We start from the raw sequence: 72,089 nt of genomic DNA on the forward strand, positions 1-72,089 counted from the left end.
CAGTGTAAGTCATAATTAGGCAATTACAGCTTCTAATGGCATGATTGTTCATATTTATACTGATAGCACAATTAGACCTAATTACATTAGGGGTTCAAAGATACTAAAGATTTCTAATTTTTTTCAAAGTCCTCATCACCCACAAGTCATTCTAAGGTCATTTACGTTGTTTTTAACCTATAAGATAAAATATGTCTGTAGTCTTCTCCATATTTCTTAATACACAGAATGAGTCAAAATAAAAAATCTGCACAAACATAAAGCCTTTGCCCTGGGTTCCCACCACGACTTGACAGAGACACACACACAGAGTCCAGGGCCATCCCATTAATGACCTTTGCCATTTGATTTTTCCTGCTAACCTATCCCTTTAATACAGACATGTTATTTTTACTACAAAACATTGGAATCTTTAAGTACAAAAGAAACACTAGGCATAGAGTAACTCAGTTCCGTATTCATTAACATAATATTCAACAGTCTGAATCTTCCTCAGTAGGCTGCTTCTTCCTAGGGTGTCTTACGGCACCTTTTTCTTTCTTGCTAGTTCACCTCCCTCCCTTAGGCCAACCCTAAGCTGAATTCTCCATCTTATCCTCTGGGCTTCAGAAAAAATAAAAATCTTATATGTAAGAAACACATGCCCACTAAGCAAATTAAGGATGAAACTCTTGCTTCAAAGATATTTGAGACATAACTCCAGCATTTCTTTATCTTGCATATTCTGTCCATTTGTACCCTCCTTCTGCCCTGGACACACAAGTTTGATCATCATATTATTCAAAAAATTATTTTATAGACTGGAATTTACCACACTCTGTCTTCAAAGAACCACACGTTCACATGTCAAGGGAATTCTCATGTAACTTGTACCTGTCATGTGTCATATTATTTTTAATCAGACAGTAGATAAGAACATGGGCTCTGTAGCCAAACTGATCTGGGTTCAAGTCTCAGTTCTGTCAGTTACTATCTGTGTGATATCTGGTACCTTACTTAACTAGTCTGCTCCTTGGTTTCCTCATATATAAAGCAAGGATAAATTTATGTGTCTCTCTTATAAGCCTGTTACAGAGATTCACTGGGATCATGTGTGTAAAGCAGCCAGCACAGTGCCTGATATACAATAAGGCTAATGAATGTTAATGATGATTATTATCATAAATGAAGCACTCAAGTGTGCTCATCAGTATCACCATACTTATCATCTCTTATCATCAATATCATTGTTATCATCACCTTCATTATCAAATATTACATTTGAAATCTATTGTAGATATTGAATAGAAGACCCACCCTTCAAAATAAGGAAATGGGGCTTATGATGCTGATGTTTTGTCTTCTTCAAGAGTTATCTCTATCTTTTCCTTTGTTTCTGTATAGTTTTGATACATCAAAAAGTCATGCCTTTATTATAAGTACCCATTCCTCTCTGCTCCATCACAAATTATTTGTAATGAATAATTACATTTAAAACCAACATTATGAAAACCAACATTATGGGATGAAACTAGAAATGGATGCTCTCACTGGCTAGATATTTCTGGGAATTTCTGCTGGATAGGAAGGGCAGGATGAGATTGAAGAAAGGGCCTGTGTACACCTTCCCTATCGTGAAACAGAGCAGCTTATCATGGAAGTCTATGAGGGGGAGAGTCTATTAGGCCCCAGATGAATTTAGAAGAGTTGAGAAGGGCATTGGGAACAGGTTATTGGACACTGGGGAGACAGCCATGTGGTGTCCTTTGAGTTTTTCTGGAGTTAGATTCCACTGGCAATACTGAGAGACTCAGTGATACCTTCTTGAAATTGGCAGCCCCAAAGCAGGCAGAAATTTAAAAATTAGAAACTCTGCCTGAGATTCCCCTCTGGAATTGGAGTCAAGATAAGCAGAGGAGGACATGGAGTAGAAATATATGAGGCAGTATAGAGAGGAGAATGAATTCCCTGAGTAATTCATCTATAAGTGTGCGGTATTGTTAAAACTTTATGTGATGACTGTATAGGGCATTCCGACCTGAATTTCCACTTCTCACCTCATTCAAGACTCTGCGGACTTTGAAGCTAAGGGTACTTCTAAAAATGAGTGAGAGGTACACATACAAACATTAGCCTACCTCAATTCCTACTTGATTAGTATCAGTATTGAGCCTCCTTCTCTTAAAAAGAGCAAATCCAAAGTATATGAGAAAATAGTGGTGTCCAAAATAAGTGAGTCATTGTTTAAAAAAAAAAAAGAGATGGAATATCTCCTTTTAAAATAAGGTACTCCAAAAATCAGAAGAAATGTTTAGAAAATATTAGATTCTCTTCTAAAAGTGTTCAAGAAGTCATGGCATCTCTGCAGCTGGGAAATACAAAGGAAGACTTAAATCAGAAAGATCTGAGTGAGGTCAACAAACATAATGCCAAACTAACAACTGGATGATGGCAGTAAGAAAGACATGCAGGAAATGAGTGATGGAGAAGATAAACTCAACAAATTCTCCCAGAATTAGCAGAAGATAAAGACATGAACAAAAGGAGGTAGAAGATACATAAAGAATAATTCTAGAAGGTGTTATCTCCCATAAGAGTATGCATCACAAAACAAAATAATAGAATCAATAATCAGAGAAATAACAAGAAAATTGTTCCCAATCTGAAATTTATACTAGAATAAAATTTTGAACGTATTTTTTGAGGCTGAGGAAAAACTTCATGAAAAGAAACTAGACAACCAGACTTACACAAGCTTAATCAGGTAGAAATATCAAATTTCAGAGATGAAAGAATCCCACAAGTACTCTGAAAAATATTTATTCTTCACAAAGGAATAAAAATCAGCATGAAAAATATTAGATTTTTCATAAAAGATTAATAATCATCCTGGCCATGCATTTGTTTTCCTTAATACAAAACACTAGAAGACACAGGAGTAACATTTCTAGAATTCTGCTGAAAAGAATATGGTATCCAAAAATTCTATACATTCTTAGACATGCTAGAACTCAAAATTGAATTCTCACATTATATGTCATTCTTAAATGAGCTTCTTGAAGATATTTTCCTCAACAGTAAAAGAATAAGACAGGCACCATGGCTCATGTCTATAATCCCAGCACTTTGGGAGGCCAAGGCAAGAGGATCACTTGAGCCTAGGATTTTGAGATCAACTTGGGCAACATGGTGAAAGCATGTCTGTACAAAAAAATAGAAAATCTTAGCTGTGCATGGTGGTGTACACTATAGTAACGGCTACTAAGGAGGCTAGGGTAGGAGGGCAGCTTGAGCCCAGGAGTTTAAAGCTGCAGTGAGCTATGATTGTGCCATTGTACACCAGTCTGGGTGACAGAGACCCCATCTCTACAAAAAATAAACAAAATTAGCCACACTCAGTGGTGCATACCTGTAGTCCTAGCTACTCAGGAGGCTAAGGCAGGAGGATCACCTGATCCCAGAAGTTCGAGGCTACAGTGAGCTATGATCACATCATTGCATTCCAGCCTGAATGACAGAGCAAGATTTGTCTCTAAATAAATAGTAAACATTTACAACTGAGATCACTGAAATGGCATTTTGAATCAATAGAGAGAGTTACAATCCAAAACAGTGTCTGGGTAGCATTCTCCAACCCATTCTTTCCAACCAACCATTAAATACTCACAAAGGCACACCCAAGAGAAAAAAGAAATGAAGCTCTCAAAAACTCTGAAATCTAACACTGACAGATAATTCAAAGCCAAAATGCAGGATAAATAAAAATTAATCATAAGACAGTAGAAGTTAAATTGAGGAAAATTCTACTTAAAATTCTATTCCTGACTTCACACAGCATCATTACATGAAATAGAAACAGATGCAAAAAAATTTAAATGTGTCCCCATACTCAAGGATCCAACACCTGTGCTAGCCAGAAAACAGGTTAATTATTTCTCTCCACATCTTAGATATTGCTGAGTTAGGCAAAAGGTGTAGTTTTTCATACAAACCATTGCATGATTTTTTTCCCACTATCTTTCCACATAGAAGGTTCTATGAAGTCTGGAGAACTAATGGGCAGAAAATAGAGAATAGAGCTTTCAGAGAGGTGTACTTTCCATTAAGAAGACAGCAATATATACAGAGGGAGAAAACAGCATCCTAATAACCACACATACCTCTCAAGAAGTAGAGGTTTTCCAGCACTTAGAAGAAGATAAAACCACAGTGGAACAAAAGAGCACTAGGAGTAGATTTGCTTACAAATGAGAATTAAACTGGGAACTGCACAAACCAACTAGCCTTTCAATTATGGATTTAAAGTACAAATTCCAAGATCACATCAATAGACCAAGGGCCACACACACACATTCTAACGAAAAATAAGTATAGAGGATCTTTGTTTGTCAAAAATATATTTTGTCAATCTTTGATTGGAAAAATATAAAATTGTAACAAATAAGAAATATAATGGGGTAAGTTAAATAGAGTCACTTCCAAAAAGTATATCTTTAAAAGTTTTCAGAAGGGAATTTTAGGAAACTATATGCTATTCTTTAAAGAAAACAGAATTATGAGTTTTTTTTAATGAATAAGGCGATAATGGAACAAGATTATTATAAGCAATAAGAAAGATTAGTTCAGATATGAAAAATATAAAAACAAGGAACCCAAGAAAACTAAACATGAGAGAAATAATTTCTTAATGTAAATTAATCAATATGGAGGATAATGAAAAAATAGATGGAGAAGAAATTCAAATCAAAACTGTGAAAGTCAAGCTCAAGAAGACATGTCAGCATAGAAAAGATATAAACAGATTAAAATAATTGGAGAAAATATGGATAATATACAAGATGAAGAAAAAGGAGACATCATATGGATAATAGTTGTTTCTGAAGAAGCCAGTAAAAAAGAAGAAATATAGTAAGTGAATCATTAGAAGAAAATCTAAATTTACAGAAATCCAGTATATATAAATCAAAAAAGATTGCTATCCCAAGAAAAATCAATAAGAAGAAATGTTATACCTAATGACATTGTCATAACATTTTTGAATTTTTGAATAGTAATAACAATAATAGTGATAGAATTCTTTTTTTTTTTTTTTTGAGACAGAGTCTCGCACTGTCACCCAGGCTGCAGTGCCATGGTGCGATCTCAGCTCACCGTGAGCTCCGCCTCTCAGGTTCATGCCATTCTCCTGCCTCAGCCTCCCAAGTAGCTGGGACAACAGGCGCCCACCACCACGCCTGGTTAATTTTTTCTATTTTTAGTAGAGATGGGGTTTTACCATGTTAGCCAGGATGGTCTCAATCTCCCAACCTTGTGATCTACCCGCCTCGGTCTTCCAAAGTGCTGGTATTACAGGTGTGAGCCACTGCGTCCAGCCAGAATTCTTTATTTAGCTACCTCTACCCATCACTTTGGGAAGCAGAAATGGGAGGATTACTTGAGGCCTGGAGTTCAAGACCAGCCTGGGAAACATAGTGAGACCCTACCTCTACAAAAGCAAAATTAATTAGCTGGATGTACTCACGAGGCTGAGGCAGGAGGGACACTTGAGTCTGGGAGTTCAAGGTTACAGTGAGCTATAATCATGCCACTGTACTCCAGCCTGGGCAACACAGCAAGACTCTGTCTCTAAAGCAGTAAAAACAAAACACAAAACCCCATAACTAAATGGAATAAAATTCAAGCTGTTATTCAAGTTCAAAGTAAAAAAAAAAGTCAGCTGTGCAACAGCTCAGAAAACATACTTCTCTTTTAAGAAATTACTCAAAGACATACTCCAACTGACTGAAAGAATAGAATTAACAGAGTCCCTTAAGATCAGTTAAAAACACATATTAAACCTAAGAAAAATATTAATGTCTGGGAATAAAATTGAATGCAAAGCAAAATATGTCCCCAAAGAGAAGATATATAACGTAAAAATAATATCATTAGTAAAATTATCAGTATCTAAATTACAAAAGAGTATCAGTGTAAAAGGCAGAATTCAGAGAAGAGAGTGAATATTGTGGAACTGGAGAAATAAAAATAAAAGTATCCTAAACTTCTTATGTCAAGGGGAAACACCCCCCAAAAAATGCTTGGAGCATCATGTTAAACATAGTTGAAAAAACGTTTGAGTAACCACCCATGGAATGGAAATGAAATATGTTTCCCAAACAAGTTTAGCAATATAACAGCAAGGAAGCCAGACAGGAAATAAAGAAACTTTAAGGAAGCATTTGTTTAATATATACATTTATTTTATAAATAATAAATAAATAATATTCTTTAATATAAATGCCTCAAAACAGAAGCATTTATTTAATATAAATTTAAAAAACAGAACACTAACTATAGCAAATATAAAAAATTTATGTCTATCCCAAACCTCAGAATGTGACCTTATTTGGCAATAGGGTCTTTGCAGATATGATTAGCTAAGATAAATTCATATTAAATTATCAGCTATAAGCGGGGTGCAGTGGTGCATGCCTGTAGCCCCAGCTACTCAGGAGGCTGAGGCAGGAGGATAACTTGAGTGCAGGAATGCTTGAGTCCAGCCTGATCAAGACTTTTATCTTCAGTGTGTGTGTGTGTGTGTAAATTACAACTATATATATTTCTAATATAAATATATGTGTTACATATATATATTTAAGCTACAACTTTGATGTTAGAAAAATGGGCACTATATATATTTCCCAATAAAGAAGCAAATGCTCTGTTATTTGATTACAAAATTGAGGAAATGGGGAGTCAAGTCTGTTTTTTATTATTTTAAGTTCTGGGATACATGTGCAGAACGTGCAGGTTTGTTACATAGGTATACATGTGCCGTGATAGTGCACCTATCAACCTGTCATCTAGGTTTTAAGCCCTGCCTGCAATATTTGTCGTAATGCCCTCCTTCCCCTTTCCCTCCACCCAACAGGCCCCCGTGTGTGAAGTTCCCCTCCCTGTGTCAATGTGTTCTCATTGTTCATCTCCCACTTATGAGTGAGAACATGCAGTGTCTGGTTTTCTGTTCCTGTGTTAGTTTGCTGAGAACGATGGTTTCCAGCTTCATCTATACTTCTGCAAAGGATAAGAACTCACTCTTTTTTATGGCTGCATAGTATTACATGGTATGTATGTGCCACATTTTCTTTAACCAGTCTATTATTGATGGGCATTTGGGTTGGTTGCAAGTCTTTGTTATTGTGAATAGTGCTGCAATAAACATACATGTGCATGTGTCTTCATAGAATTTATAATCCTTTGGGTATATACCCAGTAATGGGATTACTGGGTCAAATGGTATTTCTGGTTCTAGATCCCTGAGGAATCTCCACAATGGCGGAACTAATTTACACTCCCACCAATAGTGTAAAAGTGTTCCTATTTCTTGGGGAGTCAAGTCTTAAATATACAATTGAAGCAACTAAAACATGCTGAATCAAAATGATACTTGAAAAAAAGAAGAATGGACCTAGGTTTTTCAGTGAAAGAAAGAAAAATAAAACTGGTCAAATATTAACATCAGGTCAATAAATGCCATATGAAATACAACCAATTATAATAATAGCATACAAAATAATTCTAATAATGATACAACTACCATAAGTCTTGGCATTCCTTGGCTTGTCGATGTGTCATTTCAGTCTCTTCTGCCATCTTCACATGGTGTTCCTAACTATATGGACCTCTGTGTCTCTCTCTGTTTTCACTGGCCTATTAAAAAGACATCAGTCATTGGATTTAGGACCCATCCTAATCCATTATAACCTCATCTTAACTACAGTCATGCTTCACTTAACGACAGGGATACGTTCTGAGAAATGTGACTCAGGCGATTTCTTCGTTGAGTGAACATCATAGAGTGAACTCACACAAACCTAGAGAGTGCAGCCTTCTGCAGATGTACGCTATATGGTAGAGCCTATTGCTTCTAGGCTACAAACTGGTACAGCATGTTACTGTGCTGAATACTGTAGGCAATTACAACAAAACGGGAAGTATTTGTGAATCTAAACATAACCAAACATAGAAAAGGTACAGTAACAATACAGAGTAAAAGATAAAAAATAGTACACTTGTATAGTCCACTTACCACGAAAGGAGCTTACAAGACTGGAAGTCGCTCCGGGTGAGTCAGTGAGAGAGTGGTGAGTGTATGTAAAGCCTAGGACTTGACTGTACACTACTGTAGACTTTATAAACACTACGCCCTTAGGCTAGAACTACATTTATAGAAAATATTTTTCTATCTTAAATAACAAATTAAACTTAGTTTATTGTAACTTTTCAACTTTAAATTTTCTAAACTTTTTGACTCTTGAAATAACACATAAACACACCATACAGCTGTACAAAAATATTTTCTTCTTTCTTTATCGTCTTATTCTATAAGCTCTTTTCTGTTTTTAAGATGTTTTTTCCTTTACTTTTTAAATGTTTTTGTTAAAAACTAAGACATAAACACACACATCAGCCTAACCCCTACAGGGTTAGGATCACCAATAGCACTGCCTTCCGCCTCCACTTCTTGTCCCACTGGATGGTCTCCAGGGGATAAAACACACATGGTGCCGTCATCTCCTGTGATAACAATGCCCTATTCTGGGTACTCCTGAAAGATCTGCCTGAGGCTCTTCCTGAGAAGGTGTCACTTTTTTCAGGAATATGTTCATCATGGTTTCTTAGTTTGTTTCTTTTTTCATCATAGATTATCTGCCTGGGAGTAGATAATGCACCCTGGAGATTTCTCTCTATTAATGAAAACCTTTTGATGTTGAAGTCCATATTTTCAAACTTTTTAAGAAGCTTATTGAGGTCTGCAAAACTTCTGCTAAACCCTTCATGGTGAATTTTCTTGGGAGCTCTTCTTTTTCTTCTCCTGCAATTTTCTTTTCTCTTGCCTCTTCTTCAGCTATGCTTTCCTGTTCCATTGTAATCTTAGGGGACCACCGTCATATATGCAGTTGTCATTGACCAAAATGTCATTATGAGGTTCATGATGATGTATAAGAAGACTTTGCTCCGAAGAGACACAAGAACCCACTCTGTGCACCACAATACCCAAATGTTCACATCATTAACCCATTCTGCAGAATAGGAATCTTTAAGATGAAAACACACAATACTGCACCTAACCTTTACTTGGTTGATAATCAAGGTGGGGAGAGAAGCCAAGACTCCGATCACCTGTCGTGTAACAATTTTAAAACAGTGTCCCATTGCATATTAAACATCTCTATTGTACTGAAGTTCAGGAAACTAATTACAATCACTCTGGCTTTTGTGATTCATAAACCTAATGCTCTTTCAGCATCATTTTGACTGAGCAGATTTTCTAACCACAGTTTAATAGCAAATGGCATTTAAATAACAATCTCAAAAGTCTTTCCAACATCTCCAATTAAGGTGAAATAAATTGGCTCTTAAAATTAGAGGTTCTGCTTTTACAGGCTATGAGATATCTCACTGGTTTCTGATATCTTAACTACGAAGGAAAATTACAATTATTAATACTCCATATTCATCTTGCTCCTAGCTCATTAAAATATTTCTACTACAACTTAAGCAACCTGCCTGGTCACATACTTTAACTTAGATTATCCTCTCTTGGTTTGGCTTGGCTTTTATTCATTTTTTTAATTAGTAATTTTAGCTCTTATTAGGTTTCTGGGTAAAGCTATGAGATTTGGTTTTTTTAATCTCTGCAGTGATCAAGATTTTCACGTTACCATCACTAGTTGATATTTATTCAATTCTAGGCTCTGTTACAACAAACAAGAGACAAGTCTCCCCCATACCTTTATATTCTAAAAACAAAATAATCAGATCATTTTATAGTATCTCTGTGACTTTTTGGTGCTTGTAATTTATTAAGTGAACATAGTCCCTTATCCAAAATCAACTCTTTAGCAAAGACATCTCATTGATAAACCAGCAGGCTTGAGCTTTGATCCAGGGGACCCTGTTTGATTAGGCCTATACTTACTCCAAGTTTACCTCAGTCAATCTTTGTTTTTTCTTTAAAACAATATAAATGGAGTTCTTTCCTAAAGCTTTGAAAACAAAATAATTAGTTAGCACAAACCAAAGCAGCAACCCAGCCGGTTTATTTGAACATACTGATTTTATACACACACACAAGAGGCACATGTCTGCTGCTAATCTCTCTTCTGTAGGAAGGTTAATAATCTTTGCAGCCACATTCCATCAAAGCTATTTGCTACCTTCAAGCTCTCCAGGAGTACAACCTCTGTGCATGGAGTGACCAGGAATTAGAAGTCATTTGAAAATACAAGAAACTCGCACGCTGAGTTCTCTCTCTGTGTGCATTTTCTGCCAGATTCAACCCAGATTGATTTCCCTGCTGCTCCTCTGGCCTCTTCCCTATATGATCAGACATTAACTTTCTGATTCTCTCTTCTGTTTTTGGTTTTGTTTTTTTTTTTTTCTCTTTCCAGGTTTGTGTTGTTTTGTTTTGTTTTTGTTTTGAGATGGAGTCTTACTCTGTCACCAGGCTGGAGTGCAGTGGCGTGATCTCGGCTCACTGCAACCTCTGCCTCCCAGGTTCGAGTGATTCTCCTGCCTCAGCCTCCCAAGTAGCTGGGATTACAAGCACACACCACCACACCCAGCTAATTTTTGTATTTTTAGTAGAGAAGGGGTTTCATCATGTTGACCAGGATGGTCTCAATCTCTTGACCTTGTGATCTGCCTGCTCAGCCTCCCAAAGTGCTGGGATTACAGGTGCTTTTCCCAAGTTTTTACTTAGCTCTTATTCCGTCCTCACTTGTATTGTTTCCTACAGGCTGCTTATAATTCTTGACTGGTTCAACCTCCCAAGTTTCCACCATTTGGACATAGACTTTTACTTATGACCCAGCCATATCCATGTATCTCTTCCTGCTCCAGCACTTCTGAAGGCACGGACACTCTAACAGAAGGCCAGAGCCAGGATCCAGCTCTGCTCCTTATTCTCTATTTATTTCTTTTGTATCAGCATTTCCTGATTCTTTTTCATCTTTTTAAGTTCCTTAAAGATAGGTTCCCAACATTATACAGTTCCTGGCAGTATAATGGGATAGATATACAGATAACTGATAGATGATGGATGGACAAATGATAGACAGATGATAGATATAATAGAGATAGAGTGATAGATGGATTATTGGTAGATGATGGATGGATAAATGATAGGAAGAAGATAGATAGATAGATAGATAGATAGATAGATAGATAGATCGATCGATCGATCAAAATTTGAGAAAGGTCTGTTAATTTAGAAAGTTTATTTTGCGGGGGGACTGAGCAAGATGGCCGAATAGGAACAGCTCCAGTCTCCAACTCCCAGCGCGAGCGACACAGAAGACCGGCGATTTCTGCATTTTCAACTGAGGTACTGGGTTCATCTCACTGGGGAGTGCCGGACGATCGGTGCTGCTCAGCTGCTGCAGCCCGACGAGCGAGAGCTGAAGCAGGGCGAGGCATTGCCTCACCTGGGAAGCACAAGGGGGAAGGGAATCCCTTTTCCTAGCCAGGGGAACTGAGACACACAACACCTGGAAAATCGGGTAACTCCCACCCCAATACTGCGCTTTAAGCAAACAGGCACACCAGGAGATCATATCCCACACCTGGCCGGGAGGGTCCCACACCCACGGAGCCTCCCTCATTGCTAGCACAGCAGTCTGTGATCTACCGGCAAGGCAGCAGCGAGGCTGGGGGAGGGGCGCCCGCCATTGCTGAGGCTTAAGTAGGTAAACAAAGCTGCTGGGAAGCTCGAACTGGGTGGAGCTCACAGCAGCTCAAGGAAACCTGCCTGTCTCTGTAGACTCCACCTCTGGGGACAGGGCAATAGCAAACACAGCCGAAACCTCTGCAGATGCAAACGACTCTGTCTGACAGCTTTGAAGAGAGCAGTGGATCTCCCAACACGGAGGCTGAGATCTGAGAAGGGACAGACTCCCTGCTCAAGTGGGTCCCTGACCCCTGAGTAGCCTAACTGGGAGACATCCCCCACTAGGGGCAGTCTGACACCCCACACCTCACAGGGTGGAGTACACCCCTGAGAGGAAGCTTCCAAAGCAAGAATCAGACAGGTACACTCGCTGTTCAGAAATATTCTATCTTCTGCAGCCTCTGCTGCTGATACCCAGGCAAACAGGGTCTGGAGTGGACCTCAAGCAATCTCCAACAGACCTACAGCTGAGGGTCCTGACTGTTAGAAGGAAAACTATCGAACAGGAAGGACACCTACACCAAAACCCCATCAGTACATCACCATCATCAAAGACCAGAGGCAGATAAAACCACAAAGATGGGGAAAAAGCAGGGCAGAAAAGCTGGAAATTCAAAAAATAAGAGCGCATCTCCCCCGGCAAAGGAGCGCAGCTCATCGCCAGCAACGGATCAAAGCTGGACGGAGAATGACTTTGATGAGATGAGAGAAGAAGGCTTCAGTCCATCAAATTTCTCAGAGCTAAAGGAGGAATTACGTACCCAGCGCAAAGAAACTAAAAATCTTAAAAAAAAGTGGAAGAATTGATGGCTAGAGTAATTAATGCAGAGATGGTCATAAACGAAATGAAAGAGATGAAAACCATGACACGAGAAATACGTGACAAATGCACAAGCTTCAGTAACCTACTCGATCAACTGGAAGAAAGAGTATCTGCGATTGAGGATCAAATGAATGAAATGAAGCGAGAAGAGAAACCAAAAGAAAAAAGAAGAAAAAGAAATGAACAAAGCCTGCAAGAAGTATGGGATTATGTAAAAAGACCAAATCTACGTCTGATTGGGGTACCTGAAAGTGAGGGCGAAAATGGAACCAAGTTGGAAAACACTCTTCAGGATATCATCCAGGAGAACTTCCCCAACCTAGTAGGGCAGGCCAACATTCAAATCCAGGAAATACAGAGAACGCCACAAAGATACTCCTCGAGAAGAGCAACTCCAAGACACATAATTGCCAGATTTACCAAAGTTGAAATGAAGGAAAAAATCTTAAGGGCAGCCAGAGAGAAAGGTCGGGTTACCCACAAAGGGAAGCCCATCAGACTAACAGCAGATCTCTCAGCAGAAACTCTACAAGCCAGAAGAGAGTGGGGGCCAATATTCAACATTCTTAAAGAAAAGAATTTTCAACCCAGAATTTCATGTCCAGCCAAACTAAGTTTCATAAGTGAAGGAGAAATAAAATCCTTTACAGATAAGCAAATGCTTAGAGATTTTGTCACCACCAGGCCTGCTCTACAAGAGACCCTGAAGGAAGCACTAAACATGGAAAGGAACAACCGGTACCAGCCATTGCAAAAACATGCCAAAATGTAAAGACCATCGAGGCTAGGAAGAAACTGCATCAACTAACGAGCAAAATAACCAGTTAATATCATAATGGCAGGATCAAGTTCACACATAACAATCTTAACCTTAAAAGTAAATGGACTAAATGCTCCAATTAAGAGACACAGACTGGCAAACTGGATCAAGAGTCAAGACCCATCAGTCTGCTGTATTCAGGAGACCCATCTCACACGCAGAGACATACATAGGCTCAAAATAAAGGGATGGAGGAAGATTTACCAAGCAAATGGAGAACAAAAAAAAGCGGGGGTTGCAATACTAGTCTCTGATAAAACAGACTTTAAACCATCAAAGATCAAAAGAGACAAAGAAGGCCATTACATAATGGTAAAGGGATCAATTCAACAGGAAGAGCTAACTATCCTAAATATATATGCACCCAATACAGGAGCACCCAGATTCATAAAGCAAGTCCTTAGAGACTTACAAAGAGACTTAGACTCCCATACAATAACAATGGGAGACTTCAACACTCCACTGTCAACATTAGACAGATCAACGAGACAGAAAGTTAACAAGGATATCCAGGAATTGAACTCATCTCTGCAGCAAGCAGACCTCATAGACATCTATAGAACTCTCCACCCCAAATCAACAGAATATACATTCTTCTCAGCACCACATCGCACTTATTCCAAAATTGACCACATAATTGGAAGTAAAGCACTCCTCAGCAAATGTACAAGAACAGAAGTTATAACAAACTGTCTCTCAGACCACAGTGCAATCAAACTAGAACTGAGGACTAAGAAACTCAATCAAAACCGCTCAACTACATGGAAACGGAACAACCTGCTCCTGAATGACTACTGGGTACATAACGAAATGAAGGCAGAAATAAAGATGTTCTTTGAAACCAATGAGAACAAAGATACAACATACCAGAATCTCTGGGACACATTTAAAGCAGTGTGTAGAGGGAAATTTATAGCACTAAATGCCAACAAGAGAAAGCAGGGAAGATCTAAAATTGACACTCTAACATCACAATTAAAAGAACTAGAGAAGCAAGAGCAAACACATTCAGAAGCTAGCAGAAGGCAAGAAATAACTAAGATCAGAGCAGAAATGAAGGAGATAGAGACACAAAAAACTCTCCAAAAAATCAATGAATCCAGGAGTTGGTTTTTGAAAAGATCAACAAAATTGACAGACCGCTAGCAAGACTAATAAAGAAGAAAAGAGAGAAGAATCAAATCGACGCAATAAAAAATGATAAAGGGGATATCACCACCGACCCCACAGAAATACAAACTACCATCAGAGAATACTATAAACACCTCTACGCAAATAAACTAGAAAATCTAGAAGAAATGGATAATTTCCTGGACACTTACACTCTTTCAAGACTAAACCAGGAAGAAGTTGAATCCCTGAATAGACCAATAGCAGCCTCTGAAATTGAGGCAATAATTAATAGCCTACCAACCAAAAAAAGTCCAGGACCAGATGGATTCACAGCTGAATTCTACCAGAGGTACAAGGAGGAGCTGGTGCCATTCCTTCTGAAACTACTCCAATCAATAGAAAAAGAGGGAATCCTCCCTGACTCATTTGATGAGGTCAACATCATCCTGATACCAAAGCCTGGCAGAGAAACAACAAAAAAAGAGAATTTTAGACCAATATCCCTGATGAACATCGATGCAAAAATCCTCAATAAAATACTGGCAAACCAAATCCAGCAACATATCAAAAAGCTTATCCACCACGATCAAGTGGGCTTCATCCCTGGGATGCAAGGCTGGTTCAACATTCACAAATCAATAAACATAATCCAGCATATAAACAGAACCAAAGACAAGAACCACATGATTAGCTCAATAGATGCAGAAAAGGCTTTTGACAAAATTCAACAGCCCTTCATGCTAAAAATGCTCAATAAATTCGGTATTGATGGAACGTACCTCAAAATAATAAGAGCTATTTATGACAAACCCACAGCCAATATCATACTGAATGGGCAAAAACTGGAAAAATTCCCTTTGAAAACTGGCACAAGACAGGGATGCCCTCTCTCACCACTCATATTCAACATAGTGTTGGAAGTTCTGGCTAGGGCAATTAGGCAAGAGAAAGAAATCAAGGGTATTCAGTTAGGAAAAGAAGAAGTCAAATTGTCCCTGTTTGCAGATGACATGATTGTATATTTAGAAAACCCCATTGTCTCAGCCCAAAATCTCCTTAAGCTGATAAGCAACTTCAGCAATGTCTCAGGATACAAAATTAATGTGCAAAAATCACAAGCATTCTTATACACCAGTAACAGACAAACAGAGAGCCAAATCATGAATGAACTTCCATTCACAATTGCTTCAAAGAAAATAAAATACCTAGGAATCCAACTTACAAGGGATGTAAAGGACCTCTTCAAGGAGAACTACAAACCACTGCTCAGTGAAATAAAAGAGGACACAAACAAATGGAAGAACATACCATGCTCATGGATAGGAAGAATCAATCTAGTGAAAATGGCCATACTGCCCAAGGTAATTTATAGATTCAATGCCATCCCCATCAAGCTACCAATGAGTTTCTTCACAGAATTGGAAAAAACTGCTTTAAAGTTCATATGGAACCAAAAAAGAGCCCGCATCTCCAAGACAATCCTAAGTCAAAAGGACAAAGCTGGAGGCATCACGCTACCTGACTTCAAACTATACTACAAGGCTACAGTAACCAAAACAGCATGGTACTGGTACCAAAACAGAGATATAGACCAATGGAACAGAACAGAGTCCTCAGAAATAATACCACACATCTACAGCCATCTGATCTTTGACAAACCTGAGAGAAACAAGAAATGGGGAAAGGATTCCCTATTTAATAAATGGTGCTGGGAAAATTGGCTAGCCATAAGTAGAAAGCTGAAACAGGATCCTTTCCTTACTCCTTATACGAAAATTAATTCAAGATGGATTAGAGACTTAAATGTTAGACCTAATACCATAAAAATCCTAGAGGAAAACCTAGGTAGTACCATTCAGGACATAGGCATGGGCAAAGACTTCATGTCTAAAACACCAAAAGCAACGGCAGCAAAAGCCAAAATTGACAAATGGGATCTCATTAAACTAAAAAGCTTCTGCACAGCAAAAGAAACTACCATCAGAGTGAACAGGCAACCTACACAATGGGAGAAAATTTTTGCAATCTACTCATCTGACAAAGGGCTAATATCCAGAACCTACAAAGAACTCAAACAAATTTACAAGAAAAAAACAAACAACCCCATCAAAAAGTGGGCAAAGGATATGAACAGACATTTCTCAAAAGAAGACATTCATACAGCCAACAGACACATGAAAAAATGCTCATCATCACTGGCCATCAGAGAAATGCAAATCAAAACCACAATGAGATACCATCTCACACCAGTTAGAATGCCGATCATTAAAAAGTCAGGAAACAACAGGTGCTGGAGAGAATGTGGAGAAATAGGAACACTTTTACACTGTTGGTGGGATTGTAAACTAGTTCAACCATTATGGAAAACAGTATGGCGATTCCTCAAGGATCTAGAACTAGATGTACCATATGACCCAGCCATCCCATTACTGGGTATATACCCAAAGGATTATAAATTATGCTGCTACAAAGACACATGCACACGTATGTTTATTGCAGCACTCTTCACAATAGCAAAGACTTGGAATCAACCCAAATGTCCATCAGTGACAGATTGGATTAAGAAAATGTGGCACATATACACCATGGAATACTATGCAGCCATCAAAAAGGATGAGTTTGCGTCCTTTGTAGGAACATGGATGCAGCTGGAAACCATCATTCTTAGCAAACTATCACAAGAACAGAAAAGCAAACACCGCATGCTCTCACTCATAGGTGGGAACTGAACAATGAGATCACTTGGACTCAGGAAAGGGAACATCACACACCGGGGCCTATCATGTTGAGGGGGGAGGGGGGAGGGATTGCATTGGGAGTTATACCTGATGTAAATGACGAGTTGATGGGTGCAGCACAGCAACATGGCACAAGTATACATATGTAACAAACCTGCACGTTATGCACATGTACCCTACAACTTAAAGTATAATAATAATAAATAAATTTTAAAAAAAATAAAAATAAATAAATAAATTACCATTTACCCTCATAAAAAAAAAAAAAAAAGAAAGTTTATTTTGCCAAGGTTGAGGACGTACCTGTGACACAGTCACAGGAAGTTCTGACGACATGTGCCCAAGGTGGTCGGGGAACAACTGAGTTTTGTGGAGGTTTTTTGTTTTTTGGTTTTTTTTGAGACAGAGTCTTGCTCTGCCGCCCAGGCTGGAGTGCAGTGGCCGGATCTCAGCTTGCTGCAAGCTCCGCCTCCCGGGTTTGCGCCATTCTCCTGCCTCAGCCTCCCAAGTAGCTGGGACTACAGGCACCCACCACCTTGCCCGGCTAGTTTTTGTATTTTTTAGTAGAGACAGGGTTTCACCGTGTTAGCCAGGATGGTCTCGATCTCCTGACCTCGTGATCCACCCATCTCGGCCTCCCAAAGTGCTGGGATTACAGGCTTGAGCCACCGCGCCCGGCCAACAGCTGAGTTTTATACATTTTAGGGCGACATGAGACACCAATCAATATATGTGAGAAGTACATTGGTTTGGTCTGGAAAGGCGGGACAACTAAAAGCAAAGGCAGGAAGACTCGAAGCAGGGAGGGGGCTTCCAGGCCACAGACAGGCGAGTGATGAAGGCTGCATTCTTTTGAGTTCCTGATTAGACTTTCCAAAGGAGACAATCAGATATGCATCTATCTCAGTGAGCAGAGGGATGGCTTTGAATAGAAATGGGAGGCAGGTTTTCCCTGAGCTGTTCCTTTCACAATAAATAGATAGATGATAGATAGATAGATAGATAGATAGATAGATAGATAGATAGATAGATAGATAATTGATAAGATGAGTTTTTCAGTTTTGCCTGCTCAAAATCAGTAACTTTGCTTTTCTGTTTCCTTTTTCTCAGTCTCCTCCTTTTCTTTCACTTTATAGGCATCATTCTCAGAATTTCCCAAAATCTCTCTGACTATTAAGCAAGAGAATTATCACTAAGAAAGTACCACCTTTTCTTCAAACTAAGATTTGTCTGTGATTCTGGAAACTATAGTTTAACCTCTCCACTCTACTCCCGGCAGGTCATAAAAGAAAAATTAAAGTCAACTCTGGAGGCCTGCAAGAAATGTTTCTTTAGCACATTTACAAGATTAAGTACATTACAAGGGTTTAGATTTTGCATAATCTCTCTCTTTTAGAAGTAAGCAACTCACAGGCACCTCAGTCTGCACACATGTGCTTCATTCCATTTTGGAATAGGTATTCTGCTTAGACGTCTTATTAATATATGCATAGTATCACAATAGCAAGTATCATGAAAAAAACACCATCACGGCCTGAAGCCAGCCCACTGCGACCTGGATATATTACTAGCACTGTGGTAAATCGCAACAGGCAGGCAGCTAAATCCGGCACATAACGTCTGTGTTACATTTGGGTTCATTCACACAGTTCACTTTTGTTATATCTGAGCTGCTAATCCAAGACCAACCAGGAGAAGGCAGTACAGGCTAAACAACTAAACCTTAAAATTTTATTTAAAGCGAAAAAGAAAAAGCCCAATGGAGTCAGTCAGTCTCTCTCTCTGTCTCTCTGTCTCTCTCTCTCTCTCTCTCTTTCTCTCTCTTCCTCTTTAAAAGACAGGATCTTGCTCTGTTCCCTGGGCTGGAGTGCAGTGGCGCATCATAGCTCACTGCAGCCTTGAACTCCTGAGCTCAAGTGATCCTTCTGCCTCAGCCTCCTGAGTAGTTGGGACTACAGATGCACACCACAATGCCCAACTGATATTTATTTTTATTTATTTATTTATTTATTTATTTATTTATTTATTTATTGAGATGCGGTCTTACTTTGTTGCCCAAGCTGGCCTCAAACTCCTGGCCTCAAGAGATCCCAGCTGGAGATTCTTTATGGCAAAAACCTCTGCCTTCTCCAACACTGTCATCATCTCTTGCACATTTTCACTCTCTCTCACCTCCATATCTCTCTTTTCTTTCTCCTTCTACCAACTTCACCATTCATCTATGTGTATTAAAATCCATACAATACATAAACTAAAGAATCTAAATTTTAAAGTTTCCCAATTCTGCCTTAAATTTCCTGACTTCTTATTTCAACATTATTACCTAAGGCAAACTTGCATTTTTAAATAGCATTTTCATGAGCTAATGATGCTTTTTATATTACAAGACATACTTGCCGTGAACCTTGAAGACCACTTGCTTTATAGCCCAAATACAAAAAGATTTTATACATTTAAATAGGGCAGTTTCTTGCTGAATACGGAACGTTCTTCTCTAAGGACACTATGAAGTGAAAGCTGCTTGCTAAAAGCCAGAAGGAAAATTCTAATTAGAACCTCAGCCTCTGGCAGGCTGGGAATCCATTACCCCACCTGCTACCCCTTCCAGCTGGCAGAAAAGCATCTCCTCTGTTCTTCAGGACCCCGGAGAGAAAGAACCAAGTTACTATCTGGACATTTAGACAAGTAAAATTTTCCCATTGAACATACTAGTGTGAGCTTCATTAATCATTAAGTCATACTTTCAAACTTTCTTATTTGCATAGTGGGGTTTCCTGGGGAAATCATTACCAGCCTACTCAAAGCAAAAGTGTGACATGATCAGTTTGGGCCTTCATGGCTTCCATCTACAATTTACTCTTTAACGCTACCTTTTTCCATTTCCCCAAGTGCACAGGGTCTCCACGCTGACCCCGAATAGCCTCAGAAAATCTCCTTTGTACCTTGCCTTTCTCTGTACTTATCTTTCATTCTTCTCTCCAGCTGAAACTTTGTTTTAGTTAAATCTCTCGATATGAACAGTATCAGAGTTTCTGAATCTTTGGACTCACAATATCATTTGTCTATTTAAAACCACAGTAGGGTTATAAGTAGTTTTTTAATATGTTTCGCTGTTAGCTAGCACTTAAACCTTAATTTTCTGTATGATCTCCAAACCTGGTTAATGGGCTGAAGCACACAGGAGACTTGAGACTTCCTTTTGCCTCCTAAGCTATAAGGCCTAACCTAGGGCAATCTTTCCCTTCTTTTAGGCTCACCCAACTGTCTTAGTTACCTAGGTCTTATCATACCCAGTTTTAGAAAAGTGAGAGCCCAGAAATAAACCCACACATATACAGTCAACCAATCTTTGACAATAGTAGCAAGAATACACAGTGGAACAAGTATAATTGCTCCAATAAATGGCATTGGGAAAACTGGATATCCGCATGCAAAATAAAATTGAATCCTTACGTTAAATCATATTCAAAAATTAGCACAAAATAAATTAAAGACATAAACATAAGACCTGAAACCATGAAACTCCCAGAAGAAAATATAGGGAAAAACCTTGCTGATGTTGGACTGGGTTATGTTTTTTATGTATATAACCCCAAAAGCACAGGCAACAAAAACAAAAATAAACAAGTGGACTACATCAAACTAAAAGGCTTTTGAACAGCAAAGGAAGCAATTAACAGAGGGAAGAGCCAACTTACTAATGGGAGAAAACATCTCTAAACCATATGCCTGATAAGGAGTTAATATCCAAAATATAAAAGAAACTCATAGAATGTGTAGAATTAGCCGGGCGCGGTGGCTCACGCCTGTAATCCCAGCACTTTGGGAGGCCAAGGCGGGCGGATCACAAGGTCAGGAGATCGAGACCACGGTGAAACCCCGTCTCTACTAAAAATACAAAAAATTAGCCGGGCGCAGTGGCGGGCGCCTGTAGTCCCAGCTACTCTGGAGGCTGAGGCAGGAGAATGGCGTGAACCCGGGAGACGGAGCTTGAAGTGAGCCGAGATCATGCCACTGCACTCCAGCCTGGGCGACAGAGAGAGACTCCGTCTCAAAAAAAAAAAAAAAAAAAAAAAAAAAAGAATGTGTAGAATTAATAGGAAAAATTAAATAACCTGATTAAAAAATGGGCAGAGGATCTGAGCCCTTTCTCAAAAAGAAGACATACCAATGGCCCACAGGTATAGGAAAAAATGCTCAATGTCCCAATTCATCCGGAAAACTTAAAATCATAATGAGATATCACCTTCCATCTATTAGGATGCCTATTATAAAAAAGACAAGAGAGAAGTCTTGGCTCCATATTTTAAAACCCATAGGCATAACTATCGATTTACAACTATTTATGTAAGTAGAATCACATTGTATATATCATTCTATAAACAATATTTCCTGCCAATATTTTTCTTTTATAATTGACAAATGTATGTTGTATATATTTATGGTGTGCAATGTGTTGATATATGTATACATTCTAGAATAATTAAATCACAATAATTACCATATCCATCACCTTACATACTTACATTTTTTTGTGATAAGAACATTTAGAGCAGAAAAACAATGAATATTCCAATTTACTCTCCCAACAGCAGTTTCAAGTTACCATTGCCCTATATCCTTTCCATATAGTATATCAATCTTTGCAGAACTTGTGAATGCAAAATAGTACCTCACAGTAGGTTTGAACCATGCTTCTTAACAGAAAAGAATTTTGACAATCTCAGTACCACAAGAATGTGACATAGGCTGGGCACAGTGGCTCATGCCTGTAATCCCAGCACTTTGGGAGGCCAAGGGAGACATATAACAAGGTCAAGAGATCAAGACCATCCTGACCAACATAGTGAAACCCTGTCTCTAATAAAAATAATAAAAATACAATAATTAGCCAGGCATGGTGGCACCTGTATTCCCAGCTACTCAGTAGGTTGAGGCAGGAGAATTGCTTGAACCCAATAGGCGGAGGTTGCAGTGAGCTGAGATTGCACCATTGCACTCCAGCCTGGCAGCGACAGAGTAAGGCTCTGTCTCAAAAAAAGAAAAAAAAAAAAAAAGAATGCAACATACATAAACTGTGGTTGTATTTTCCAGTCAAATCAAATCTTACAAAGATAATGTATGTTGAGGAACAAAGAGTAGAATATTTGAAATTATGTATGCTCACCAAATTCAGGATGTATGCTTGCATACACATGTGTAATTTTGTTGAAACACTGGCCACCTAGAAGGAATAAATGAATTGATGTTTCCTAAACTCACAGTATGAATTCATCCAAGCAGAAGATCTAGGTAAAAAGAGGCATTTGAAAATCTCCTAGAATTACTTTCCATGATCTGTAGACTCTTATTGGTGACACTTGATTACATCAACTCCCTTGGCACCTACCTTTCTGGCAGCAATCCTAAATTCTGAGCTGAGATTTAGTTTCCTACTTCCTGAAATAAAACTATGGCCAATGTAAGGGGCAAATGCTTTTCTTTTTTTATTTTTATTTTTTTAGAAATGGAGTCTTGCTATGTTGCCCAGGCTGCTCTCAAACTCCTGGTGCCAAGTGATCCTCCCACCTCGGCCTCCCAAAGTGCTGAGATTACAGGCATGAGCCACTATGCCCAGCCAGGTGCTTGCTTTTCTTTCTTACCACATCTCCGTAACTTAAACATAGTTCACACATATTAAGCATATAGAAATGTGTGATACACCATGGCAAGCACTTTATATGAATTATTTCCTTTGATCACCCAATGTCCCTTAATAAACAGTACTATTATTCTCATTTTAGAGATTTAAAAAACTGAGAGTCCAAAAGATTAGGTACAATCACAGAGCTTGTAAGTGGCAAAGCGGTCCAATTTTAAATTTTTTCCTGATTTAAAATTCCTAGATTTTCATCACTACACTAAGTGATTTCATTCAAAATTCAAAATTTACACACCTATCACTGTTTTGAAAATGTTCTTTAGAAATACAAGCTTTTTCTCTGTATTTCTATCCTAGCTCTGACCTCAATAACAAAGCAATCCCTTATGCAGTGGAAGATATCTCGTCCATCTTCCAAAGTCTCTCTTTCCCAAGTTAGACACTCTCTTATCCTTCAACTCTTTTCCTGACATGTCTTTACATTCCCTCGTGCTTTACATCTTAGTTACTTTCCTCTGGTAAGCTTCAAATATGGTCCTCTTTCCTAAAGTATGATGCTCAGAAGAGAATGCAACAGCACGTGTCCATGCAGTATTCAGGATAATGCACTCACCCATGCAATATACTCCATCTGCACCCTGTGCCCTTCTCAGCATTGCTGTAAATCCCACTGGCCTTCTTGCTGGCCATGTCACCCCGTTGACTCATTCTTGAGCTCAAGCCAACAATAATTCCCAAGGCTTTTTAAAACATGTATTCTTATTAAGCCATGTCTTTCTCAGCCTGCATTTTAACAGTTTTTATTTTATCCAAATGTAGGATATGACATTAATACCCATTAAGTGTTATTTGTTGCAGCTTACAGAAGATATCTTGGTTCTTGATTCTGTCTTTCAATTTACTGACATTCTCTCCAACTTTACATGATCTGTGTGCTCTGTCTCTATCAAATTCATTGATTAAAATCCACCCAGTGTCCTTGATAACAAGTTTTGTACTCTATTCACAGAAACATGTCTTCAAACTCACACTGTTCTCTTTAAAAAGTTATAAAATAAAATCTTTTGACTCTTTAAATACATCTAAATGTATTAGTATGAATCTCACATCTCGTTATATTGACAATAAGGATATTATGAAAAACTTTGTCAAATGTCTTTCTGAATTTCAGATAGACATTACCTATTTTTCTGTAGCCTTGTCAAAAAAAATAGAAATATTTAGTGATGATATGATCCCAATAATCCTGTTAGACTTTTTTACTGTGCCCTTTATAATAACTTTCCATCTGCCTTATAAATAATAAGTTCTAGAATTTTGCTTGGTATCTAAAATAAACTTATTGGTTTGAAGACACCTTTAACTGTCTTGGAATTCATGTCTTTCTCTTCAACAGAAAATGATCTTCACTTCTCAGAAACATGAAATTGGTTATGATGGATCAATGTTCCTGCTAGTAACCAGGAAATAAAGCATATAAATTACAAAAATAATATACTTAAAGATACCAGAGAGCTGTGAAATCAATGAGGACTAGATGAACTAAAATTTCAGAGTCAAAAGAGCTTTTCTGGCTGGGCACAGTGGCTCACCCCTGTAATCCCAGCATTTTGGGAGGCCAAGGTGGGCAGATCACAAGGTCAGGAGTTCCAGACCAGCCTGGCCAATATAGTGAAACCCTGTCTCTACTAAAAATACAAAAATTAGCTGGGCATGGTGGCGTGTGCCTGTAGTCCCAGGTACTTGGGAGGCTGAGACAGGAGAATCTCTTGAACCCGGGAGGCGGAGGTTGCAGTGAGCTAAGATGGCACCACTGCACTCCAGTCTGGGTGACACAGCAAGAGTCCGTCTCAAAAAAAAAAAAAAGCTTTTCTTAAGAGAGTTGACAATCACCAGCCATTCATTTTCTTTTCTTGGGAACACTGAACAGTTCTAAAATTGGCATGAAGATTGGTTCTAGCTGAGGGATTCTACTGAGTTTAAAAGAAAGCAAGTTGCGAATTTAGAGGCTTCACAGCTGCTGAGTCATACTGGAATCTAGAGGATTCTAGATAAAAGATCAGTTTTTGTCTCATGGGTCAGCTCTTGAATTCCGAGGCAGCACAGGAGGCTGGAGCATCCAGATTGTGAAAGGTAGATTAAAATGGTTTTCAGAATATAAAATATCACCAGAGGGTATTTCATGACCTACCTTGCCCTTCAGACATTTGCCAGAAACCAGTTCTCTGGGCTAATTATCCTCTGTTGTGAACTTATCTCCTGATTGACTGATAAACAGTTAAAGAAGAATTATCTCCATTGCCTTGAACATCTGTGGGTAATTCTCCTTCTGCGCAAATTGCCATCTACTCTCTCTCTTTTTCAACTCCTCTATAAGCAGAGTTTACCACTGTATTAGCTTGCTAAGGCTACCATAACAAAATACCACAGGCTTGGTGGCTTAAGCAGCAGACATTTATTTCTTTACAGTTTGGAAGCTAAAAGTCCAAGATTCTGGTAAATTTAGTTTCTGGTGAGGGCTCTCTTCCCAGCTTGCAGACAGCTGCCTTCTTGCTATGTCTTCACATGGCCTCGTGTTTGTATGTGTGTTCAGAGAGGGAGAGAGCTGGCTCTCTGGTGTCTCTTCTTATGAGGACACTAATCCAGTCGAATTGGGGCCCCACTCCCATGACCTCATTTAAATTTAATTACTTGCTTAGAGGCCCCATCTCCAAATATAGCCACACTATATTTATTATATATTATATATAATATATAAATATATTTATTATAGTGTGGCTATATATATATAAAATGTATATTTATATAATATATAATATATATAATATTTATATAATATTTATTATATTAATAATTATTAAATATTTATTTAATTAAATATTTATTATATTAAATTATTAAATATTATTTATATAATATTTATATATATTATAACCCACCCCTAGGGTTAGGGTTTCAACACATGAATTTTGGGGTGACACAAACATTCTAACAACCAGCTCATACCTACATTTCCATTTGAAGTCAGCTTCAATGGCATGTTCTCAGGGACTTCTTCCTTTCCATGCTCCGTAGCATCCTGTGCATACTGTGCATGGCCCTGTCATAAAACTTGCCACATTGAATTGCTATTGCCTATAAACATGTTAGTATTGATGACTATATATATATAAACAAACATACATATGTGCCAATATGTATACTATACTATATATAATATTAAATATATACATTATACTATCTAGACATATAATAGGCACACGATGCTGAGTGAATGAATGTGTAGGAGAGGGAGACAGGAAGATTTGCTCCTGACTCTAATTCTCAGCCCAGTGGAAATGACATTTTCCTAAACTTCAATATTAAATATCTGAATTCATTAGTCATATGCCTTATGTGGCTAATTCTAACAGAAATGTGGCTCTTAGAAACATATAGTTATTAATTCATTCACTGTATGTTAATATTAGAAAAGTGCCTGTTCATTTCATGCAGCCATGTGAAAACATAAAAATGCCTACCAATATAAATACTTAAGCAAAAAGTCCATGGTCGCTACCATGAATTCACAAGCAATAAAGTGAATGAGGTCAAAATTATTTTCTATTCACGCAGCATAAATTGTTAATCAGTCAGGACAAGCGGAGAGATACAGACTATTTCCCAGGCAGAGCTCATTCTCTGCTGTCACACATGCAGTGACTTATCACTGTGCAATGTGATTGAATGGATTGCATTGCCATGCACCTGCCAAGGACCATCATATGAGTTCTAAATTGGTGACCTGCAGCCAGGCCACCCTGGATACCACATCTGCCCTGCCACAGGGGAGAGAAGAGGGTACAGCTAGAAAACCTCTGAACCTGATAGCTGCTGGCTCAGAACACAACGGTGGATACAGAAGAAATTTCTTAGCCAAGCCTATGTCCTTTTCTCTCCATGAAGCCCACCTTAGCTATCTCAACATGGACCTTATGCACCCTTGCTTTCTGTAAGGCTCCTATAACATACAGGCTTCCGTATGTTGCTATTTCCTTACTAAGTGCCTATATGGCTGCTCTCAAACCCTCCTCCCTAATCTCAGCTTCCTCAAAGAGGAAGACATAAACCAATGAAAAAGCACAAATGGGCCACCATAAAGATGCTCAATAGATGTGACAGCAAAGGCAAAAAGAGACGTGAAACAATGGGGAGAAAACCCAATGCAGGACACTTTCTTTCTTTGTCCATCTCACGCCATGTATTTAAGACTCTGTATCTGGATTTTGGCTGTAGAAAATAGCCTCTATGAACTCAACCCCAATATAAATTAGGTTATATCCCTTATTCTTTTTCCACAGAAATCTCATAGCCTGTTATTATATAACAAGTTGTGCATTTATTTCTGTAATAGCTTTTAAGCTGCTGTTTTTTTTAAGGGTCTGGCTCTACCACCCAGGCTGGAGTGCATTGGTGCCATCTCAGGTCACTGCAACCTCTGCCTCCCCAGGCTCAAGTAATCCTCCCACTTCAGCCTCCTGAGTAGCTGGAACTATAGGCATGTGCCACCACATTCAGCAAATTGTTTTAATTTTATAGAGACAGGGTCTCACGATGTTGCCCAAGCTGGTCTCGAACTCCTGGGCTCAAGTGATCCACCCACCTCAGCCTCCCAAAGTGCAGAGATTACAGGTGTGAGCCACCATGGCTGACTTAACTCTAAGCTTCTTGAAGGAAGATTAAGTCTACACCAAATTCTTAGCACCAGGCCTGGCACATAGTAGACCCTCAATATTTGTTGAACGAATGAATGGACGTATGAAAGGGAATTCTAAATGAGGAAACTATAAAATGAAAGGGTTCAGTGCAGCCAAACATCTTAGTGGGGCTTTTGATGAGTTTTCAGAAGACTACTTAGGGTAGAAATGTGTTTGATGGGCTCTTTGCAGGAGACATCATTCATTCTTAGCAACAAGAGTGGCCAGGGTGAGAACCAGAGGACACAAGTCAAATACCTAACCACCTTCTAGACTTAAGACATAAGGAATTAGCAGCCAGGATATTTACATTTCTTATTTGTTTATACATCCCAGTTCACAGAATAGGAAAGAGGCGAGGATTCAGCACAGAAGGTCAAGTCAGGAATGAAGAAAGTGCATTTGGGTGAAATATTTCCTACAAGTCTTAGGAACCCACACTTTGCGTATGCAGTACAGGAGACTTGGGTATCCCAATAAATCTAAAGTGTCATGAGGACAGGAGATTTGTTTATATGATGTGTCTTTCCTAAAGCCCTTTTTCTTTTTCAAATCATTTCTTTTTTATAACTTTTTTTTTTTTTAAAAAAAGATAGAGTCTCTCTCTGTTGCCCAGGCTGGAATGCAGTGGCGTGATCTCAGCTCACTGCAAACTCTGCCTCCCCAGTCCAAGTGATTCTCAAGTCTCAGCCTCCCAAATAGTAGGGACTATAGGCACACACCACCATACCTGACTAATTTTTGTATTTTCAGAAGAGACAAGGTTTCACCATGTTGGCCAGGCAGGCTGGTCTCGAACTCCTGATGTCAAGTGATCCGCCCTCCTTGGCCTCCCAAACTGCTGGGATGACAGGCTTGAGCTACCATGCCTGGCCTCAAATCACTTCTTACTCAATGCTTTTTCCATTAAATGAATTTTAAAAATAAAATTATATATATGATTTCAATAGAGCAAGTATCTCAACTCCCTATATTCCAAGATATCTCTACAGGCTGCACAGCCACTTGTGACTAAATGACCCAAGATGCTGGAGAAACTTGGCCTGCATTCAGACAGGAGCTTCCCTAGATTATTAGATGTCTGACAACTTAGCAGTTGCCTGCCACTGCCGTTCCCATGGAAACAGACATTAGACCTCAGAAACCCAGAGTGTGAGAGCTTAAACTAATCACTGTGGCAAAAAATAAAAAATAACAGCCTATTTTCTTCTCACAGTGTGGAAATGGTGATTAGGTTAATGGACCTTGATCCCTTTTCCTGGGGGTATGTTTTTATAGGAAGAGGAATGCAGTCCATCCTATTAAAACTTTTACTGCACCTGTTCCTTCCAAGTGGCATCAATACCATTTCCCTACCAAGATTTCAGAATTCAACAGGACCCCAATCCATGACTAAGTAGGAATTAGAATATTACCACACAACCTAGATATATATCCATTTTTTTTGGTATCTCTTTACTCTAAACCGTGCTTGAAAAAGAAACCTGTTATAACGTCCCGAAGTCTTTATGTTTTATACTAAAAGGGTAGTGTTCAGCAAATCAGAACTATTTTATGAAATGTCCACTTTTATAAAGCATATTAAGAATTTTTTTTAGACAGAGTCTTGCTCTGTTGCACAGGCTGAAGTGCAGTGGCATGATCTCGGCTTACCACAACCTCCGCCTCCCAGGTTCAAGTGATTCTCATGCCTCAGCCCCCCGAGTAGCTGGGATTACAGGCACATGCCACCACACCTGGCTAATTTTTGTATTTTTAATAGAGACGGGGTTTAACCATGTTGGCCAGTCTTGTCTCGAACTCCTTGCCTCAAGTAATCTGCCTGCCTCAGCCTCCCAAAGTGCTGGGATTACAGGCTTGAGCCACCGCATGCAGCCCAAGCATTTTATAAAGCAATGCGAGTTCTCAATATCTGCTTGTAATCCAACCAAACCACTAAGACATAGCTAACATTTTCATCAGGCTAAAAATTAAGAACCTCTCTGGAGTTAATGTCTATTAAGATTTTTAAATGTATTTATTAGTTTTTCACTCTGTGGTTCTAAATAGAGTACGCTGGAGTTTATAGATAAATTATGATTTATAGCAAGCTTAACTAGCCAGCATCTGCCCCGCAGAAAATGAAAACCTAGGCATTCATTTCCCTTAATGCTACTTGTATAAGAAGTAAAATTAGTCATGCTGACCACCTGGCTGACCCTAATTTCATAGATTGAACAAAAAAGAAATTGTGTGGGTCTCCATCAAAGAAAGAGAATTCTCTGGAATAAAGATACTGCAGATCTAAGAGTGAGGTTGCACATTTCTCCTTAATGAATTATGGAAAATAGACACCAACTTCTGGTGTCTTGAGTGCAACAAGAGAAGACTGAACATCTGGTTTCTGGAATTTAAATAAGAACAAACATCATGTATTTACTGTTTTACTCATCCCATCTCCAGTTCACTCACATGTCTCTTAAGCCACTACCAACCAACCCTTCACCCCCCAAACAGCAACAGACTATGTCCTCCATTTCTCTTTACCCACCACATTCAGGCAGCTATTCAGTTGACAATTAAATATTTTGTTTAAAAATTGCTTTGAGTTATTTCATTTTGCTAAATATTATTTGCATTCCTATGCAATGTAATCATATTTAATAATCTGATTTACATTATAGTACATGTTCTTTGCAATGTAGAAGACAATTTTAATTCCTAATACTATGCAACACTGTTTCAAAAACCATACAAATATACCCCCCTGTGATTTTAGCAAATGTTAACTCAACAGTGTTTAAAATGTCTTTAAGTTTGCAGAAATTCCAGTCAATTTTTCTACGGATGCTTAAGAATATTTTAGTAGTATTTGGAGAACGGTTTGGGACTTTTATATAAGCTGAGAACACATCATTATTCTCCCATTTAAAATACATAATGGGACATGGGCTCATTGTGTTCAAAAGTTTACTATCTAAACCATTTTCAAGCATAACAAATGTTCCAAAATATTCACACTGATAATACATGGGTTATTGGATTATAAATAATTTTTGTTCTTTATAATTTTTCTATTTTATAACTCTTCCATATTAAATATGTATTTCTTTTAGAATTAGAAAAACAATAGGGCAAATGCTCTTAAATAATTTTCACTTCTCTTATTATTGTAGAGCACATGGCATTGTTATTCTAAAACTATTGTGTGTATGCGGGAAAGGAGTTGGAGATATGAGTTTAACACATTTATTTTAAAACCCTATGCCCGCATGTGAATTTGGAGCATCAGTAAAAACTGTAGTTCACAAAAAGGCCTAGAGACAAGGACAAGCAGGGAGCTATGCGAACCCCTAGTGCCCAGGTTGGGGTCTCCAAATACTCGAATAAATCATTTAGAAAAAGACAAATGATGCAGAAAAAGAAATAGTTAAAATATGTGAACAGGATATTTATGAAAGAGGAAAACCCATATCATCAATAAACATGAAAAGACATTCAGCCTTAATAGTCAAGGAAGTACAAAAGAGATACATTTCATATCCATCAGAGAGGCAAAAATCTAAGTCTGATGATGTGAAATGGTGGTAAAGTTCTGGAACCACAGAATTCTCACATACTTTTGTTTGGATGCAAACTTTTTGTTTGTATGTACTTCATTCCCCTTTATGGCCTAGCAATATTCCATTTTGTGGATATACCACATTTTGTTTATCTATTTATCTATTGACACACACTTCGGTTGTTTCCACATCTTAGTTGAGGAACTGGCTACAATGAATAATACTGCCATAAACTTCCAGGTTCAAGTTTTGTGTGAATATGTTTTTATTTCTCTTGGGTGTATATCTAGGAATGGAATTGCTGGGTCATATGGTAATTCTAAATGTAATCATTTAAGGAAGTGCTACATTGTTCTACAAAGCAGCTACACCATTTTACATTCCCACCAGCAGCGTATAGAATTCTTGCTTGTCCATGCCTTAGTCCACTTGTGCTGCCATAATAAAATACCAGAGACTGAATGGTTAATAAATAATAGAAATTTATTTCTTCATAGTTCTAGAGGCTGGGAAGCCTGAGATAAATGCACTAATAGGTTCTGTTGTCTGGTGAGGGCTGCTCACTGCTTCCAAGATAGTGTCTTGTTCCTGCATCCTCCAGAGGGGAGGAACGCTGTGTCCTCACATAGTGGAAGGTGGAAGGGCAAATAATGAATGTGTGGAGCCTCTTTTATAAAGGCCTTAATCTCATGCACAAGGGGCAAATTCCTCATGGCTTAATCACCTCTTAAAGGCTTTATCTCTTAACATCATCACATTGGCCATTAAGTTTAAACACCTTAATTTTGGAGCAAACACATTCAAACCATAGCAGTGTGTATCCTCAACAACACTTGTTATTATCTGACATTTTCTTTGTAGCCATCCTAATGTATGCAAAGTAGTAGCTTATTGCATTATTTATTTGCATTTCCCTAATAACTAATAATATTGAGTATCTTTTCATATACTAATGGGACATTTGCATATTTTATTTTGGAAAAATGTTTAATCAGATAATATTCTTTTTATATATTTTCAACTTTTATTTTAGATTCAGGGGATACATGTGCAAGTTTGTTACATAGGCATATTGCATGATGCAGAGGTTTGGAATATGATTGATCCCATCACCTAGGTAGTGAGCATAGTAGCCAATAGGTAGTTTTTCAACCTTTTCCCCTCCCCACAAGTAGTCCCCCTTGTTTATTGTTTTCATGCTCATGTGCAGCTAATGTTTAGCTCCCACTTATAAGAACATGTAGTATTTGGTTTTCTGATCCTGCATGAATTTGTTTAGGATAATGGCTTCCTGATGCATCCATGTTGTTACAAAGCACGTGATTTTGTTCTTTTTTATGGCTACATAGTATTCCATCATGTACATGTACCACATTTACTTTATCCAATCCACTTTTGATGGGCACCTAGGTTGATACCAGGTCTTTGATATTGTGAATAGTGCTGAGATGAACATACAAGTGATTGTGTCTTTGATAGAAAGACTTCTTTTCCTTTGGGTATATACCCAGTAATGGGATTGCTAGGTTGAATGCTAGTTCTGTTTCAGGTTCTTTGAGAAATCCTCAAACTGTTTTCTACAATAGCCAAACTAATTTACCTTCCCACCAACAGTGAATAAGTGTTCCCTTTTCTCCATAGGCTCACCAGCATCAGTTTTTTCACTTGATAATAACAGCCATTCTGACTGGTGTGACATGGTATATCATTGCAGTTTTAATATTTGCTCCCATTTTGCAGGTTGTCTGTTTACTCTGTTGATAGTTTATTTTGCTGTGCAGAAGATCTTTCTTTTACTTAGGTCCCACTTGTCAATTTTTAATTCTGTTGCAATTGCTTTTAAGGACTTAGTCATACATTTTCTCAAGACCTATATCCAGAATGTTTCCTAGGTTTTCTTCTAGGATTCTTACATTTTGAGGACTTACATTTAAATCTTCAATCCGTCTTGAGTTAATTTTTATATGTGGTGAAATGTAGAGGTACAGTTTCATTCTTCTGCATATGGCTAGCCAGATATCCCAGCACCATCTATTGAATAGCGAGTCTGTTCCCCTTATTTTTGTTGACCTTGTCAAAGATCAGGTGGCTGTTGATGTGTGGCTTTATTTAAAGATTCTCTATTCTGTTCCATTGGTCTATATGTCTATTTCTACACTATGCTGTTTTGGCTGCTGTAGCCTTATAGTATAGTTTGAAGTCAGGTAATGTGATGGCTCCAGCTTTGTTCTTTTTGCTTAGGATTGATTTGGCTATTCAGGCTTTTTCTTGGTTCCATGTGCATTTTAGAATAGTTTTCTAATTCTGAGAAAAATGTCACTGGTAGTTTGATAGGAACAGTGTTGAGCCTCTAGATTGCTTCAGGCAGTATGACCATTTTACCTCTTAAAGGCTCTATGTCTTAATATCATCACATTGGCCATGGAAGAATATTGATTCTTCCAATATATGAGCTAGGAATGTTTTTCCATTTGTTTGTGTCACCTCTTATTTCTTTCAGCAGTGTTTTGTGGTACTTCTTATAGAGCGTTTTCACCTCCTTGGTTAGATGTATTCCTAGGTGTTTTGTGTGTCTATTGTAAATGGAATTGCCTGTTTGATTTAGCTCTCAACTTGACTATTACTGGTGTATAGAAATGCTACTGATTTTTGTACATTGATTTTGTATCCCAAAACTCTACTGAAGTCATTTATCAGTTCCACGAGCCTTTGGCAGAGACTTTAGTATTTTCTAGGTACAGAGTTGTATTGTCAACAAAGAGAGATAGTTTGACTTTTCTCTTCTTTTCCTGTTTGGGTGCCTTTTATTTCTTTCTCTTGCCTGATTGCTCTGGCTAGGATTTCCAGTACTATGTTGAATATGAGTAGTGAGAGTGGGCATCCTTGTGGTGTTCTAATTCTCAATATTTGTCCATTTTTGGTTGTGTTGTCTTTTTACTAATGGGTTGTACATGTTCTGTATATATTCTAGATACAAATCCCTTATCAGATGTATGATTTGCAAACATATTCTCTCATTCTTTGACTTATCTTTTTACTTTCTTGATGGTGTCCTTTGAAGCAGGGGGTCTCCAACCCCCAGGTCATGGACTAGTACCTAGCCCCAGGCCATGGCTAGATACTAGTCTATGGCCTGTTAGGAATTGGGCTGCACAGCAGGAGGTAAGTGGTGGGCAAGTAAGCATTACCATCTGAGCTCCACCTCCTGTCAGATGAGTGCCAGCCTTAGATTCTCATAGGAGTGTGACCCCTATTGTGCATTGCACATGTGTGGGATCTAGGTTGTGCACTCCTTATGAGAATCTAATGCCTGATGATCTGAGATGGAATAGTTGCATCCCAAAACCAGCCCCCACATCGCCCACCAGTGTATGGAAAAATTGTCTTCCATGAAACCACTTCCTGATGCCAAAAAGGGTTGGGGACTGCTGCTTTGAAGCAAAAATGTTTTTAATGAGGTCAATTTATCTAGCTTTCTTTTGTTATTTGTGCTTTTGGTGCCATATGTGAGAATCCTTTTCTAAATCCAAGGTTATGAAGATTTACTCCTACGTTTTCTTTTAAGTATTTTATAGTTTTAGCCCTTTTATTTAAGTCTTTGATCCAGTTGAATTGTATATGGCATGAGGTAAGGATCCAATTTCATTTTGTTTTATACGGCTGTCCAGTTATCCCAGAACCATTTCTTGAAAAGACTGTTCCTTCCCCATTGAATGGTCTTGATACTCTTGTTGAAAATCAGATGATCATAGATGTATGGGTTTATTTTTGAACTCTCAATTCTATTCTATTGATATATGTACCTAGCCTTACGTCAGTACCACATTGCATAAGCACCAATTGATTACTATTGCTTTGTAGTAAGTTTAGAAATTTGAAAGTATAAGTCCCCCGATTTTGTTCTTTTTCAAATCTGTTTTGGCTATTTTGAGTCCCTTGCAATCCCATATGAATTTGAGAATAATCTTGTCAATTTCTATGAAAGTCAGTTGGGATTCTTATAGGGATTTTACTGAATCTAGGTCAGTTTGGAGAGTATTGCCATCTTAACCATGTTAAGCCCTCTGATTCATGAACATGGAACATTTTTTTCATTTCTTTAGATTCTCTTTAATTTCTCCAATAATGTTTTATAGTTTTCAGCTAATAGGTTTTACACTACTGTTGTTAAACTTATTCCAAATATTTTATTATTTTTGGTGCTATGGCAAATAGAATTGTTTCCTTAATTTCATTTTCAGCTTATTTATTTCAGGTGTACAAAACTACAACTGGTATTTTTATTTTGATCTTGTATCCTGCAAGCTTACTGATCTCTCTTTAGTAGTTTTTAGTGGACCCCTTAAGATTTTTCTATACATAACGTCGTGTCATCTGCAAGTAGAGATAGCTTTATTTCTTCCCTTTCAATCTCGGAACATTTTATTTCTTTTTCTTGCCTCATTGCCCTGACTAGAACCACCAGTACAATGTCAAATAGAAGCAATCAGAAAGTCTTGTTTCTGATCTTAAGAGAAAATAATCCAGTCTTTCACCATTAAGTACAATGTTAACTGTGGGCTTTTTATAGATATTCTTTATCAAATTGAGGAAGTTCTCTTCTATTCCTAGGTTAATGAGTTGGTGGTGGTGTATACATTCTTGGAAAGTGTTGAAGTATGACAAATGCTTTTATTGCATCTATTGAGATCATGTAAATTTTCCTTTTAATTCTATTGATACAATATATTATACTAATTAATTTTCAGATGCCAAACTAACTTTGCATTCCTGGAATAAATCCTACTTAGCCATGGTGTATAATTCCTTTTATATGTTGCTAGAATTTGTTTGCTAATATTTTGTTGAGGATTCTTATGTTCCTATTTATAAGATATTGATCTTTAGTTTTATTTCCTTATGATATCTTTGTCCTGGTTTGATATCTAGAGTAATGTTCCCTCCTCTTCTATGTAGAAATAGGCTATAAACATTCATAGGAATCTTAAATAACAAAGTTGAGATAATGGCTACCTCGGAGGAAGAAGACAGAGGTACACATAGAGCTCTAGCTCTTTCTATAAAGTGTTAACTAATTTAAGAAAAATCCTGAAGCAAATATGGCAAAATCTTAAAATATTAATAAATCTGGGTTATGCATATTATTCTTAATAATGTTCATAATATTTTCTAAAAATATAGTCTTAACAATGTATGTGTACAAGAATGTTCAACATTTTAATAATAAACGTTAGAGTGGTAAATAATACAAAGGGAAAAATATTTGCAATGTTAGGCTGAGAATTGGCTCCCAAAAGTTATTTAGGTCTTAATCTCAGGAACCTGTGCATGTCACCTTACAGAGAAACAGGATCTTTGAAGATGTGATTAAATTAAGGATCTTGATATGGGGAGATTATCCTGGATTATCCAGTGGGCCCTAAATGCAGTCATATGTATTTTTATAAGAGAGTGGCGGAGGAAGGTTTGACACACAGAAAAAAGGATATGAAGTGAGAGGAAAGGGAGATTTGAAGATAGCGCCCTTAAAGATCGGAATAATAAATAGATATAAGCCAAGGAATTCTGGTATCCACAGACAGAAGCTGGAAAAGGCAAAGAAAGGATTCTCTTCTAGAATTTCCAGAGGAACCACAACCCTGCCAGCACCTTGGTTTCATCCCAGTCATATTGATTTATTTTTTAAATTTTATTTTGAGATGACAAATAATTGTATATATATTTATGAGTTACAATGTGATGTTTTGATATATGTTTACATTGTGGAATGATCAAATCAAGATAATTACCATTCTTATCCTTTTTGTGGTAAAAAACATGCAGAATCTACTCTTTTGGCAATTTTTAAATATACATTACTATTTATTATAGTCACCATTCTGTGCAATGAATCACTAAGTGTATTCCTCGTGTCTAGCTGAAATTCTGTACCTTTAAATCAATATCTTCCCTTTCCCTATTCACTCCCCTCCCCTAGCCTCTGGTAACTACCATTTTACTCTCTAATTCTATGGGTTCAACTTTTTAGATTTCACATATGAATGTGATCAGGCTGTATTTATCTTTCTGTGTCTGACTTGTTTCACCTGCCTAATGTTATCCAGGTTCATCATGGTGTCACCAGTGATACCAATTTCTGATTTCTTGCCTCCAGAACTGTAAGAGATAAATTTCTGGTGTTTTAAGCCACCAAATTGGTGGTAATGTTACAACAGCCACCAGAAACTAACACAATTGTTGAAACTTTTACCAGAGAAAATGTTTTTCCTGAAACAGAGTTGTTCTAACAAGACAATTTCTTTCCTCTTGATCTGTTCATAGATGCAAATCTACTTCTTGCCATGTAATTCATTATTAAGGCTTCAGCAAAGTCACAGAAGCTGTCATTGAATAAAATGGGTTCCATTCCCGTTTGTGTGGCTGCATAATAATTACCTCATAATGCAGTGGTTTAAAGTAACGGCTATATTTAGTTTTCTCATAATCTGCAATTTCAGCAGGCTTGGTAGGTTAGCTCATCTCTGTTCCACTCAGGATTGGCTGAGGTTCAAAGGCAGGGACCTGGAAGCATTTGAAGGTTTACTCACTTAGAGTTGGAGGTTGATTCTATCAGCTGAGATTTTGGCTGGGGTTGTCAACTAGAAAACCCGCACGTAACTCTCCATACGGCCTGGGCTTGTAGATAGAGAAACACAAACTGCTTTTCCTTCTATACTCACACCATTCTCAATTCATGCTTCACTTCTGACATAAAATGTATAGAAAAAAATCAACTGTTTGTCTCTATACTCACATTCAGCACTACTGTAGTCAGATATGGGTTGTTTTTTTTCCCATACTGAACAATTCTCCTATACCAGCTGGATGACCTATGATTCAATTCAACTCTGACACTAACTGGAATTAGTATCTGCACAGGTTAAGGTTGTAGCCCCACCAGACTGCCCCCCACTTCAGATGCAATCGCAAGTGGTAGGTCCTCAGTTTCCCCACAACGTCTATCTAGCTTGACTACAAATTAGAGGTTCTCATAATCCCCTCCTGAGTTAAACAATTTGCTAAAGCAGCTCACAGAGCCCAGGAAAATGGTTTACTTACTATTACCAATTTATTACAAAGGCTTATACGAAGTTCATTTTAAAGGATACAAATGAACAGCCAAATGGAGAGATACACAGGGCAAGGTCTAGAAGGGCCCTGAGCATGGAGGTTTCTGTCCGCATGGAATAGGGGTGTGCCTCCCTCACCCAGCACACAGATGTATGTATTACCCAGAAGCTCTCTGATCCCTCAGGGTGGAGTAGGGATAGATGTAAAGAAACAGCTAATTTATCCTATAAAACCATTACCAATATTTTCATATTCTCGCACTAATTTGTGCATTCTATTGCTCTTTGTATCTTATAATAAGTTTCGCAGAACTATTTAGCACAGAAATCAGCTGATGGTTAGCTAAATCCTATTTCTCTTCAAGTCAGTCATTTTTCATAAGTATTACATCCTGGAGAGACTTTAACTCAATCTCCCAATACGTTGAATCACCAATATCAGTAGTATCGTAAGATTTATTTATACTAGGTAATTGAATCTTACTTACAACACCAGTATGACACCATATCACAGTATGATCATGGGACAACTCAGTTTCATAAAAGAATAAATCAGTAAGAATTACAGAGGAATTTGTCTTGTCTTCCCAGTGGAATCCACTCTTGGCCATTTGTCAGATATTATAAAGGAAGGGCATTATTACAATTGGCCATGTTAGTTATTTCTGGGTTTCTAGTTAATTGAGGACAAAAGGAATCACCCCACCTCATCTCACAGGCTTGTACTGAGGCTGGTTTCTATGGTGTGTTATTATATAGCAAGGCCCACCTCTTTCCTGCAGGGAGGACACAGGTGGTATTTAGATGGTTCCTATTTCTACCAACTGTACTGCAGGATATATTTCATTTTGACCTATGCTGTGGGGGAGAGCAGTCATAGTCTATCAGTGTAACACTACAAGTGCCCTCAGAGAACTTCCATTAGTTTGGAAGGCCCTCAGACTCCCATGGGTGGGTCTTTGGACCTCAGCAGCCAGAATAGCAGGTCACTGCCCCACGGCCACTTCAGCTTCCATCTGTATTAAAAGAGTCAAGAGGCCCTGTTGAGTCAGGTACAAACCCTGGGCTGAGTGTTAGCAGTGCCCAGCATTGTCTGTTGAGCCAGCCTGATCCACTTTGCTAAAGCCTCATTATCCTTCCGCCCTGACTCCCATCCTTTGCCATCCTCCTGGAAGAGAATTTCCTCTGTTCTGTCTCTTCTAGTTAATAAATCTTTTTCCTCCGAATACTGCTCCACATTAACAGTAAACTCAGCTTGTCCCAGGACACCTAGACCTGCACCTATCTCTCCTGAGGCCCTTTTCTGTCTTATGAGCCGGTGTTGTTTAATCTACCATGCATATCATTGCTGTTGTGTACTAATGGCCTGAATGCAGTTAGAATAAATGTTTTGCAAAAAATATTGGGTCTCCACACTGGAGTTAGATGATTGGTGTTTACAGGTAGATGTAATTTAATTTGAGAGTGCCATAAGGCCTCTCACAGCCTTCCTTGTTTCGGGTGGGGTCATTCCCCAGGGGAACTTGGATCTACCATGTGACGCCAACTCCTTTAATCCCACCAGAGGCCCATTGTTTTTCCCTATTCTGTTAATAGCTTTCTGTCCATAAAAACAAGAGTGATATATATTTATGCATAGCCTAAATGCATGCTATGTTGGGCATGCTACCTTCATATTTTTTCTATTATAACCAGGGACTTTTCTAAGCATTTGACCATCAGGTTTATAGTTACCACAGTGATCAGTCTGTTGGGAGCCATACACCATATAGATTGAAGTCTCAGTAGAAAGCAGTCCTCAGAACTCCCTCCCCAAAGGATATCCTTTGTAGTTGACGTAGCCTGAAAAATAGAAGTCAAAAGATACCACTGGTACATTGCTAGAGTCCCATTTAGTCATTAACAGTCTAATTCATCATCGTACCATATGATCAGAATGGCTCCCAGAACAATGTCTCTCAGGTTTGCAGGCTGTCGTTCAACCTTGTCGGGTTCCAAAAGCAGGGGTGGTCTCAGCAAACATACAGCTTCACCCTTCCAAACATCTGTTCATAATTGTGCTAAGAAATAATATCCTGATCTGAGTCTCTCCTGAGGTATTAAGACAATGTTGGATTTCCCTCATTGCATACCTCATATATGCACTGTATTCCTTTACCCCCAGCTATTATTACTCCTTCTCTCCATTTGTCATTTATTTTGACCCAGAGTTTTCTATCTTTGGGAGGGCCATTGCTGACAGTGATGCTAGTCTAACAAGTGCCTCCCTTTTGGTCCATTTCCATTCACATAGGGTCAGGTTACCTGGGTGCAGAACTGTCCTATCAGGGATGTCAGGGCTAACCCAATCCCTAGGCAACACAGCAATACTCACAGATGTGAATTCACACTATCAGGACCTTAGGAATTCTGGCCTAAATGTTTAAAAGTTAGTTACACTATCTTGCCTAGAAATCATCCTTGCTTGCTTACAGCGCCCACAGTCACATCCCTGGTCCAGGACCCCTAGCATCAGGCAGTGCTCCAGTGCTTCTTACTGGGACAAAAAAAAAAAATTGAGATTATCTGGGACAAATCATATAACCACACTGGCAGCAGGAGGGAGATTCCCACTCCCGCTTTGCCAGATCCCCCAGAAAAGTGATAAATCTATCCAGGGGGAGCCTTCCTTTATCCTCCCACATGTTGAGTGTGAGCACACACTCATGAAAGCAAGTCCCTCATGCTTTTGTCTTCTGTTTTAGGCAGCGAATATTTCAATTGCCTCTTTCAATTATCTATTAAACCATTACCCTGAGGATGATACGCAACATAATATGTCCATTTGATGTAGTATTTCTTTGCTTACTGTTGGACACTATGGGTTGTAAAGTGCATCCTTGGGCTGAAGAAATGTAGTTTGATGAGCCAAATTGCAACAGTATTGTCTGTTCCAATCTTTTAATAGTATTTTCAGCATTTGCATTTACTACCAGTCCAGAGTAAGTGTCTATTCCTGCTGGGACCAATTTGTAGCTCCCAGGGGCTGTTGGCATTGATCTAATGTAATCCACTAACCAGCTATGTGTGGGGCCTTCCCTGTGTAGAATCTTCTCTGTAGCCGTCTGCAGTCTCTGTCTCTCTTGTTGACAGACAAAACAGCTCTTGGTGACATTCTGTGCCTCAGAGAGTAAAGAGGAATATGTCTACATTCAGTCCATTTCTGCATGGCTATAACCCCCACACCATGTTCACTTATTTCATGGACCCAGATGACCACCTCAAGGGAGAGCATCAGTAAGTCTATATGGTGGTTTAAGTTACCTCCTGAACCTGTAAGGGGTTATTCAATGCTCCCCTTAATTTCCCATAGTAATTTCCATAAGGCCACACCACATAAGACCATCCCTTCAATAGCCCAGTTTTCCATTGTCCATCTATCTGACCACACAGCCAGACCATTGGCTATTGCCCATAAGTCTATAAAAACCCAAACATAAGGGCTTTTACCATTGTTAAACTTTTCCATCATTGCTAAAAAAAACAGCATGTAATTCAACCCATTAAGTCAATTTGTTCTTAACTTCTTCAACTAGTCTTTCTATCTTCTGGTCTTAATGCAACAGATCTCAAGACACCATAATGTCCATCCATCTTGGAACTGCCATCCATAAACCAAGCAGTTCTTTGTCAGTCCATTAAGAGCTGTTCATAGGGCACTGTCCACATGGCAATAGATTCTGGCAGTTCTTCCAGTGGTTCTCAAGCCAGTTGTAGGGGACCTCAGGCTAGCTACTTATGGATACAGTAGGTGCCTCCTTGCATTCCACCAGTAGCATGCTTCTGTATAAACCATTTCCACTTTATCATGGAGCTCTTTTGAGCACTGCCTTCCTTATTAGAGTGTTTCTCTGACATCACCCAAGACATTATTAGCATCTCAGGTTTCATGATTATTTTATGTCCTTCAGTCACTGAGGTCATCTCAATTAAAACCCAGTAGCAAGCTAGTAATTGCCTCTCAAATGATGTGTATATGGGGCGGCAGCATCTGGAATCCCAGGCGCTCGGGCTTTTACCATAAGCTGCAGTTTGCATGAGCACTGGTAGCAGACACTTTCAAAATCATCTGAATGGAGATCATAATAGCTCAGAGGCATTGAGAGAGCTATTGATTTTTGTAATTCAGACATGGTCTGCATGTCCAGGTCCCCACTTATCGTGGTTTTCTTTCAGGTAGTCTTATGTATAGAAGCTGGCAATATTTTCAGATGTGGAATGTGCATTCTCTAAACTCCAAATACAACAACCAAATGCAAGGTTTCATGTTTGGTCTTAGGGGTGATTAACAACAACAGTTTATTTTTAGTCACTTGTGGAACTGGGTGGCTCCTACCTATGTTATTCCTAAGAATGTTACCATGTGGGTAAGTTCTTGGATCTTTGCCGGAGTTACTAACTAGCCTTGGTTGGTCATGTGAGTTCATCATTGCATTCAACTCAATCTTAACCTGGCTCTTTAGTTTCCAATATTATCATCTCATCATCAATATGGTGCATTATTACACTTGAGACCTGCATCAAGCCCAAATCCCTACTGACCAAATGATGACAGTAAACCAGTGAGTTCAGATGACCCCATGGCAGCACAGTATATGTAGACTGGGATCCTTCCCACATTTAAGAGCAAACAGTGTTTGGCACTTTCTGAGATTAAACTAGAGAAGAATGTTTGCAAGATCTATCACTGAGTAGCAGTCTTTCTGTATGATTGAAATCATGTCTAGAATTACTGACGCTATAGGTGGTACAAATATATGTATTTAAGCCTCAGTAGTCTACTGTTTGTTCTCCATGAGCCATCCTCCTTTTATAAGGGCCACACAGGGCTGTTGTTCAAAAAATTCTTTTGTATCAGCACTCCTGCATCTAGCATGTCATTAATTAAAGTGTGAATCTCCTTTTGCAACCCCCCACCTCCCTCTGCCACTCTCAGGTACTCTGTATTGTTTTAAATTAACCACCTGTGTGGATTCAGGCAGTTCTAATAGTTCTCATTTAGCACATTCAAAGAAAACTGACCTCAGGGAAGACTTACATAACTTCTAATAACAATATTAGGTAGAGGAAGCAATCCGCAGTCAGACATAATATCCATCCCAATAATACATTCAGGTAAAGGTGACACAACCAACTCACATAGTTTTTTCAAGAATTCCAATTGTCCTCCAAACTTCCATGTTAATCCCACCAACCACTGAAGCTCCATATACTCCCCCAATCTAACTTTAGCTCCTGTTAAGTTTTCACCAACAGATTTTGGAATCACAATGCATTGACCTCCTACATCAAGGAGTCCCAGAAAAGTCTCTTCTCCTTCCACTGACCATTTCATCCACACATATGCACACGTCCTTGGGACCCCAGTCAGCTGGCGGTCTGGCCAGGAGACCCTGGCCCCTCATCAATCTTGACTAACCTGCTTAACCATCACCCTAAGCAGTTCTGAGTAATCTCTGACTTTTTAAGTTTCTCCAAACTGGGGTAAATGGAGCAAACGTGTTTGGGGCCTTTCAGTGTCAGGAGACAAACAGAAAGACAAACCTCCAATAGTGCTGCATCAATACTTCTGTTTCAACACCATCAATATCTACAACATCCATCCGGTTTCTCAATAACCATTTAAAGACTTCTGCCATGCTAGGACAAGTCCATGCCTCTCTTCTTTGTCTCATTTCTTTTTAATTACTATAATGTCCTTGATCAGTAAGACCCATAAGGGGAAGCTGAGACAGCAAATCTGGTAAGGTTTCTCAAGCTATTGTTCCATTTTGCAGAAGTACACGTGGGGTGCCCATGGAAAAGGAACTCCTTTAATCACAGCATTTTCCATAACCTCGTAATGGGCATGTAATTGGCAAAAGGGTCTGGCTGCTTGTAGCTTGTAAAAAGAAGCCAATATAGCAAGAGTAAAGTGTGACAAAAAGAGAGTGAGATTTTATTATCCATGCTAGCAAGGGGACGAGGGGTGTAATATTTTCCAAAAATTTCCACTCTCCAATTTGTGGAGAGAACACAGGGGTGGGTTTTAAATAGAAGGTTTAGAATGCAGAAGAGGCAGGTGGCCTAGGAGGTGTCAGGTGGCATGACCAATCCGATGGCTTGTCTTAAGTTATTGTTCCAACAGGTTGAAGGGCTGGCACCATTGTGGCTGGAGGTGTCTGGTCCATACCAGGATACGGCCCCTGAAGCTTCTAAGGAAATATATGACCAGATAAGTGAGTATGGTGTGTGCTTAGCAAGCATATAGGTAAATAAATGTGCTTAAGACATGGGAGCATAGAAGGGGAAAAGAAAAGGAGTGGATGCTCACAGAACATTCCAAGGCTGTATTTCAAGATGACACGTAACACATATACAATTTGTCTCAAAGTCATATCTTGAGATTGGAGAGAAAGGAGGACAGAAAACCCAATTTTAAAATGCAGTTTGAAGCCAGGCTGCTCAGTTACAGGCATATTCAGCAGACGAATGGCCACTCCTCATAAAATTTGCATACGAAGCCTATCAGCTGCATCATCTGAGATGTTCCACTTGGCATTTATGGGGGAGTTAGCAATCCCACTTTTAGGATAAACACTTTATAGCCATACCGTGTAGGAATAACCCCCCTGTATAGAGGGATTGTTCAATAGTGAGTTGTGGATCCTGAATCAACTCAAGCATGTGCTTCCACTCTGTAGCATTCAAAACCAAAGACACAGCCCCCAAATTAGCTACTCTCACAATCCGTGTTAGTAAAGGTTCTTCAGAGAGCTGACGATATCAATCCACGAGATGAGATAATTTATTCATGCAATACCCCCAGGTTTCAGTAGTCTCTTGGCTTGTCCCTTTCCCCAAGCTGACTGCCTTCTTGGTGACCAGATACTATCTATTGTCCCTGGTTAACTTTTCCCTTTGCAAGCATCTCTGAGGCTAACAGCCAAAGCTCATCCAAACCAAAACTAAGGTTGGTGCAGGATTCAAAGTCCAATTCCACATTTTCTTTCATTGTTTGCTACTATAAATAACAACAACCAAGGGATTGTATGTTTAGTATATTTCTTATTGTTTTGCATTTCCTCACGTATCCAATAAGCCAACTCCTCAGAAGTTGGGTCTAGCACCATTTCTAAATGCCATTGGTAAGCCTGATCAATCAACTCAGGCTCTAGCTCCTCTCCCCTCTTCAGAGGATGAGATGTGGAGCTAAAAGTTCCAAGCTTCTAAGCATGCCTTGGTTTTTCTGGTGGCCAGTACCCACCGAGGAGCCCACCAAGTGTCAGCTCACTAGAACAAAAGAGGCTCCTATCACCTAGGAAATTCCAAGGGATTTAGGAGTTTTGTGTCAGATGCTCCTATCACTATGGAAATTACTAAAATCTTAGAAACCCTGGGTACAGAACTGGGGTCTAAGACCAAATATTAGAACAAAAGATTCTCCTAGCACCTCTTTTTACAAGAGTTTTGAAACTTATGTGTTAAAAACTGTGGGTGGAGGCCAGGTGCGGTGGCTCACGCCTGTAATCCCAACACTTTGGGAGGCCGAGGTGGGTGGATCATCTGAGGTCAGGTGATCGAGACCAGCCTGGCCAACATGGCAAAACCACATCTCTACTAAAAACACAAAAATTAGCTGGACATGGTGGTGGCTCCTGTAAACCCAGCTACTCAGGAGGCTGAGGCAGGAGTATCACTTGAACCCAAGAAGCAGACATTGCAGTGAGCCGAGATCACGCCACTGCACTCCAGCCTGAGTGACAGAGTGACACTCCATTTCAAAAAAATGAAAAAAAACTGTGGGTGGAGACTTATATATATATATATTGTGTTTGTTTGTTTGTTTGTTTTTGAGACAGAATCTTGCTGTGTCACCCAGGCTGGAGTGTAGTGGCACAATCTTGGCTCACTATAACCTCTGCCTCTCTTGAGTAGCTGGGACTACAGGTGCGTGCACCATGCCTGGCTAATTGTTGTATTTTTAGTAGAGACGGGGCTTTGTCATGTTAGCCAGGCTGGCCTCAAACTCCTGACTCCAAGTAATCTGTTCACCTCGGCCTCCCAAAGTGTTGAAATTACAGATGTGAGCCACCGCACACGACAACATATATATTCAAAGTCCAACTTCACATTTCCTTTCAGTTTTTGCTATTATAAATAACAACAACCAAAGGATTGTATGTTTAGTATGTTTCTTATTGTTTTGCATTTCCTCATGTATCCAATAAGCCAACTCCTCAGAAGTTGGGTCTAGCACCATTTCTAAATGCCACTGGTAAGCCTGATTGATTAACTCAGGCTCAGAAATGTATCTATATTCCTTATTTCACAGCTTCCTTATCACATGGTGGCTTGTTTCCAGGGAACCACATCCCAAGAAAGAGCCAGAGAAGTATCTTACGGTCTTTTATGTCCCGGCATCACTTTCAGAACCACATCTTGGCCTCAAGGCAGTAAGAAAGCCCTACCCAGATAAAACTTACCTTTTCATGGGGAGTGACAAGGTTCTGGAAGAGCAGATGGGGCTGGAAATACTTCTGTGGTCATTTTTATAATTTATAATCTGCCCCTGTTTCTTCTAAAATATTTTATAAGCATTTAATTGAAAACCACCAGCCTCGTTCACCCCAGAGCCAAGCTAGGCAGGGAATCTCTGTGGAGGCTACACACTGGGAGAAAACAGTTTTTGAGACACACGCATTTGTATCCTGAGAACTTCCCTCTGCAGGTCTCAGCATCCACCTCTTACAGCAGTTAGCTAGTCTAAAACTCAGCATGCATACTAACGCTTAAGAGCAAGGCTGAATAACTGCAACTGCTGTTCAGGAAGTTGAGAGCTAACTGAGCAGCTGCCATATAGAACTGCTCACTGCTGTGCAAGGTAACAGCAACTCATACACAATTAAGAGATTTATTAGTGTTTTGGGTGTCAGTAAGGAATCAGGATTCCCTATCATTGACCATTGACTTCTTCTGCTCAGATTCCTTTCTGTAGGTTTAATGCTGATTAGCTTTTTTTTTTTTTTTTTTTTTTTTTTTTTTTTTAAGAGACAGGGTCTTGCTCTGCTCTGTTACTCAGGCTGCAGTGCAATGGCACGTTCACAGCCCACAGAAGCCTCACCCTCCTGGGATCAAGTGATCCTCTCAACTTAGCCTCCTGACTGAGATGACAGGCACATGCCACCACGCCCTGCTAATTTTTCTTAAATTTATTTATTGTAGAGATGGGGTCTTGCCATGTTGCCTTGGCTAGTCTTAAACGTCTAGCCTCAAGTGATCCTCCCACATTGGCCTCCCAAAGTGCTGGGATTAAAGACCAAGCAACAATACCTGGCCCTGACAAGTTTTTCTGTTGGTTAAACTAATATTTCCAAGGTCTTTATGCAGAGATTGTTTTGAGGGACAAACCATTGAGATTTTCCTTTTAGCTGATTGGCTTCAACTGGCACTGTCTCCTGCAATGAGGATTGGATTTCTGTATTCTGTATTCATAGAACTGATCTTTGGGTTACAGTTGAGGTCTCTGAATTGGCCCCAATAAACAATACCCTTCTTCCCAAATAAGCTTCTGAACAATTTGAAAAATAAACATAAAAGATTAAAGGTAGAAACTTAAAGATCAATATTTACAAAGATAGAGCTGGGTAGGAAGGCACGTTCAATGAATCCCAGCATTAGGCCCACTTCTGAGCCAGTCACAGGCAGCAGTGGACAAGACAGCAGACCCATCCTCACGGATGAAAGGAGCAGAGGGAACATTTCCCCTCCAAGGGCAGCCTCCCTTCTAAGAGGAAGATGAGCAGGAAGGAGTGGAGTGCACACAATTAATGTAATCACTAATTACAATTAATCTAACTAGCAAATTCGATGTTATTTCATACGTATCACCAGGACAAATGACGTAAGGGGCAGAGTTACCCTAATTGAACTTTTTATACCAGAAAAAAAGCAAAAAAAAAAAAAAACACACACACACACAAAGCTTCAGAATGGGGGAAAGAACCATGCCCCTCTACCTGTTATGAGAGAAATCCCATGCTATAAATCTACCTGTAATAAAACACACACACACACACACACACACACAAAGCTTTAATTTTCCCAGCCTATCTGCAAATATCATTCAATATATCTAAAAAGATAATGAGACCAAACATTAAAGTCGCAAGCAAGCATAAATATGTTCTCTGTCTTGTTAGTTGTCACTTGTTTTGACCCAAAACTGGGATGGCCATTCTTGCTGCTGCCTTGAACCTCCTCTCCACACACTTTTACTCTAGGGCTTTTCCATTTTTTCTCATGAGTTTTAAATGCTCAGTAATAAAAACCAAAAAGGCTTTCTTCTTACTGCAAAACTGTGAAAGCTACGGGTTTTCACAATCTTTCACAGCCTGACAAAGCATTGAAAGATCACCATACAGTTTCCAAAACACTCCCAAGAGAATTTTCTATGTTCTATCTGCAATTGAATTGTGACAAATAAACCCCTTCCTAAACTTTGCAAGCCCAGACCTAATGGAGTGAAACACATGGAAAATGGGTAGGAAAAACAACCAATTTCACTGCCCTCCAAACCAATCCTTTTTCCCCTAAGCAATTGAAATAAACATTTGGAAACTTTCTGGTATAATAAATGCTTTCCAAAGATTACTTGGAAAGCTGGGATATGGACAGATACAGTGCAGTTTGTCATGCAAAGTACTGTTTGGCAAACTCTCGCTGCTGGGTAACAATGCAGCCAGAAGTTGTTACACAGTTGAATAGTCAGTGATTCATTCACCAAAAGATAGACCAAAATTTGCCCAGCCATGTAAGATTCTAACTGTAACTCTTGAAAGATCATAGCTTTTAAAGAAGATGAAGGGAAACATATAAGGAAATAGGCTGTTTCCATGGTCCTAGATGAGCTTGAGTGATCCCATTATTTGCAAGGAGACCACGTTGTTGTTGATGTTTATGTATTTGTGATGTCAAAGAATACTAGAGGTGGCGGGAGTTAAATCATAAAAATCTATTTTACTCAGGAATTATTGCAACAGGGGAAACGAGACCTAAACTGGGCTCAATTCAGAATACAACAAGGAAAAGTGGGGATTTATAGTCAAGGAGCAGGGCAGAGGTCAGTGGATGCAAAATTACTAAGAGGAAACATCAGACAGGATTCCGACTACACCAACTTGGCAAGATTCTTGCTGAGAGCAGGCTAAGGTGATCAGATATTACCTGCGGGATGACGAGAGATGAGGAATTTAACTGAAGAATGAGAGTGACTAAGTATCAAGAGTTGGAATTCTGGCTAAACTGACTTTAAGCAGGATTCTTGCTACAACTGGAATCCACAAGAACAGACACCAAAGCCCAAGGTTGAGACCACAAAGGCTGAATGGAGCCTGATTAGAGTCAGAACAAGGAAAGAGCCTTGGTCAGTGTCATGACAGTAAGTAGTATTTCATAGGGAACATGATTTAGCAAAAGGTTGAAGGTGGCAAGACCCCTAGCTGTCTTGTCCATTTTGTGTTCCCAAAACTAGGTACCAAGTGTGATACAAAATAGATGTTCAATAAATATCTTTCCCCATCTATTTCTTTATTTTAAAATATTTAATTGATAAAGATTGAATATGTTCAAGGTGTACAAAACAATTTGATGTACATATACATTGTGAATGGTTATCATAATCAAATTAATTAGTACATCTGTCACCACCCATATGGTACATTAGACCCCCAGGATTTGCTCTTCTTATAACTGAAAGCCTGAACCCTTTGACCAACAGCTCTCCAATTCCCTCTAAACCACCCTGCTACCAAGTGCCTGCCAACCACCACTGTAATTCTCTCCGTCTACAAATTCACCTTCTTTAGATTCCGCCATATAAGACAGACCACATGCTATTTGTCTCTCTGTGTCTGGATTATTTCACTTAGCATAATTGCTGAAGATCTACATCACCTGTCCCTTGCCACTTCCTTTCCCCCCCGTCCTCCCTTGCACACTCTGCTTTAGTGGCATTTTTACCAGCCTGCTGCTACTCAAGCATGCCAAGCACATCCCAACTCAGGGTCTTCACACTTATTCTGCATGCAGATACCCACGTGGCTCATTCCCTCAATCTATTCTGGTCCAGAAGACCACCAGGAGGTCTAAATAGTAGAAAAGAGAGCTTTATTGGCATTATCGGGTTGCAAACCAGGAAGAGTCTCTGGTGTGGGTTGAAGGTGCTCTTGCTTCAAGCAGGGGAAGGGCAGGTTGGGTTTTATGCCACACAGGGTCCATATTACTCAATAGAGTCATACATATTCAGCAGGTTTTGGAGAAAAGCTATGCATATTTACAAGTGGAGCTGAGCACATGTTCAATGGATAAACATATATGTAATATACGTCCCATGTTCACTTTGGGCAGGGTTTTAGTATTAAAATCAAACGGAATTTGGCTGTTTATGTCAAAATGTTGTAGGACATTTTCCTTAGTTCAGCTAAGAACCAGGTTCTTGTCACACGACCATCAGAGATTAGGCTCACAGACACTTTGAAGGGTGAGAAAAAATGAAATTTATTGGTCAAAAAGGGGGAAAAAAGGGGGAAACAGGCACCCTCCTCAAAGTCAGAGTCCTGCTAGTGTGCTTCCTGTCCTGCAGGCTGAATCCCAGGTTCCACCCAGGAACAGAGGGTCCAGGCTCCTCCTCACTAGAAATGAGGCAAACTTCCCAAGACTCCAGTGCACATTCCTCCCAGTGCACAGGTCGGTTGGAAGGTCTGCCAGGGAGCCCTTCCCACCTGGGCGTCTCAAAAAGGTGAACTACAGGACACGGAATCAGTTTGTGTACAGCCTCTATATCTGGCTGAAGCTGGCTTAAGGTTTACATTTGCTTATCAGGAAAGAATGTTTGTAAGGCCGGTCCTCAGTCCAACCAGAGTTGTAGTGGTCTGGGTTGTAAAACAGGAGGAGCCTGATAGCTCCTATTTTTCAGGAATTTAGCAAGATTGTATTTTTTGCTTATAGCCTTAGGAATTTGAAAATTTGTCATATTAGCCGATTTCTGAAACTCGAACTTTATCAATTAAGATGGACCCTAAGGTTAAGAAAACAAAAGTTACCTTAACCTTAGGGTCCATCTTAGTTGATAAAGAAGCATCTATTAAATAATATTTTGGTCTCTCAGATCACACCATTCAGATCTCTACTTCTCAGAGTCAGCCCTAAACAGCCCATCTAAAAGATCCAGGCCTTCTCACCCACCAAACTACTCTCTACCCCTTTGTCCTGCTCCATTCTTAGCAGCATTGATCATTCTCCACATTATTAATAGCTTTTCATTTTTCATCAGCATCCCACACTACAATGTGAGCTTCATAAGCACAGACTTTGATTTTCTCCCTGAAGAGTCCCTAGAAACAAAAACATTATTAGTTAAACAATTTAGTGGATAAACCTTGTGTATCACCATTCAGGGCACTCTTTAAACTGCATGTAGTTGGATTATAGTCTTTCATTCAATGAAAGAATCTCTACTGATGGCATGTGTAATCAATTGACATTTATGGCATTTTGATAAATTCTGATTTATTTCTAACATCTTATTTGATTTTTTAACCATGTAATTTCTTTGCTTCTCTTTTTCTTTTTCCTTAACATTTTGCATGTATTAAACTTAAAAATATTCTTTGTTTTCCCCCATTTATTTGAATGCTTAAAGTCTCTGGTTTATTTTTTTCTTTCTAGATTTTATTTATTTAAAGTCTTTTTTAATATTACAAAGAGATACATGACTATTATATTAAATAACATAACACAATCCAGGCGTAGTGACACATGCCTATAATACTAGCATTTTGGGAGGCCAAGGTGGGTAGATCACTTGAGTTCAGGAGTTTGAGACCAGCCTGGACAACATGGCAAAACCCTGTCTCTATAAAATAATAAGAAGAATAATGTAATACAATACAAAGACATGGTGGCGAGCAGAATTCTGAGATGTCCCCAGACTCCCAACCCCTGCTTAATCGCTCCCTGTGGGCATAGATAGGACCTGTAACCATTAAGGGTTAGTCACTCCTTTGATTAACTTGTGTTAAGAGACAAAGGTAGTGGATGGTTACTCTAGTGATTATTCAACATTATATAAGAGTCTGTCTTGGCAGACTGGAGAAAGATCATCTTGCCTGCTCAGAAAAGGAAGCTGCCAGGTTTTGAGAAATCCATAAAACTAGGACCTGAGAAAAGCCTCAAAGAGCTCAGAGTAAACTTCAGCCCATATCCAACAAGAAAATGGAAAATTCAATTCTATAACCACAAGCAATTAAATTCTGCCAATCTGGATGAACTCGGGAGAAAACCCTGAACTCTGGATAGGAATGCAGCAGACTGACACCCTGATTTTGGCCTTGTGAGGCCCTGAGCAGAGAGTCAAGACAGGCCATGACCAGGCTTCTTAACTACAGAACTATGAGCTAACAAAGGGGTGTTGTTTAAGCCACTAAGTCTGCAGTAGCCTATTACACAATGATAATAACTGATACAGATGCCTACATAGGTTTTGGCCTGAGCAAATGGATGGATGGAGCAATGATTAGCCAAGAAGGGGAAGAGTGCAGGAGATGGCCTGGTGCACATTTTCTCATTTAATGGAGGAGATAAAAGGGAACTTTAGGAGAGATAACATAGAATCTTCATGGAACTGGAGGACACAGTGAGGAACAATCAAGTATATCATAGAATTCTACCCATAAAAGCTTTCAGAAAGACTCTTGTCTAAGTCTTTCTTCATTACTCACTCAAAAATTGATTCCCAACTAGAAATGGCTGTGTTTTCTCAAGCAAATAGAAATGTACTTAAGTGGAATGTAGAATTGATGCTGCTTTTTTTCTTAATCCTGAAGCAAACATACTTCTTCTTCCACAGAATGAGTTTCCTCTAATATGCTCTCAGTAAGGATCTTTTTGTATTTTAGAAAACCTAAGCTTGTTGTATGCTGCTAATGCTTGATGGCAACTAGCCTAACATTGGCCAAAGGATGCTTCCTATCAGTGGTCTCAGAATTATCTACAGGTTCAAACGGTGGCTTTCTCATCCTGACGGACACAAATCTATACTCCTATAACCTTTCTGAAATGACAGATCACTGCTCCTACCCAACATATATTGAAAATATCCTTCACTATCCACTTACAGCCATCAAAAGACAGCTGCTCATCTGGTATTGTGTAACACAGAATTTAATCTTGCCCAAAGAGAGGTCTGACCTTTGTCCTTGGATCCTGGGAGACAATCTCTGAGCCCTTAGAATGTTCTGCCTGACAGGAGTGTCTTAGTTTAGCTAGGAGCCTTGGGCCATCCCAGATCATCTAGCAGTGTGATTTACGGTAGAAGCTTTGGGTTACACAGTATCAGCTCTGCCTCCAGAAGAGCTGGGGATTGAGTTAGCCAACCATTCTATGTGTCTGAAACCCAACTGAAAACTCTAGTCACCACAGCTCAGTGTTAAATAGTGCCATGTGACAACACACACATAGTTGGCAATGCTAAGTGAGTATTGTTACACATCATTCCAGGTGCAGTTAACACTGGGAGAGGACGACTGCACGCTCAACATTTTGAATTCTCCTATTCTCTGCCCCATGCACCTCTTCCTTTGGCTGATTTTAGTATATATTCTTTTGCTGCAATAAATTGTAACCATGAGGATAATGGCTGTTAGTGAGTTCTGTGAGTGAGTCTAGCAAATTATCAAGCCCGAAAGTAGCCTTGTAGACACTCATTCTTGCAGTTGGTGTCAGAAGTGAGGGTGGTCTGGGGAACCCCCAAACTTGCACTTGGTGTTAGAAGTGATTTCATGGACCATTTTCCTAACTCTGCAAGTACGAAAACATAAACCACAAATTAAAAGCAGAGAAAACCTTTTACAAGGAAGAGTAAATGAATATTATTATCTGGGAATACTCCCTTGGGAGGAGTCAAAAACTCTTGCTATTTTCATTGAGAACTAATCTTGTAAAGAAATCAGGCTTTGACTAAGCCCATAAAAACATTTGAATCAATGTTCGTATACAGCGAATTCTTGTAACACTTTTTTTATTTCTAAAACCTGAAATGCATACAATTGCAAATAATAGATGCATTGATGAGGATGTAAACAACACCTTCTGAAGCTAGATATTTGACCAGAGTGTCTCAATTTCTAAAGCCTAGCCATCTGAGATACAAAAAGAGAGCTATATTTTGACTAGCTTTCTTCTTAACTTTAAGAAGCAAACAATCTGTGACACATTGTATAGTGCAAAAGAACTATTTGAGTGGATCTTTTTGTTCTTCATGTCAATTTTCCTAGTATGGTCTCTATTCCTAGTCACTATATACCCAGAGAAGTGCATTTGTTCTGACTGTTTTCAAGATATAGAATAAAACATCACAAGAAAAGATGCTTTCTGGGGTTTCTAACTCTGAGGATGATTCTAAAGTCACTCAATAACCATCTTCAAAGATTCAAGCAGGGTTGCAATGTTATGGTCAGTAGAGAAAAATGGGGAGCATTGCTGAACTAAACCCACAGGCTTGGTAGGAGTGTGAACCTCTCGATATTGTCAATGCAGAGTAAGATCCAAAACGCACACAACGAAAGTCTTTGATGTTCCTTTTTATGTTTCAAAACAATGAAAGGCCTAGAGCAAGAAACGGGGCCTTGCATAAGTCAGGAGAAAAGATATGAGAAATATGAAGAAACAATCTCAAAAGACAGAGGGGGGAAAGCAAAAATCAATGCTAACTTTGTAGTTATCTTCATTTCTGTCAGTTCTACTTCACTCTCCAACTTGCTATCTGACAGCCAAAGATAAAGGCAAAAATATTGTTTTAGCAATCCATAAATAGTGTGTGGGGGGAAATTGTACATTTAATTAAGAACCAATACTGTGATCACAAGTATTAGTGTTTTGAACTGTTCATGGTGCCAACTGAACTCCTGGTTGGAAGGAGAAGTTCATACATGGCAATATATTTGTGAAAGCAGAACAAATATTAGTAAAAATATATAGATCTTATTTAAACCATACTATTATTCTTACTAATGACATAAACTAGATTGGACTTTATAAATTGTTTTCATTTATGAATATGAGTTTAAATTTCACTGTGATATCTAGGTTTTAATAAAATAAAAACAGGAAACTAGTTAATGAGATATAAATGAGTTCTCAAATTAAGTGATTCCAACCCAACTCCCTTCTTTCTTTGTTTTTTTGTTTTGTTTTGTGTTTTCAGAAAAGGTCTTGCTCTGTTGGCCAGGCTGAAGTGCAGTGGCAGGATCTCAGCTCACTGCAGCCTCAACCTCCCAGGCTCAAGCGATCCTTCTGCCTCATCCTCAGTCTCCCAAGTAGCTGAGACCACAGGCCTGTGTCACCACATCCAGCTAAATTTTTGTATTTTTAGTAGACAGTGGGTCTCACTACATTGTCCAGGCTGGTCTTAAACTCCTGAGCTCAAAAGATCCTCTCACCTCAGTCTTCCTAAGTGCTGAGATTACAGGAGTGAGCCACTGCACCCAGCCTCTTCTTCACTTTCCAATAGCATTTTCAGCTACAATATCCAGGTGATTATTTCACTCTTTAACCCTGCCAAGTGAAAATCTTAGTGTGGTCTCAGGGTCTCAGGAAAAAACCTTAAACCCACAGCAAGTTCACAGACTAATTCTTTAAAACTAAGAGCATGAGGAGTCAAAATACATGTTAAAAATACAGAATTCAGGTAGATACTGCCCAAGAGGAAAAAAAGATAAGCACTGATAGCCTTGAGAAACAAAGTGATCAGGAACAGATAAATCTGGGCTAAAAATGAATAAAGAGAATTTCTGTTTTAATTTTTTTTAGATGGAATCTTGCTCTGTTGCCCAGGCTGGAGGGCAGTGGCATGATCTTGGCTCACTGCAACTTCCACCTCCCAGGGTTCAAGCGATTCTCCTGCCTCAGTCTCCTGAGTAACTGGGATCACAGGTGTGCACCACCACACCTGGCTAATTTTTGTGTTTTTAGTAGAGATGGGGTTTCACCATGTTGGTCAGGCTGGTCTCAAACTCCTGACCTCGTGATCCACCTGCCTCGGCCTCCCAAAGTGCTGGGATTACAGGCAGGAGCCACTGCACTCAGCCTGGTTTAAATTTTAATGCTTACCACATTTCATACTAAAATACTGAGAAAGATATACTTACTGTAGAAGTGTAAACTAATATTTTCTGGAGGGCAACATTGCATATTCCATCATAAACTTAAAATAGACTGGTCATTGGTTCCAGATTTTCTGCTCCTAGGAATTTTTCTAAAGAAATAATTACAGTAACCTGGTACAGTGGTTCATGCCTATGATGCTAACAGTTTGGGAGGCTAAGGTGGGAGGATTGCTTGATCCCAGGAGTTCAAGACAAGTCTAAGCAACATAGAGAAACCCCATTTCTACAAAAAAAAAAAAAAATTATTTAGCCAGGCATAGTGGTGCACACCTATGGTCCCACCTACTCAGGAGGCTAAGATGAGAGGATCGCTTAAGCCCAGGAGGTCAAGGTTGCAGTGAGTGGTGACTGCACCACTTCACTCCAATTTGGATGACAGAAAGAGATTCTGTCTCAAAAAAAAAAAAGAAAGAAAGAAAGAATTAGACTGGTTTTCTAAAAAATGTAATATGGCCGGGCGCTGTGGCTCACGCCTGTAATCCTAGCACTTTGGAAGGCAGAGGTGGGTGGATCACGAGGTCAGGAGTTCGAGACCAGCCTGGCCAACATGGTGAAACCCTGTCTCTACCAAATATACAAAAAGTAGCCGAGTGTGGTAGCATGCATCTGTAATCCAGCTACTCAGGAAGCTGAGTCAGGAGAATCGCCTGATCCTAGGAGACAGAGGTTGCAGTGAGCCAAGATCATGCCACTACACTCCAGCCTGGGTGGCAGAGTGAGACTCTGTCTCAAAAAAAAAAAAAAAATACAAGGATGTACATAGCAATGTCATTATTCAATTGAAAAATTAGAAAAAAATAATGCCAACAAAGGAGATGTAGGCTAAATATAATATGGTACCTACATAATTGAATATGTTGGAGCAAAATTGAAAGAGGATATTTGAACGCACGAAAATATATTCACAACACAGCCAGTGAATAAAAGCAAGCGTTTAGTAAATAATGTTGTGATTGAGAGCTCACACTTTCCAACCAGACAAGCTAAGTTCAAATCCTCCATGCTTACTGGCAATGCGGCTTTGAGAAAATTTACAGTTCCCTGGTAGTAAAAGGGTGATAATAGTAGTGCTTACTTCATTGGGTTGTTGGAAGACTAAATGATCCAATGCATGTACAGTGGTTAGAGAAGTACCCAATACATAGCAAGGGCTCAGTTAATGTTAGCTACCATTTTTATCAAAAATATCACCAGGCAAGAATTTTGTTAGAAGAGGGATGGGGAACTGGCAGTGGTAAACTATAATGTGAGCATGCAGCCCGATGAAATATTCTGAGGATGCCTTTGTTTGCAAGTACAGAAAACTTAAGTCAAATGGCTTTAAACAATAAAGATGGGAAAATGACTATTGTAACTTCAAAAATCTAAAGATAATATGCATTTCAGGGTTAGGTAATGCAGCGGTTTGATTCAATGGAATGCAAGCTTCAGGTATTTTTGTATCTCTAGCTCACAGAAGAGTGTCTGATGCACAATACGTACTAAATAAATATTTTTGTATAAATTAAAGTAGGATCCCATTTTCTACTTAAACTACCATCCTTCTACCTACCGTCATGGTGTCAAACTTGCCGAAGCATTATTAGATGTAACATCTTTGGACTATGCTATCCAGAAAGAGAGAAAGGGAGAGTCTTATTTCATAACTCTCAAAGAAGATCAATACATGTATCCTCTGAATGAAAAGATGAAGATCTCTGATTGCAGGGCATACAAGGAGTCACAAAGTTTCATAGCAGATTTATTCAGAGTGTCAAAGATCTGGACCTGTTGATTGGATTGTTCCATGGAGTCAAACTCAGCAATGTTAGCTCACATACAAGTATTGTATGTCACTGAGAATTTCACTAAGAATAGGAAGAAATTAATTTTCTGTCTTAGCTATATATTTGAAAAGAGGTTTCAATCACCTCCAAAAGGACGAAGGTGTTACAAAGCAAACCATTCACACAGACTCTAAGAAAATAGTGAATAAAATAATGAATAGTGAAAAAAATAAAATAATCAAATAGAAAAATGAATTTTAAATAACTGTTGAAAATAATGCACTAATGGCCAAGTGTGATGGCTCATGCTTATAATTCCAGCATTTCTGGAAGCCAGAGTGGGAGAAATTGCTTGAGGCCAAGAGTTAAAGACCAGCTTGGACAACACAATGAGACCCCATCTTTAACAACAAAAAAAAATGAATCAGCTGGGCCTGATGGTGAATGCCTGTAGTTCTAGCTACTCAGCAGGCCGGGGAGGAAGGATAACTTAAGCCCAGGAGTTTGACGTTACCGTGAGTTACGATTGTATCACTACATTCTAGCCTAGGTGACAAAGTGAGACCCCGACCCTGACTCAAAAAATAAAAATTAAAAAAGAAAACACAACAATATGATTTTTGCTTCCAGCCATGATGATGTACCAGTACCAGACTAGGCTTCTTACCATAAACATCTAGAAATCTAGACAAAATATATGTAACAACTACTTTCAGACATTGAACAACAGGCAACATAGGACTAACCAGGCAAAGAATGGCTTCTAGGAAAAAACTACAGGGAAGCTGAAAGCTGAACAACTTCCTAAGGCAGTACAGGAGGTATCTGAGTTCTGATAACCTAGAATGAAGAGGTACCACTGAACATTTGGAGCAGTCATAGAGACTCCAAAATATCTGCACCTTAGAAGTAAGGCTTAATAACTATGGAGTAAAGGTTACTCTGGATCCACTCAAAAGAAACTTAAAAACACATCCCAAAAGTATGAAGATGATCCAGAAAGTAAATTAACCTCATGACACAGAAAAACTCCAAAATCTTTAAAGGAATGAAGGAAAAAATCCAGACCCTCAAAAATGTCCAGCATTCAAATGAAGATTATGGTACATACAAAATGGCAGAAAAATGTTTCTGATATCCAAGAGAAATATCAGTTAATTGGAATGGACAAAGAAAACATGGAAATGATTGAATTAGCAAGCAGGGACTTCATTAACAGTTACTGTAAATATATACAAGGACTTAATTACATACACATGAAGAAAAGGAGGCTGATACATGAATGTTCATAGCAGTTTTATTCATAATGGTTGCAAACTAGAAACAACCCAAGAGTCCAATCAACAGGAGAATTGTCTTAGACTCCTCAGACTGATAAAACAAAATATTATAGTTGAGTGAAAAAAACTTAGACATTTATGTCTCCCAGTTCTGGAGGCTGGGAAGTCCAAGATCAGAGTACCAGGATCTTGATAAGGGTCCTCTTCCTGACTTACAGGCAGCCACAGTGTGTGTTTTGGGGATGCAGGCTGTGGAGAAAGAGAGAGAGATTGAGAGTGCTCTGCTCTCTTTCTGTTCTTAGAAGCACACTAAACCCCACCATGGGAGCCCCATTGTCATCATCTCACCTAACCTAATCACCTCCCAAAGGCCTCACCTCCAAATACCATCATAATGGGGATTAGGGATTCAGTTATGAATTCTGGGGGTACACAAACATTCAGTCCATGCAAGAATGGATACACACAGTGTGTTATATTTATACAATGGAATATTACTAAGTGACAAAAAGAAGCAAACTACTGATAGACATAACAATACTAATGAATTTTAATAATGCTAAGCTGAGCAAAAAAAGTTAGGAAGAAAAGTACATAGTAGATGGCTCTGGTTTTAAAAATCTGTTGAACAGCCAGAACTAATCTGTAATGATAGAAATCATATCCGTGGTTGCATAAGAATGATGTTGGGGTAATTGACTACAAAAAAAAAAAGTATAGGAAACTTCTTGGAGAAGTGAAAATATTCTTTATCTTGATTGTGGTGGTGAATATATGGATATATACAAAGGGCATTGAGGTGTTCATTTAAAATGGGTGTATATTAATAAATGTAAATGATACCTCACTAAAGTTGATTTTTAAAATACTGCTATGGAAATGAAAAGAAAGATCACCTTAAAAATGTACAAGGATAACAAATATCTGAAAACGATTTGCTAAAGAAAGGAGAAATTTCCATTAGTTTGCCATACTTATTAGAATGCGTGAATTCTATGAAACAGAAGCAGAAAGCCAAGATACGGAAAAAAAAAAAAAAGACTATGAATAAAAAACTAATATGCATAGAAAAGAGAGAAAAAAGACTCAAGATAGGATAATTTTCAAAAAGATAAAATCACAATAGTAGGATTTAAATGCAAATTGATTCAATGAAGCATAAGATTAAACTTGGTAAAATCTAATCAAACAGAAATAACTTGACAAATTTTTCAGAATGCAGTATGAGAAAACCAAAGTGACCCCAAAAAAAAAAAAAAAAAAAAAAAAAAGGATGGTGAAGATTACAGGTAAGAAGAAAGGAAATAGAGCTTGAACCTAAGAGTCGCAGGTATTCTCAGGAAGACACTCCAACTAGACAAGAAGCGAACATCTGGAGCTTAATTGAAAACCACATCAAAACTGTCAAGAAAGCTTAGTGTAAAAAGCTTATCACAAACTCTTCAAAATCTCTGAAAGATAACCCACATAAACACATATCCTGGAAAAAATACATAGTATTTTCACTAAACAGATAAGCCTTTAAACACCTAGAGATTTTTTTTAAGTTTAACAACACAAGAAATAAAAATCAGACTCTTGCCAAACTCTAAAATGCAAAAAAGGCAAAAAAAATTATGGTTTTAAGGAAAAATATCATGTCCCTCAAATTCTGATATCAGCTAAATGGCAAATTATGCATGAATAAACAAAGATATTTCAAAATATGTACTACACAAAGATTCTTTACCTTCTAGGGAAGATGTATTACTTGTCCCCTTTTCCAAAGACCAGTGCTCCCATCTAGAGCTAGAAAAGCCAGACAGAATACAAAATTTTTTTTTGAAAAAGCCAAGAGTTGCTAAGGCAACAACAACAAAATGAACTAATACTTCATAAAGGAAGAAACAGAGAGGTGAACTGGCCTCTGCAGTTGCTTTTCTCCTGGAGGTATTGATGAATTCGAATATGGGCAAGAAGCTAAGAATCTAGGGCAAAATCTAGGGCAAGAGCTGGAAGAGGGCTGCAGCAGGAGTAAAAGGAATCGGAAGAGTTTTGGTGGAGATTTATAAGGTTTCAAGCACATGGCAGATTATATTCCCCAAAACATGTATTGAAAACTGGAACCCGTATGTGGCAAAAGGCAAAAACATAGGTGGGAAGACCCTGCAAAACAAAACAGAGCTCTGTTGTCAGTCTCACATGACAAAGACTGGAATTTGATACCCATAAAAAAGAGCATTCCCAAAACACACCAACACTCTAGATGAAACTACACAAGGTCCATCTTGAGCCAGAGGTCATCCCTCATGCAGCCATGATTCAGCACAGTTCCTTACTGAAGTAAACCAACTGACCACCACTCTGCCAAGAGGGGAAAGTGAGCCTTCTCAGGAATCTAGAGTTTCTATATTTTTTAAATAAATAATGCCTGGCATTTATTCAAATATTCCTTCGCATGTCAAAAAATAACAAGAGAAAAAACATAATCAATAGAAACAGACCCATAGGTGATCCCAATTTTAGTCTTAACCTACAAGGATGTTAAAATAACCACAATTCAATTAATGTTCAATTAATATGAAAACGAAGAATATGCATAAAAGAGTTGAAAGGCTAGGTAATTTCACTGGTATATTCAAAATGATGAAAACAGGATCAAATGGAAATTCCAGAACTAAAAAAAAACAAAATACAAAATTAAGAACTAACTAGTTGGGTTCAATAACACATTAGACACAGCATCCATCACCTGGAAAACAGGTAACAGAAAACAATCAAACTAAAGCAGAGAGAGGAAAAAAAATAATTGAAAACACAGAAAAAAAAGCATTAGAGACAGGTACCATTCAGGGAGAAGATCTAATAAACAAGCAAGTGAAGTTCCAGAAGAAAAAGAGAAGGAAAATGGGGTAAGAGACAGATGTGAACCAATACTGGCAAAGGGTTTCTCAAAACTGATGAAACACTTCTGATCACTCATAACTTCCTGACAAACTGACCCTTTTAACACTATAAAGTCCCTCTTTGTCTCTAGTACCTTTTATTTTGTTTTTAAAGTCTATTTTCTGATATTAGTACAGCCCTTCCACCTTTCTTATGGTTGCTATTTGCATAATATGTTTTTTATCCTTTTACTTCCATTCTATTTGTGTTTTTGAATCAAAATTATTTCCTTTAGACAGCATATAGTTGGATCTCATTTTTTATCCAATCTGATCATTTGTACATTTTGATTGTATATTCTATTAACATTAACGTTATTATTGATATAGAATTACATTTACCATTACACTTATTGTTTTCTGTAATTTTCATGGTTTTTTATTCCTCCAATCCTTTCTTACTATTTTCTTTTCTATTGAGTGAATATTTTCTACTAATGCATTTAAATTTCTTTGACAATTTTTTAAATTGTCTTGAGTCATCTTCTTAGTGTCTTTTGTAGCGACACATCTTAACTTATCAGAATCAGCTTCAGATTGATACCATTTTAATTCCAGTGAAATACAGAAATGTTATTCCTATATAGCTCTATTCCCCTTTCCTACTTATTGTAGTATTATTGTTGTACATCTGTCAATATCATAAACCCAATAATACATTGTTAAAGTTCTTCCTTTATAAGATTTCAGGTATTTTTAAAGAGCAGAGAAGAAAGGAGAGCAAATATGTTTTTGTAGCTTTTGTTGTATTAACCTTCCTATTTATCATTTCTGGTTTCCTTCATTTATACTTTGATCAGGTAATCATCTGGAATCATTTTCCTAGCACAGCATTGTTCCTACTCACCTACTTGTGCTGTTATTCACAAACATAACACATTCCTATACATTATAGGCAAAGCAATACATTATCTACATTTATTTACAATTGCTTTTTAAGTTAGGTAAGATAACAAAAGAGAACAAATATGCATTTATACTGGAATTTAACTAACCTTTTTTCTTTACTGGTGCTCTCTAGTGTGGGGGGTGTGTGTGTGTGTGTGTTTAGATTCAAAATATTTGGAGAATTCTATACCTGCAACCCTCAATTTCCAGTAAGCCTTTATTGCCAGAAGAAAGAATCCTGATTCCCCCTTGTGATATAACTCTACATATGTCATTTTAAAAATGAGAGAATTCCCTTTCCTCAATGTCCCTAAACCTTTAATAATAAGCATATCTAAATATGCCCCAGGGATACTATTACAAAATCAAAATCAAGCCCAGGAGGAACTTGCTTGCTTCACACACACACACACACACACACACACACACGTACACATACACACACACTGCAGGGCCTAGCCTGTTTACGCTGGCAAAACATACGGGGAATATATGTGTGAATGGATTCAGACAGTATTGGACAAGGAGGAGAGAAGACATTACATAAGATTGTATTTATTGATATAGATTTCACCATTGACACTCTGTATCTTTGTAACAGCTTGAGCAGGGAAACCAGTAGAACATGATGCAGTGAAACTGTTTCCTTGATTTTAAAGAAAATAGGAAGATCTGAGGGTGACAGAGGCCACATGGGGCACTTAAACGCCAGAGGCGTGGTCATAATATCAGGACACAAGATCAAAGGAAAACCCTGGTGAAGATGTCTAGTATTTAGAGAATTAAAGCAGACTGTCGAAACTCAAAGAGCTTTTAACTCCGATTTCAGCTACTATTCTAGAGGACCCTCAGAATGGGCCCAAAGGGAGAGAATATTTGTATCAAACATGAATACCCAGTGCAGGGATGCTTTTAATAATCAGGTAGACAAAATGACCTTCTCTATTGTCAGTCAACCCCCTCTTCCCTAGCTAACACATCTGCTGTTGGCTCAACTTTCCCATTAAAAGACCAACCTGGAGCCCCCAGTATAATACTATGCCTTTGGGGGATAGCTACCTAGCCAGCTACCGAGCACAAGGTTAATTGTATTGGCAGCCTTCCTTATAAAGGTGCCATTTATCTTCACTTATCATTTGGACTTCGATATACTTTCCTTCTCAACTATGCTTCTACAAGTGCAACCATTACTAAATAACTTATATATAGTCATGACAGGCATGGTGCCCCAAAGGATATTGTTTCTGACCTAGGAACTCACTTTACAGCGGTGGGGAAAAATGAATAAACCAACTACTATTTTATTATGTATCCCATCATCTAAAAGCAGCTGGAGCTGGACTTGTAGAACATTGCAATGAGCTGTGAAAAAATGAGTCACTCCAGCTGAAAGACAGGCCAGATTGCAGCCCTGAAGGATTCTAAGTATGTTCTCTTTCTTCTACAGTCAGAATATGGGTCCAGGAAACAATGGAGCAGAAGGGGGTGTGATACCTCTAAGAATTAAACCTGGTAATATACTTATTAAAAAGTTACATATTCTTATAGCTGTTATCCACTAGTTTTGAAGTTCTGTTTGCAAGGAAGGAGATAACCATCCCAGTGAATTGCCACCAGACTGTCTGTATTCCCTTTACCATTGGGTGAACAGATAAAAATGCAGTGTTACAGGATTGCCTAGTAATTGACTTGAATTATCAAAGAGGAAATAAGGTTGCTCCTTCTCCATAAGGACAAAGAAAACTATGGTTAGAACCTTTCTTAACACGTTCAATGATGAGTTTTGAGTGAATGACTATGGAAGTCCCATAGAGGCAAAATTAGCTAGGTTTCAGGTTGTGCTGAAATTAAGCAAAGAATTAATCTGAGAGAGATCCCAGTTCACTGACGTATGACTGAAGACAAAGGGAATATCATTCTATTCGCAGCTACACTGTACAGCATTGTAGCCACCAGCCATACGTGGCTATTTAAATCCAAATGTAAATTAATTAAAATTAAATACAATTAAAATATTAGTTTCTCATTTCACCAGCCACATTTTGAGGGTTTGTTGGCCACAGGTGACTTCTGCATTGAATAGTGCAGGCACAAACCATTTGCACCATTACAGGAACTTTCACTGGGCAGCATGGATCTGCGACCACATAACAAATGGAAGCAATAAGGACCGTAACTTCTCTTCACACTTCCTTCCTTCTATGAATATATTTTAACCAAATTCTCTCTTCTTTCCTCTTTTTTTTTACTCCATATTGTGGCCAACCCCCAGGCCACAGACTGATGCCAGTCCAGGGCCTGCTAGGAACCAGGCTACAAAGCAGGAGGTGAGTGGTGGGCGAGCAAGCCAAGCTTCATCTGTATTTACAGCCTCTCCCTAACACTCACATTACCGCCTGGGCTCCGCCTCCTGTCAGATCAGTGGCAGCATTAGATTATCATAGGAGCACAAACCCTACTGTGAACTGCACATGTGAGGGATCTAGGTTGTGTGCTCCTTATGAGAATATAATGCCTGATGATCTGTCACTGTCTCCCATCACCCCCAGATGGGACCATCTAGTTGCAGGAAAACAAGCTCAGGTCTCTCACTCATTCTACATTATGGTGAGTTGTATAATTATTTTATCATATATTACAACACAAAAATAATAGAAATAAAGCGCACAATAAATGTAATGCACTTGAATCCCCTTGCACCCACCTCCATGGAAAAATCGTCTTCCACAAAACCAGTCACTGCTTCCAAAAAGACTGGGGACCGCTGGTATAGAGGTATTTCACTTTTCAGTTTTGTCATCATTTATAAAATATTGAGAAGAGATTGTAATAAAACTAGAGGAGGAATGAATATTGGGCAGAGATCTGGGACATGGGGAAGGGTGCAAGCAAGAACTTGCCACACTTCCAAGCTGAAAAAGTCAGAAACTTGCCCTCTCAAACCCTTTCGGCTCTGCCATGGGCTGGAGGCTTAAGTTTAGCCCGTGGTGTGCTCTTGTTTGGGACATTCATGTGAAACAAATGATGCTTAGTAGCAGAGACTCTTCAGAAGTCTGGCAGTGGCAGCTGTGGAGGTCGGTGTCCAGAGCAGGGGTGGGGAAGGTGGCTGAGGAAGTGTCTGATGGCAGCGTCCAGGGAACACAAAGACCATGGAGGAACAGAGGCAATCAGACAGCTGCCGTTTCTGGGGGTGGCCTAGCCAGTCTTGCCATACAGCCACCGGTGGCTTCTCCTCATGTAAAACCTTCCTTCCTATCCATTCTGTGAACAGCTCCTTATCCTTCTAGAAGAAGATTCCTTTCTGCTTAATTTAGCCAGAGTCAGTTTCTATTGTTTGCAAGTAAGAATTCTGAAGGAAATTTAAATATTTTTTAATTTTTAATAATAGGTTAAGTATCGTTTTCCAAAAACCAAAAGACTAAAATTTTAAGAGGAATGTTTATCTTTCAGAACACTGGAAAATGTAAAAGCAAACAAAGTATATTACACAAAGTAAAAGACATAAATCCAGAACACAACAAGAAAGCATAAAATCTAAAAATATAAAACAAGATAACGGAGATGAGGCCAAGCATATATGATAATACATTTAAGTTATTTCAACTTCCCATTTTAAAAAGATTTTTAAAATCTTCACATATGCTGTTTAAGCTTAAAGAGACACATTAAAATGAGAAATGTTTTGAAAGAATAAACAAAGGCTTATCAGACAAATGAAATTTTAAAAACAAAGGATGGCCCCTTTGATTTCAAATAAAATTTAATATAAGGTAAAAATAAAAAGGTTTCCATAGAAAAGAAGGTCATTTTATATTCATGAAAGGCAAAATCTACGTAAAATTTATAATAGTCATGAACCTTTATGTTTTATACAAAAGCATCAAATTATGTAAAACAAAAATAGGATTGCTATGAGAGATTGTAAAACATCTCTTTCCACATTTTATAGATCTATTAGCAGAGAAAGACAAATGGCGATACAACTAGGACATGGAACAAATTTGGTAGTATGATCACAGATGTGTCCATTCATTCCTCTTCAAATCCATGTAAATAACAAGAAAAATAATTAAAAATAAATGTACCGCCACGCTGAAAAGTAAGTGATAGCGCCAATGAGTGCACCAGAAATTTTAAATAATCTTGGAAAATCATACATCACTAAGAGGAGAGTGATGGGGAAAAAAATGGAAGAGAAATTTCGGCCTAAAACAAGTAAGAAAAAAAATAACAACTATTGAAGTAAAAGCAATTCTAAGTACTTCAAGTTCAGTTATTGAAGTTAAGAGATACAAAAGAAGGAAAGGCTATTGGTCAAACAAGAAGATGACTAATTAAAGAAACCGTGTTACCAAAGGCTGTGTAGGCAGCCCCCTTCCTTCCTATCTGCTTCTTACAGTGAGCAGCAGATAAAGAAGGTGTCTGCCCTGTGACAAACTCCAAGAACTTTTTCTACACTTACAGGAAAGATCTGTCTGAGACCATTTCCTAGCCCTATGGTTAGCAATTTTGGTTGTAAATTAAAATTAACTAGAAAATTTAGAAAAATGCCAGTGTCCAGGCGGCTCCCCAAACCAAACAAATTAAGATCTCAGGGTGGGGGTGGGGGTGGGGGTGCGGGTGGGGGTAAGACCAAGGCTTCAGCAGTTTCTCAACCTTCCCAGGTGACTGCAGTGAGCAAACAAGGTTTAGAGCTACAGGCTTTGTAGAAATGTTGGAGCTGAAAACAGAAGAGCAAAGACCAAAGTACTACTAAACTTCGAAGTGGACAGCAAAGGAAGAAAAACATTGAAAGGGAACAGAGGCTCTGGCTTTAGCCCCTAAGTAAAAGCAGGGATCCCAGCTCTCAGAAATGGGAGATTTGACCCCTAGAACTTGGGGTTGACTCTTGTGTGAGAAAAGCCTAACTCTTGTGTAAGAAAAGCCTGTCAAATGAGATACCATCTCACACCAGTTAGAATGGTGATCATTAAAAAGTCAGGAAACAACAGGTGCTAGAGAGGATGTGGAGAAATAGGAACACTTTTACACCGTTGGTGGGACTGTAAACTAGTTCAACCATTGTGGAAGACAGTGTGGCAATTCCTCAAGGATCTGGAACTAGAAATGCCATTTCATTACTGGGTATCCCATTACTGGGTATATACCCAAAGGATTATAAATCATGCTGCTATAAAGACTCATGCACATGTATGTTTACTGTGGCACTATTCACAATAGCAAAGACTTGGAACCAACCCAAATGTCCATCAACGACAGACTGGATTAAGAAAATGTGGCACATATACACCATGGAATACTATGCAGCCATAAAAAGGATGAGTTCATGTCCTTTGTAGGGACATGGATGCAGGAAACCATCATTCTCAGCAAACTGTCACAAGAACAGAAAACCAAACACCGCATGTTCTCACTCATAGATGGGAATTGAACAATGAGAACACTTGGACACAGGAAGGGGAACATCACACACCAGGGCCTGTCGTGGGGTGGGGGGAGGAGGGAGGGATAGCATTAGGAGATATACCTAATGTAAATGATGAGTTAATGGGTGCAGCACACCAACATGGCACATGTATACATATGTAACAAACCTGCACATTGTGCACATGTACCCTAGAACTTAAAGTATAATAATTTTTTTAAAAAGCCTGTCAATGAGAACAATTCCAGCTGCTACCATCACTCACAATCCTCAAGAGTGATTTACGCCCACAAGATTATGGGCTCACACAACCTACTTGGCAACAATCCCCACCTCCCCCTAAACCCCCTGAGACAGGATTTGCACTCAGACCACCAAGAGGCAAAAGGAGAATCTCAAATAAAAATATAGGCAACCAAACAAGAATCACACAACATTTGAGGAAAATTAATATCCACAAAAGGCAGAAGCCAAATTCAACAAATAGAAGATGAAGGAAAATAAAGTTTTAAAATAAGGACAGTTAATACCCTCAGAGAAATAAGAAAAGCCTTCTATAAAAATATAACAAAAGAGATCTTAGAAATTAAACATATGGTCATATTTAAAAATTCAACTCGTAGGCTGAAGGGGAAAATGGAGAGATTAAAATCAAATTGAACTAAAGAATGCTTCATAAAACATTAAAAACCACAAAAAGAGGTGGAAAATATGAGATAAACCTTCAGTTGCATAAAAAACAGATCCACAAGTTCTACGATAGCAGAGAGGAAATAAATGTAATACACACAGACAGAAAATTTCATGTGTGTGTTTACGTGTGTATCTACATGTGTGATGTGTATTATATCTACACAAAGAATTATATATGTGTGTGTATTATGTTTATAGAGAGATCTCTGTGTGTGTGTATTTGGGTATACACACAGAAAAACTTCCAGAACTGAAAAAAGACCCACATCTTCAGAATTGAACGCTTAGTAAGTATCAAATGGTAGGAAAGAACAAGGCTGCTCTCTTTTAAAAAGTTGGCACCGCTCAGAACTACACAGATAAACAAGAGAACCTAGAAGTTTCTAGGGAAAAACTTCAAGGCTACCGAAGGAAATAGTCTTATCTTGACTTGTCATTAGCAACAGTGAAACTGATGAGGACATGCAGCAGTATCTTCAAGTTCTGAAGAAATAATATCCTAATAGGTAGTGACATACAATAAACAATAAACATATATGAGTAAAGTGTATAGTATGTGAATAGACGACAAGTAGTGGAGAAATAAGAAAAAAACAGAACAAGAGAAGGGAAATTTGGAAAAGCAGGGAGGTAAAACGGAGGGCAGTTGCAGTATCAGAAAGGGTGGTCAAGGAAGGACTCATTGAGAAGCAAGGTTTGGGCAGACATTTGAAGGACGAGAGAGAGGATATGGAGGAGACATACAAGGAAAAGAATTCCAAAGAGTGTGTGTGTGTGTGTGTGTGTGTGTGTGTGTGTGTGTGTATGTATGTATACACATACATATTTTAATGAGCACTAAAAGAAAAATAATAGCAAAAATAATGGTGAGTTTGAGGATTTTGGAGCTGATCAAAGAAAAGACAGAAAGATAGAACAAGAAGGCAATATTGCACAATGCAAGCTTTATTGGATAGCAGAAGACTTTCCAGAGACACCCAGAAGAAGAGGGCAAGGGAAATGCCAGGGGAGACGGGCATATGCCCCTCACAATCTGTACACATAACAAAATTGCATATGTACCCCATACATTTAAACAAAATTTTTAGATGAATAGAATTGTAACATCTCTCCAAGTCCACAAAGAAATCAAGAATAATTCTATTGTAATCCATATTTATTTTCAGGCTGTATATCCATTTATAGCTTTATTGTTCTAACACATAAAAACAATCTTCACTCATATGTCAAATCAGTGAATAAACTAGCAATTCGTCCATATTATTAAAACATATTAACAAATATTCATTAATTCCATCCCAGTTATTTTGGGGGATGGCTGAATCCCTAAATGGAATAATATCAGTTTATAATTTTAAATGACCTGGGTTGCAATTTTTAAAGTATTCACTAAAAATGGTTTAAATATTGGAAATTTTATGATCCCACACAAGTAAGAGTCTAAAGGCAACTGGCTCAAGTTTGTCTAATTGACTGTTCAACATATCTGGGCTCTCGTTTTGCTTCTCTATGATGCTTTTGCTTTTCTTTGGGGTACAAAATGGCAGCCACACTTCCGATCATCATGTCCTTATACAATAACACTCAATGGCAGAAAGGGAGGTAGAATTTCTCCATGGGTCTCTCTCTTGGTTAGGGCAAAATAGTTCTCCCAGAAGGCCCCCTTATGTCTTGTTGGCTAGAACCTGGTGCTGTTTCCACCTCAAAGCAATCACCCACCCGAGGAACCTGACTTCTTCCATCAAAAACTTGGTGGGGCCAGACCAGGTGGCTCAAGCCTGTAATCTCAAAACTTTGGGAAGCCAAAGTAGGAGGATCACTTGAGCCTAGGAGTTCAAGACCAGCCTGGGCAACATAGCAGGATCTCATCTCTACAAAAAATAGAAAATCTTAGCCAGGCATGGTGGCTCATGCCTGTAGTCCTAGCTACAAGGATCACTTGAGTCCACGAAGTGAGGCTTCAGTGAACTATGATTGTACCACAGCACACCAGCCTGGGTAACACAGCAATACTCTGATTTAAAAAAAAAAAAAAATCATGGAGAAGAGGAAAGAATTAGTGGCTCCAGTTCTACTAAGATGTACTAAGATGGTGCATTTTGAAATGCAGGGAGATAAAATGGAGGGCAGTTTGCAGTATCAGAAAGGGTGGAAAAATCCTTGGACAGAACACATAAAGTGAGCATCTGGAGGCTGATTAGTAAATAATAGCAGGCACATTTGGGAGGAAAATCAAATCCTGAAAGTAACCCAGAGGGCAGTGAATTTCCTGACATCGTTTCATTCTATATCTTCCAGCTTTGACTGCAGAGCAATGCAAATCCAGGAACTGCACAGCAATTGAGGGCAGAAAAAGTTCCCAGAGAAATCCTCTGTTTCTAACCAGAAAACCTGAAAGAAGAGCCCCTGTGGGACGGAGGATGTGGGGGCAAATCCTCATTTTTTTTTCCTCTTTTTATTCTCCCTGCCCTACACTGAAGCAAATCCCAGTCATGAAGCTGCATTCTCAAGGCAGCAATATAGACAGATACAGCACTGGGCACACAGCAATGTTGGGCATGAAACTGAAAGAAAGTACTTCTCTCCGACCCGAATAACTAAGCAAAGAGGTCCCTATGGTCCTGTTTTGTCCTAAAAATTTTATAGTCTTACAGTGAATA

General features: G+C 38.7%; 1 long non-coding RNA gene across 1 annotated transcript; it reads right to left on the reverse strand.

Annotated features, from left to right (window-relative positions):
* Window positions 1-5,532: 5,532 nt before the first annotated feature.
* LOC139355690 (uncharacterized) lies at window positions 5,533-41,369 on the reverse strand. Its single transcript, XR_011606552.1, has 4 exons — window positions 41,269-41,369; window positions 39,946-40,053; window positions 7,556-7,668; window positions 5,533-5,604 (listed from the first exon to the last, which is right to left on the reverse strand). It is a non-coding gene; the product is annotated as an uncharacterized lncRNA (long non-coding RNA).
* Between the last annotated feature and the right edge of the window lie 30,720 nt (window positions 41,370-72,089).

Source organism: Macaca nemestrina, chromosome 8 (assembly GCF_043159975.1).
Source record: "Macaca nemestrina isolate mMacNem1 chromosome 8, mMacNem.hap1, whole genome shotgun sequence".
NCBI lineage: Eukaryota > Metazoa > Chordata > Mammalia > Primates > Cercopithecidae > Macaca > Macaca nemestrina.